Source organism: Aegilops tauschii, chromosome 3, assembly GCF_002575655.3.
Source record: "Aegilops tauschii subsp. strangulata cultivar AL8/78 chromosome 3, Aet v6.0, whole genome shotgun sequence".
Classification (NCBI taxonomy): Eukaryota; Viridiplantae; Streptophyta; class Magnoliopsida; order Poales; family Poaceae; genus Aegilops; species Aegilops tauschii.
The window spans coordinates 547,986,075-548,058,163 of NC_053037.3; the positions used below are offsets into that span (position 1 = coordinate 547,986,075).

At 48.0% G+C, this 72,089-nt stretch overlaps 1 protein-coding gene across 1 annotated transcript; it reads right to left on the reverse strand.

The window, feature by feature from the left end:
- Positions 1-24,458: 24,458 nt before the first annotated feature.
- On the reverse strand, positions 24,459-25,079 carry LOC109762269 (uncharacterized). The gene has a single exon (XM_020321099.1). The coding sequence runs from the start codon at positions 25,077-25,079 to the stop codon at positions 24,459-24,461; it is 621 nt and encodes a 206-aa protein (XP_020176688.1).
- Between the last annotated feature and the right edge of the window lie 47,010 nt (positions 25,080-72,089).

A 72,089-nucleotide genomic window follows, 5' to 3' on the forward strand; every position in this document is an offset into this window, starting at 1 on the left:
TACTTCTTCTCATCCCCCGTCTTCTACTTCTTTTCTTCTTCTTCTTCTTCTTCTTCTTCTTCTTCTTCTTCTTCTTCTTCTTCTTCTTCTTCTTTCTCCTCCTCCTCCTCCCCCTCCTCCTCCTCTTCTTCTTCTTCTTCTTCTTCTTCTTCTTTTTCTTCTTCCCCCTTCTACTTATTCTACTTTTCGTCTTCTTTTTTCATCTTTTTTCACTTCCTTTAATTATGACTATTTAACTAAAACCTAACACTAGTCTAATATAATCCAATCTAATTAATCTAATCTAGCTAACTATATAACCTAAACCAAAACTAAAAACCTAAACTAATTAAAACTAAACTATTTAAACTAATTAAACCTAAACTAATTAAACTAAATAACCTAAACTAATTAATTCTAAACTGAAAAAACTTAAACTAAAAAACCTTATCTAAACAGAAAAGAAAAACAAAAAAACAGAAGAAAAAAATAGGACACAGGGGGGCGGCAGGGGCTCACCGTGGGGGGCGGCGACGGGTCGGGGAGGGGGCGGCGACGGGGCGGCAGCGAGGCGGCGCAGCGATGGGGAGGGGCAACGATGGGCGGCGCTCCTCGGGGGGCGGTCGACGCGCGGCTGCAGCGGCAGCGGCGGTTGGTCGGGGGTCGGGGGCGGGGACGGCCGCGGCGGTACGGGGCTTGGACGGCCGCGGCGCGGCTGGCCGACGTGGAAGGAGCGGCGGGGCCGCGATGGAGGTTGGGGAGGGGTGCGGGGCGGCAGGGAGGCCGGTTACGCCGGACGGGGTCGGCGGCGGCACGGGCTGGTGTGGGCGGGGCGATGTGGAAGAGGCGGCAAGGGTGCGGTGGAGGTCGAGGCGGCGAGGGTGCGGTGGAGGTCGGGCCGGGGCGGCGGGGGGCCGGGGCGGGGCGGGCGGCAGCGGCGGCAGGGTGGGAGGAGAGAACGGCGAGGACAGAAGAAGTGAGTAACGGGCGGGGGGTACGGGCCGTTAGGTAGTGCCCTCTTTGCCATCCGCCTATCTTTGCCGTCCGCCCTTTTGCCTCTTTGCCGTCTGCTGGCGGACGGCAAAGAGGTGGCCCGTTAACTTTTTTCCAAACAGGCGGGGGGTGGGGGCCACCTCACTTTTTGCCGTCTGCCAGCGGACGGCAAAGATTCTTTGCCGTCTGCTGGCTGACGGCAAAGAGCTCGCAGATGGCAAAGAGCTTCTTTGCCGTCTGCCGTTTCTTTGCCGTGTGCTTTTGGGTAGCTGATGGCAAAGAGCTTCTTTGCCGTCAGCTAGCAGACGGCAAAGAGCTGGCAGATGGCAAATTAGCTGATTCCAGTAGTGTATCAACTTTCAACTATTTTTTCTCTAGGAACATATCTTAAACAGTAGAACTAAAGCGTAAGCTACGACATAATTTGCAAAGACCTTTTGACTATGTTCATGATAATTAAGTTCATCTGATTATTTAATGAACTCCCACTTAGATAGACATCCCTCTAGTCATCTAAGTGATACATGATCCGAATTGACTAGACTGTGTCCGATCATCACGTGAGACGGACTAGTCATCAACGGTGAACATCTCCATGTTGATCGTATCTACTATACGACTCATGTTCGACCTTTCGGTCTCTTGTGTTCCGAGGCCATGTCTGTACATGCTAGGCTCGTCAAGTCAACCTAAGTGTTTCGCATGTGTAAATCTGGCTTACACCCGTTGTATGCGAACGATAGAATCTATCACACCCGATCATCACGTGGTGCTTCGAAACAACGAACCTTCGCAACGGTGCACAGTTAGGGGGAACACATCTCTTGAAATTTTAGTGAGGGATCATCTTATTTATGCTACCGTCGTTCTAAGCAAATAAGATGTAAACATGACAAACATCACATGCAAATCATAAAGTGACATGATATGGCCAATATCATCTTGCACCTTTGATCTCCATCTTCGAGGCGCGGCATGATCACCTTCGTCACCGGCATGACACCATGATCTCCATCATCATGATCTCCATCATCGTGTCTTCATGAAGTTGTCTCGCCAACTATTACTTCTACTACTATGGTAACGGTTAGCAATAAAGTAAAGTAATGACATGGCGTTTTTCATTGACACGCAAGTCATACAATAAAGTAAGACAACTCCTATGGCTCCTGCCGGTTGTCATACTCATCGACATGCAAGTCGTGATTCCTATTACAAGAACATGATCAGTCTCATACATCACATATATATAATTCATCACATCCTTTTGGCCATATCGCATCACATAGCATACCCTGCAAAAATAAGTTAGACATCCTCTAATTGTTGTTGCATGTTTTACGTGGCTGCTATGGGTTTCTAGCAAGAACGTTTCTTACCTACGCAAAAGCCACAACGGTGATATGCCAATTGCTATTTACCCTTCATAAGGACCCTCTTCATCGAATCTGATCCGACTAAAGTGGGAGAGACAGACACCCGCTAGCCACCTTATGCATCAAGTGCATGCCAGTCGGTGGAACCTGTCTCACGTAAGAGTACGTGTAAGGTCGGTCCGGGCCGCTTCATCCCACAATGCCGCCGATTCAAGATAAGACTTGTAATGGTAAGCAAATTGAACAAATCATCGCCCACAACTACTTTGTGTTCTACTCGTGCATAGAATCTACGCATAAACCTAGCTCATGATGCCACTATTAGGGAACGTAGCAATAATTCAAAATTTTCCTACGTGTCACCAAGATCAATCTAGGAGATGCTAGCAACGAGAGAGAGGGCGTGCACCTTCATACCCTTGAAGATCGCTATGCGGAAGCGTTACAAGAACGGTGTTGATGGAGTCGTACTCGCAGCGGTTCAAATCGCGGAAGATCCGATCTAGCGCCGAACGGACGGCGCCTCCGCGTTCAACACACGTACAGCCCGGGGACATCTCCTCCTTCTTGATCCAGCAAGGGGAGAGGAGAAGTTGAGGGAGAACGCCAGCAGCACGACGGTATGGTGGCAATGGAGCTCGTGGTTCTCCGGCAGAGCTTCGCTAAGCACTACGGAGGAGGAGATGTATGAGGAAGAAGGGGCTGCGCCAAGGGAAGGGTATGGCTGCCCTCCCACCCCCTCACTATATATAGGGGGAAGGGGAGAGGGGGCCGGCCCCTCTAGATGGATCTAGAGGAGGACGCGGCGGCCAGGGGAAACCCTAGATGGGTTTGGGCGCCCCCACCCCCTAGGAAACTTGCCCCCCAAGCCGGGAGGGGCGGCTGCCCTAGGGGTGGCGCCCCCACCTCTCCTGGTTACGTGAGAGGGGTTGGGAGGGGCGCACAGCCCCTTAGTGGGCTGGTTTGCCCCTTCCCCTTGGCCCATAAGGCCCCCGAACGCTTGTTGGGGCCTCCGAAACCCCTTTCGGACATGCTGGCCATAGCCTGGTACCCCCGGAACAATTCCAGACTCCAATACCCTTCGTCCAATATACCGATCTTCACCTCCGGACCATTCCGGAGCTCCTCGTCATGTCAGGGATCTCATCCGGGACTCCGAACAACCTTCGGTAACCACACACTATTTCCCATAACAACTCTAGCATCACTGAACCTTAAGTGTGTAACCCCTACGGGTTCGGGAACCATGCAAACATGACCGAGACACCTCTCCGGCCAATAACCAATAGCGGGATCTGGATACCCATATTGGCTCCCACATGTTCCACGATGATCTCATCAGATGAACCACGATGTCGAGGATTCAATCAATCCCGTATTCAATTCCCTTTGTCTATCGGTATGTTACTTGCCCGAGATTCAATCGTCGGTATCCCCATACCTCGTTCAATCTTGTTACCGACAAGTCTCTTTACTCGTTCCGTAACGCATGATCCCGTGGCTAACTCATTAGTCACATTGAGCTCATTATGATGATGCATTACCGAGTGGGCCCAGAGATACCTCTCCGTCATACGGAGTGACAAATCCCAGTCTCGATTCGTGCCAACCCAACAGACACTTTCGGAGATACCTGTAGTGCACCTTTATGGCCACCCAGTTACGTTGTGACGTTTGGTACACCCAAAGCATTCCTACAGTATCCGGGAGTTGCACAATCTCATGGTCTAAGGAAACGATACTTGACATTAGAAAAGCTCTTAGCAAACGAACTACATGATCTTGTGCTATGCTTAGGATTGGGTCTTGTCCATCACATCATTCTCCTAATGATGTGATCCCGTTATCAATGACATCCAATGTCCATGGTCAGGAAACCATAACCATCTATTGATCAACGAGCTAGTCAACTAGAGGCTTACTAGGGACATGTTGTGGTCTATGTATTCACACATGTATTACGGTTTCCAGTTAATACAGCATGAACAATAGACAATTATCATGAACAAGGAAATACAATAATAACCCATTTTATTATTGCCTCTAGGGCATATTTCCAACACCGACGCGGTTTGTATATTATGTCGAATGGAAGGAGCTCAATGGCCCATTTGGCAATCCGGCCCGTAGCATCGCGGTTGTTTATTATATCATTGAGTGGTACTTCGGAAGCCACCATGATCGAACACTCTTAAAAGTAGTGTCGTAGCTTTCGGGATGCCATGAACACCGCGTATGCTATTTTTTGATATTGAGGGTACCAGGATTTGGATGGTGTGAGGACAGTGGATACGTAATATACCGGCTTTTGAAGCGGGAATTTGTGTCCGTCCTGTTCTCGTTCTACGACAAGCACGACGCTTACCACCTGGTGTGTTGCCGATATGTATAATAACATGGGTTCGCCGACGTTCTGTGCGGCCAGGATTGGGTTGCTTGCTAGAAGGGCCTTTATTTCTTCCAGTCCGGCCGTTGCCGCATCCGTCCACTCAAAGTGATCAGTGCGCCTTAGATGGCGATAGAGTGGCAATGCCTTTTCTCCCAATCTGGAGATAAAGCGGCTTAAAGCTGCCACGCAACCGGCGAGTTTCTGGACCTGTTTAAGGTCCGTTGGCATAGCCAATTGTGACAAAGCTCGGATTTTGGCTGGATTTGCTTCAATTCCTCTATTGGAAACGATGAAGCCCAACAGTTTTCCAGCAGGGACGCCGAAAACGCACTTTTTCGGATTGAGCTTGATGTCATATGCACGGAGGTTGTTGAATGTGAGACGTAAATCGTCTATCAGTGACTCGACGTGCCTGGTTTTGTTGACGACGTCATCCACATATGCTTCAATTGTCTTGCCGATCTGCTTCTCCAGGCATGTTTGAATCATGCGTTGGTAGGTGGCGCCAGCATTTTTGAGCCCGAAAGGCATAGTGTTGAAGCAGAAAGGCCCATATGGGGTAATGAATGCCGTTGCGGCTTGATCGGACTCCTTCATCTTGATCTGATGGTATCTGGAGTACGGGTCGAGGAAACACAGTGAATCGTGTCCTGCGTTGCGTCAATGATTTGATCGATGCGAGGGAGGGTGAAGGTATCCTTAAGGCAAGCCTTGTTGAGGTCTTTGAAATCGACACATAGGCGCCAGGATTTATCCTTCTTTGGTACCATCACCAGGTTTGCTAGCCAGTCCGGGTGTTTTATTTCTCTGATGAATCCGGCTTCGAGTAACTTGGCTAGCTCTTCTCCCATAGCTTGTCATTTAGGTTTGGAAAAATGCCGCAGTGTTTGTTTGACCGGTTTATATCCCTTTAAGATATTGAGGCTATGTTCGGCCAACTTGCGTGGGATTCCTGGCATATCGGAAGGGTGCCAGGTGAATATATCCCAGTTCTCGCGCAGGAACTCTCGTAGCGCGGCATCGACCGTTGGGTCGAGTTGTGCCCCGATAGATGTTGTCTTGTTGGGGTCCGTTGGACGGACCTGGAATTTGACTATTTCTTCTGCCGGCTTGAAGGAGGTGGATTTGGGTCATTTGTCTAGGATCACATCGTCCCTGTCCACCATGGAGAGCAGTGCGGTTAACTCTTCTGCCGCGAGGGCTATATCCGGATCACTGGCGAGAGTGATTGTGCCATTGGGCCCGAGCATCTTAAGCTTTATGTACCCGTAATGAGGTACATCTTGGAAGCGTGTAAATGCATCTCGCCCCAAGAGGGCGTGATATCCGCTGTTGAAAGGGGCCACTTGGAAGGTTATCTCTTCGGACCGATAATTCTCCGGCGTGCCGAATACCATGTCAAGTGTGATGTTTCCCGCACACCACGCCTCCCGACTGGGAATGATTCCTCGGAAGGTCGTGCTACTTTGCTCGATGCGGCTCCTGTCTATTTCCATTTTGTGGAGTGTATCCTCATAAATGAGGTTTAGTTCGCTGCCACCGTCCATGAGAACCTTGGTGAGCCGAAAGCCGTCCAGAATTGGACTGAGGACCAAGGCGGCTGGTGCTCGGACTGTCCTGTATCTTGGTTCGTCGCAGGCATTAAAAGTTATAGCCGTGTCGTTCCAAGGGTTTATTGCTGTGATTTGGCAGACTTCGGCGAGTTCACGGAGTGCCCTTTTGCGCCTATTATTTGAAGTAAAAGCCTCGAAGACCGTCAATACTTTGAGGTCGTTGTCCTCTCGGGGGTGTTGTTCTGGGGTATTCTTGGTGAGGATATCTTCACCGCTCTTGGCCACTTGCCGGAGTATCCAACATGCTCTAAGGCTGTGGGTTGGTATGTTATCCGGTGTTGTGTGTATTTTGCATGGCCCATCGAGCCATCCTTCCAGAATGGTTCCGCGCCCCATAATGGGCTTATATTTCTTTACTATTGGACCGGGTGTGCCACGAGGGTGCGCCCTTTTTGCCTGGACGAGGGGTTGAGTGGGGACCGATGGTTCCCAGCGGGCTGCCTGAGTTTTCCAGGCGATTTCCATTGCACTGTACTTCTGTACGATATTTTCCAAGTCGGCGAACTGTGATATGCGACGGCGGTTCATGGCGTTGAGGATTCCTTCGTCCATGCAATTGTTGCGGAACGCCGAGATCGCGTCTTCGTCGCGGCAATCTTTAATCTTGTCTTTGACAAGGAGGAATCTGGCCTAGAAGTGGTGGACCGTTTCCTGAGACTGCTGTTGTATGCTCATGAGAGCGCTTATGTCTAGGTGGGTGGGTGGATTTAAATGCGAACCCTGACCCAATTTTGGATCCGGAGTCTGAAGATCATCCGGACTTGACAGTTCGGGCTCTGGGATATCAACTGATTTTTTAAGCTTGTCGTCTGATTCTATGTTCGGAGGACAAGGCGCGTCTTTCTGCCAGTGGGTGTCCGGCTCTTCGAGATCAGAGATCCGAACATAGTTCGTCCTTAATACGGAGGAAGAGCTGTCTTGCTCCTCGACTACTGCTATCTGGTGGGTGATCGGCGGAGTTTCAATTTCTCTCTTGTCGGGTTTAAGCCCGATCCGATCATAGTCTGTAGCGACCCCCAAGGCGGCAATGCGATCTTGGAGTTTGTTTAAAGACGACAACTCCGTCGGATCCATCCGTTTGGAGTATTTGGAATCGACGTGGAGGCGATTTTCGATGACTTGAGAGGTCGTCGGCGGTGGCTTAAGGGCCGAACGGGCGGTCATGATGAAGCCGCCCAGCCGGAGGGTTTGGCCTGGGGTCAGGGCTCCTCCGAAGGTGACATTTTCCTTGACGACAACGCGAGCCATCAACCCTTTTGACGACGGCACAGTGGAACTCTCAATGAAAGCACCAATGTCGGTGTCAAAACCGGCGGATCTCGGGTATGGGGTCCCGAACTGTGCGTCTAAGGTCGATTGTAACAGGAGACAGGGGACACAATGTTTACCCAGGTTCGGGCCCTCTCTATGGAGGTAATACCCTACTTCCTGCTTGATTGATCTTTATGAATATGAGTATTACAAGAGTTGATCTACCATGAGATCGTAATGGCTAAAACCCTAGAAGTCTAGCATGTATGACTATAGCTATGAGTATTCGTCTCTACAGACCTAGCCCTCCGGTTTATATAGACACCGGAAGGATCTAGGGTTACATAAGGTCGGTTACAGAGAAAGGAATCTTCATATACGATCGCCAAGCTTGCCTTCCATGCCAAGGAGAGTCCCATCCGAGCACGGGTGGAGCCTTCGGTCTTTGTATCTTCATAGCCCATCAGTCCGACCCATGGCCAACAGGCCGGACGCCCGAGGACCCCATAGTCCAGGACTCCCTGAACGAGGCCACCTTCTTTTAAAAAAATATGTGTGCCATGTAGGCCTCGGCCCATCCAGGAAAAAATGTGGGATGCCCTCATATTACTCACAAAAAACATATATTCGGCCCAACGAAAATGGGAAAATATCAAGTTTTTCATGTATTTAAATTTTTCTAACCAATATCAACAACGTTTTATATGTATACGAAAATGTACAATGTGTAAAAACAAATATGGACATCAAAACGTATGTATGAAAATATGTTTTTTTGTTGGGAATATATGAAAATATGTTAATCATGTATTTGAAAAAAGTTAAACATATATAAACAATATGTACAATGTGTCTTAAAAAATGTAGACATGTGTTCAAAATATTAGACATCAAAATATTTATTAAAAATATTAATGATGTCACTAAAAACCGTTTAATATCTATAAAAAATGTTTCTAGTGTACACAAATTTGTTCATAAAATGTGGTCTAATATTCTTGAAAAATGGAGAAGTTTTTTTACAAAAAATATTTGTTAGCTTTTTCACAAAAAACTCATTTTGGGAACTCGAAAAATGGAAAATGAATATGCGGAAATTTGTCTTTTTCACGAGAGGTGGATCAAAAACTTTTTACACCCAACCGTTTGGTCAATTGTACATTAAAAAATGGAAAATATATGGAAAATTGATTTCGTCCAATTTTGCAACAAATATATGGTAGGTTCTTCACAAAAAACCTCATTTTGGGCACTAAAAATGGAAAATTGATTTTTTTGTCCAAACAAAATAAAAACTCCCTTAGGAAATATTGTTCATCATTGCAAGATGCACCCTTGTGCACTATATGAGGTCATTTGAACAAACTACGCCATGAATTTTTTATGCCCGTTTCAAACCGCGGTCAAAATGGCGGGCTTGACCGTTCCTAGCTAGTGGTTGAATCTTGGAAAACTTTTGATGTTTCTCTGATTAAATAGATACTTATGTACCTATAAATGATTTTTGGAAAAAATAAAGAGCAAACTATGAGGCAGCTGCAGTTCAAATTTGACCCGCTTCCTACTGAATCGGCAGAAATTTGTCTTTTTCACCAGAGGTGGATCAAGGCTTTTGACACCCAACCATTTGGTCAATTGTCCATTAAATATGGCCTAGTATTTTAGAAAATATATTTGGTCCAATTTTGCAACAAATATATGGTAGGTCCTTCACAAACAAACTCATTTCAGACACTCAAAAAATGGAAAATGAAATTTCAGTGCAAAGAAAATGAAAACTCCCTTAGGAAACATTGTTTGGAATTCCAAGATGCAGCCTTGTGCACAATGTGAGATCATTTTAACAAACTATGCCATGACTGTGGCCACAAGATTATTCATTTGGCTTGAAAGCCATGAATCTTCACGCATGATAGCTCATTTCTGATAACACTTTTTTAAAATAATTGTCGTATTACAAGTTTATTATTTTTTCTGGCAACTTGGTCACATATAATGACCCAATGCGAAGGTTTTCCAATTTTTTGATTTTTTGAATTTTTTATGCTTGTTCCAAAATGCGGTCAAAACGGCGGGGTTGACCGTTCCTAGCTAGTGGTTGAATCTTAGAAAACTTTTGATGTTTCTCTGATTAAATAGATACTTATGTACCTACAAATGATTTTTGGAAAAAATAAAGAGCAAACTATGAGGCAGCTTCAGTTCAAATTTGACCCGCTTCCTACTGAATCGGCAGAAATTTGTCTTTTTCACCATAGGTGGATCAAGGCTTTTGACACCCAACCATTTGGTTAATTTTGCATTAAATATGGCCTAGTATTTTAGAAAATTGATTTGGTCCAATTTTGCAACAAATATATGGTAGGTCCTTAAAAAAACTCATTTCGGGCACTCAAAAAAGGAAAATGAAATTTCCGTGCAAAGAAAATGAAAACTCCCTTAGGCAACATTGCATGGAATTCCAAGATGCACCCTTGTGCATAGTATGAGATCATTTTAACAAACTCTGCCACGAATGTGTCCATAAGATGATCATTTGGCTTGAAAGCCATGAATCTTCACGCATGATAGCTCATTTCTGAGAACACTTTTTAAAAATAATTACCGTATTACAAGTTTTGAATTTTTTCTGGTAACTTGGCCACATATAATGACACGATGCGAAGGTTTTCCAATTTTTTGATTTTTTTATTTTTCAGGCCCGTTTCAAAATGCGGTCAAAACGGCGGGCATGACTGTTCCTAGCTAGTGGTTGGATCTTGGAAAAATTTTGTTGTTTCTCTGATTAAATATATACTTATGTACCTAGAAATGATTTTTGGAAAAAATAAATAGCAAACTATGAGGCAGCTGTAGTTCAAATTTGACCCACTTCCAACTGAATCGACAGAAATTTGTCTTTTTCACAAGAGGTGGATCAAAGTTTCTGACATCTAACCATTTGATCAATTGCGCATTAAATATGGCCTAATACTTTAGAAAAATGATTTGGTCCAATTTTGCAACAAATATATGGTAGGTCCTTCACAAAAAAACTCATTTTGGGCACTCGGAAAATGGAAAAGCAATTTTTCGTCCAAATAAACTGAAAACTTCCTTAGGCAACATTGCGTGCCATTCCAAGATGCACCCTTGTGCACAATATGATACCATTTTAAAAAACTATGCCATGAATGCTACCATAACATTGATCATTTGACTTGAAAGCCATTGATCTTCACACATGATAGCTCGTTTCTGAGAACACTTTTCAAAAATAATTACCGTATTACAATTTTATTATTTTTTCTGGTAACTTGGCCAGATATAATGACACAATGCGAAGGTTTTCCAATTTTTTGATTTTTTTTGAATTTTTCATGCCCGTTTCAAAATGCGGTCACAACGGCGGGCATGATTGTTCCTAGCTAGTGGTTGGTTCTTGGAAAACTTTTGGTGTTTCTATGATTAAATATATACTTATGCATCTAGAAATGATTTTTGAAAAAAATAAAGAGGAAACTATGAGGCAGATACAGTTCAAATTTGACCCACTCCAGCTGAATTGACGGAAATTTGTCTTTTTCACGAGAGGTGGATCAAACCTTTCGACACCCAACCATTTGGTCAATTGTGCATTACATATGGCTTAATAGTTTAGAAATTTCATTTGTTCTAATTTTGCAACAACTATTTGCTACGTCCTTCACAAAAAGACTCATTTTGGGCACTTGAAAAATGGAAAATGATTTTTATGTGCAATGCAAATGAAGACCACAAAATCATCATTGATTGAAATCCTAAGATACACATATGTGCACAATATTGGGTCATTTAAACATACAACATGAGGCTAATATGTTGAGTGTTTACTCGAAATAAAAATATAAAAGAAACAAAAAAACACAATTACATTAACTGGATTCTGATTGGTGGAACCATCTATGACACGGATTGATGACATGGCAGACATCCTACCATCCACTAGCAATCGCACGTCCATCCATCCATCCATAACCCACCGCACCCACTCCTCATCCTCGCGAACCCTACCCTCGCCTTCTCCCCTTCCAGATCGCTGCCGCATCCTCCTTCCCAATCCCCTCCCCGCACCCGCAGCGGCTCCCACCCTCCCCGCACCCGCGCACGCCGCTGTTGGCTCCTCCACCTCCAGGCGACACCGAGCCCACGGTTTCCCTTCCCAAGATAGCGCTGGAGGCCGCGGTCCTCCTCCACCTGCAGCTCGTCTCCTCTCCGGTCGCGCCGCCGACCTGTTCGTGGTCGGGCTTCGGCGAGCTGAGCAGCAGAGCGCCGACGGCTCCTCCTCTCCCCTGCAGCCGCCTGCCGCGCCAACCTCCCTCCTTGCCAACGAAACCCTAGCCATAAGCCATGGCTAGGGTTTGTGCAGTTTCTCCCCATCTGATCTGGAGAGTCTCCCTCCAAGGACAAGCTTCGGCGACTTCCTCCTCCCCCGCTCCCTGAACCTTAGCCACTCCAAACCCCTGACCCCTTATTGTCTCGTCTCTGCCGATAGACCGCGCTGGCAAGCGACCAGGACGATGCCCGGAGAGGAGAGGAGGGCCTTCTCCTCACCGTGTAGCCGCCGACCTTGTCCTGCTCGAGGAGAAGGAGCAGGAGGGGCACACCCAGCCACCACAGTCGCCGCCATCAAGGGCTTCTTCCACCTAGACATCTAAATCGACGGCGCTGTCGTCTAGCCACCCAAGGTGAAGGTGCCCCCAACTCCCCTCCGTCCCCTCTCCCCTCCTTGTTTCATTCGATCTAGCAGCCATGGATTTGGGTTCCTCAAGGCTGCCTAATTACTCTACCAGAGTATACCATCTCCTGCACATGTACCTACATACCAGAGTAGACCATCTATATAGTCTCTAGCCATGTTGATAAGACTTTTTTTAAGAAAGAAATCAAGTCAGATTATATACGTACAATTATTATGCACATACGTATGGTGACATCTCATAATATTATTTGATGCTTTTGTTTGTTGCGTAGGCGTTAGGCTACGAGTTGGATCTGATTATTCGGTGCTTGCATACATGTCATGGTGTCACAGATTAGAAATGATGAGGAATTGAGTAGAAGCTAGAGTTCAGTTTCTTGTGCTGGGCTGGTCTGGTTCAGTCGGCTTCTATTTCATGATTGAGCTAATCCAAGCTTGATTTACTGTAAATGTTCCTATCCAGTCTGTGCTACTGGGTGGAGGAGGAACATGATATGTACGGTGGTACGTGGAGACGAAGCATATAGCGCGTTCCTACTGATGATCGATGTTTGTTGAGCAAGCAAGTAGATTTCTTAGAGTTGCCGTATGTTTTTTCCACACCTTAGACTATTGGGGCAATACCTGGTATGATAACATGACCTGAATTTGGACTATTAGCTCCTTTACTTGTTCTGGTTTGGTTAAAACTGATAATGCCATGGATAAGAACACACTTTACTATTAAGTTTAAAAGTTCTGTTGAAACAAGGTGGAAGCATGTTCTTTCTTGCAAATGTTCTGTTAGCTAATATGAAGATAGAGCATTGAGTTCAATCCATTACTGGGATTCTTGTTGTTTGTCTTTGAACAATGCTTGCGTTTTAGCTACTTCCACTTTGAGCTGTTGTAGCTTGTAGTTATCAATTCTAGCTGGGTTTATATATTGCATTTATGGAGCAGTTGATCGACATTTCTGAGTTTTTTTGTTATATAATATGAACAAATGTTATGTTTAAACTGTGAGCTGACTAGTAATCCTAGAGAGAACCAGCTCCATTTTTGCAAATGTTATGGTACATTATATGGTTTCTTTAGCTATGCGATGCCACACTTATATTTTAATTTTCTATTTAGTGTAAATTTTTGTCTCGTTCTCAATTTCGGTGCCTCTGGTTGATGCAGGTGCACATGAGTGTTCTGGACGACATGGTCTCCTTTTCCTCATGTGCAAGTGTCGGGTGGTGCCTGCCTACATGGTTTACCGGCAAGCTACAGTTCAGGTGGGCGCTCTAGCTCTCCCTTCTCATGCTATACATCCAGGTACACCCTTCCATCGGTACCTACACATACCAATGCCCGCTGGCTAGATCTCATGGGAGGATATCTTTTGGCTTAATTTTACTTCGGGAATTGTGTCCCTTGGATACAAGGGAATAGTCAAATACTTCACTGGATTGTTCCTTCCGTGTCATCATCGTTGTTTCGTTAGTTCCTTGTGTAATCACTGGCTGAGGGGGTACCTTATGATGCAAATCAAACTATTTGGAGCTTGATTAATATTGTTGCTTGCTTGCATCATTAAATGAACTTGCACTAAATGGACACAAATAAAGGAGCTGAGTATTAAATGAACTTGTACTAACTGGAAACAATTTCTGTATGGTGTGCATAAATATCGAGTTGATAGCTGATCTGTAGCAAATATAGCTGTGTGTAACTTCTTTACTTGGTTCCTCTTTTACAGGAGCAGTTGCGTGTAACTTCTTTACTTGGTTCCTCTTTTACAGGAGCTCCAGGCCTAAGAAAGTTGGAAGTGCGAAGACGTGAAGAAAAGCGCGAAGCCGTGAAGTGCTACTCAGCAAAGAGTTGTCTGTTCTATATGACGGTAATATTGTAATAGCTGGTATACCTGGGTTGTAATAGTCTACAGAAATAGTAATACACTAATTCAGTGTTATTTGATGAATTTCACATGTTCTCTATTTGATTATGAATGTGATTTGATAGTTTGTGAGATGGTAAACTGACCAGTGCAACCCACTTATGAAATAATATGACTAGTTCGTAACTTTCTGATGTGTGGGATCAATATATGAGATTAACACGACTAGTGGGACCAGCTCCAAAATATATTTTCCAAAAATGTATAATCAATAGACTATAAAAGGCCAAAGCCCAGAAATAAAAAGGCTGGAATATTGGGCTTGGCCCATGTAGCCCAATAGAATTCATAGGAAAAATAATAATAGAAATATCGAATTTGTTGGGCTTGGCCCATGTAGAACACCGAATTGGACCGGGCTGAATCTTATCCCCGTCAGCTTGTCACGCTGGATCCTACGTGGCTTGAGGAGGCTGCTAGTGACCAAAAAATTGGTCAAAGAACCAACGACCTTTTACATATCACAAAGAAGGTCATGAATTTCAGTTTACGACCGTCAGCTTTTGACCATCTGTTTTTGGTCACAAAAAGGGCGCAAATGAAAAACAATGACCTTTCAGCGACCAATAGTGATGGTCGCAAGTTGACATATTTCTTGTAGTGCAAGTAAGATGTGTTTGAAGAGACCCCAATGCGGTCAACAACCCAGGAAATTCTCACACATGGAAACAAATGCAGCAAGATATGTGATGGTATTGGGAGAAAAGTGATGAAGTTGGGATCCAAAAAAGTTCAAGAAACCCCAGAAAAAAGGATGAGGAGGGAGAGAGAAACCATGGTCAACATGAGTCGCAAGGAGGACGCACTCACCCTCCTGCGGCCGCGGCTCGGTCTCGTTTCTTGGCAGCCTCCAAGATCCGTGGGCAATCAAGCCCCCTTTGACCAGATCCTCCAGGTATTCCTTCTGGATCGTGGACTAAATCCAGTCTCCCTGGATCCAGTCGGGCGGCAGGCCGGACCTCGACGACGACCCCCCCCCCCCGACTCGTCTTCTTGCCCTATATTGTCACCTTCTTCGCGCGCTCCAGGGCCGCCGTCTTGTCCTTTCCCATCGCAGCAGACATCACACGGACGGGACGGCGGCGTCAAGGATGGAAGCGAATGCGGTGGAGAAGCAAAGGAGGAAGAAGGGGAATGAGGCGCACTGTGCAGAATACATCGACCCCGACACCTTATATAGGCCTGCTTCCGAGTGGCTGACTCGCGGGCCCAAGCGATCCTGTCAAATCCCACAACAGTTGCGCGCTCGGTACATGGCAAAAAAGGTGGCACAAGAATCGAGGCCTCCCTGCCTAATTCGTTCTGTTTACTTCAGTGCTCCCCGTCCGCGCGCTTCCCCAAATTTTGAATCCCGTGAGATCCGGGAACGGCAATGCAACCAATCGCGCCAAAGATTTCATACCATCCCAACACTCGAAGCATATCAGTATAAGTTCACCCGACAAACTCTGAATGGATCAAGGCGAGTGAAAATGAAGTTGAAGTTTCAACATGGTTCACCGACCCAGGGAAAATGCCTCCGAAGCATAAAAATCGGGTCGGAATCACCTTCAACCTCTTCTCCACTCGGACCTCGATCCATTCGGGGGCTAATGACGATGACATGTACCTAGGGTAGGGTAATAGGCCTGACATAGACACCCTTCCCAAGGACACTGCCCTAGAGTCAAAGGCATTCAAAGTATAGCAACATCTACCGACTGAAATCACCTCAGAGTGCAACCCACTCGACCAACAATTTCACTCGGATAACCCAATTCCATTCGACCAGGATATAAACATTCGACCACACCAGAAACTACTCAGAGTACAGAAGATCTAAAGTTACTCAGGATGGCAACGGTCAGGCGTTCACTCCGTAGTCTTAATGATAATTTGTATGTCTTCATTATAGGCGTTACCATTAACGTCTCACCTTAATGTACATTGAACCCCTTGTAACGTGGGCTGGCTGGGGTCCTGGCGTACTCTAAATAAGCCACCCCCTCCACTGGCACAAGGTTTCCCACCCCCTATAACTTCACGCATAATCCAGTCGACCAAGCCTCCGGGCACCGAGACGTAGGGTTGTTACTTCCTCCACGAAGGGCCTGAACTCATAAACCTTGCGTGCACAACCTTATCATAGCTAGGATCTTGCCTCCTCCTACGTACCCCCTATTCTACTGTCAGACTTACTCCCACGACAGCCATGACTTTAGTTAGTGTTAATCCCACTATCTTGAAAGACGATAAGACTTTTATGCATGTGGATCATGAAGAGAAAATTTTCTATGATAGCTATATTATTGAATTTGATTATGATCCTACATGCAATTATTACGAAAGAAAAAAAATATGATTTTATAAATCTTCATGTTACTAAATTACCTCTCTTCATGTTGAGTTTGCTATTAATTGTTTCTTTCTTTTTCCTTGCATCTGTTAGATATTTCTTGTCTTGATAATTTGTTTGCTTATAAAATGCCTATGGATAGGAAGTATGTTAGAGTTAAATGTGTTTGTCATATGCTACATGATGCTCTCTTTGTGTTTTAACTTTTATCTTTCATGTCAGCATCATTGAAATCTCAAGCCTATCTTAATGGCTATAAAGGAAGACCTTGTTGGGAGACAACCCAATAGTTTATTTTTCTGTTTTTTTGTGTACACAAAATTATGCTACTGTTATGGTTGTGTTTTAATTAGTGTTTTTGCAAGTAAAGCCTTTGGGATGATTTGGATGATAGTTGATTTGATCCTATGAAAAAATAAAAACTTTTGCGCCTAGTTATGTAATTTTTAAAATACATATAAACGTGCTTTTGCTCTGAATTTTTACACATAATTGATATACAAATTTTCCACGTTTTCCTAAATTTTTAGTATTTTTAGAGTTACAGAAGTATTAGCATAATTCAGATTTGTACAGACTGATCTATTTTTGATAGATTCTGTTTTTGATGCATTGTTTTGCTTGTTTTGATGGAACTATGGATTGTATCGGGGGTATAAGCCATGGAAAAGTTAGAATACAGTTGGTATAATGCAAAAATAAAATATGAATGGGTTTGCAAGAGTACTTAAAGTAGTGATTTGCTTTATTATACTAACGGATCTCATGAAGGTTTTGTTGAGTTTTGTGTGCTGAAGATTTCATGTTTTGAGTGAGATCACAACGGAAGAAGGAATAAGGAGTGGCAAGAGCCTAAGCTTGGGGATGCCGGAGGCACCCCAAGATAACATTGAAGGACTCCCAAAAAACTAAGCTTGGGGATGCCCCGGAAGGCATCCCCTCTTTCTTCTAACTACCATGAGTTATATTATTTGGAGCTATATTTTTATTCATCACATGATATGAGTTTGGCTTGGAGCGTCATGTATTATATGAGTCTTTGCTTTGTTTGTTTTTTAGTTTGTCACAATCATCCCTGTTGGACACACCTATTTGAGAGGGACACACATTTATCATGATTTGTTAGAATACTTTATGTGCTTCACTTATATCTTTTGAGCTACGCAGTTGCTCTAGTACTTCACTTAGATATTTTTTAGCACGGCAGTGACTATATTTTGAAGAAATATTTGCACTCTCATGCTTCACTTATATCTTTTTGAGAGTTGATAATATTAATGGTAATTTGCACAAGATATGAATTTGGTCCCAATGTGATGAATATTAAAAAAGGATATAATAAAAACTTTCATGTAGATCATTAGATATGATAAGTTTGTTTCCTTGCAATAGTTTTGTGATATGGAGATGATAATATGTGAGTCATGTTAGTAAGTAATTATGGTTTAGTAAGAATATTGGGGTTAAGGTTTGTGATTCCCTATGGATGCACATAAAGCCAATAGTTATGTAACGAAGTTACATCCTACTTATGGTGCATTATTCGGTGTTAGTTATGTTTAATGCATGTTTATGACCGTTTTCATTTTTTGGTTGTTCGCTTCTCAATCTATTTGCTAGCCTTCATTTTTACTAAGCAGGAATATTGCTTGTGCATCCAACTCCTTGAAACAAAAGTTGTGCGAAACGACTCCACCATACCTACCTATATGCGGTATTTTCATGCCGTTTTAAGTAAATTTGCATGTGACAACTCTAATTATTCAAAATAAAATTTCGTTTTGTATGCCCGTACCGCTCATGTGGCGGCAGGGGGTGGCCACTATTTTCCATGCTAGGTGGGTTATTCTCGCGATGAGTGTTTATTCACTTGTGATTGCACGAGAAAGTGGCTGGCAACAGAGATGCCTAGTCCCACAATGAATCGAAATAATAATAACAAAATTCCTTGGAAAGTGTTGGTATGGAAGGCACCCATGGGTACAGCTTGCCATGACTTGTGACAGAATGGTGGAAAGGAAATGAATTTTATTTTATGTTTGGGAACTGCCTATAATGTGTCTAGCATGGAAGATATTGGGAACATTCGGTCGTAGCGTTAACAGAAAAAGCATGCCTCTCAAAATAAGTTTATCTCGTTAATTTAAGCTTTGAGCTCTGGCACCTCTGCAAATCTCTGCTTCCCTCTGTGAAGGGGCTATCTATTTTACTTTTATGCAATTTTTATTTTTATTTTGAGTCTCCATCTTCTCTTATAAAGCACCAACTAGGGAACATTATTGTCATACTTGTGCATTAGTTGTAGCTAATATTGAGTGTGTTTTATGAACGGACCAATGATTGAGCATAATGGGCTAGGGATAACTTTCATTAGCCCTGATATTTGAAAGACATGATTGCTTGTTAGTATGCTTGAGTATTTATATCTTCATGTCAAATTACAGACTATTGCTTTGAATCACTCGAATCCAAATGTCCAGGCCACAAAAGAAAAAATGAACATGATAGGTAGCATTCCACATCAAAAATTCTGTTTTATCATTTACCTACTCGAGGACGAGTAGGAATTAAGCTTGGGGATGCTTGATACGTCTCCAGCGTATCTATAATTTTTGATTGTTCCATGCTATTATAGTATCAATTATGGATGTTTTATATGCAATTATATATCATTTTTGTGACTAACCTATTAACCTAGTGCCAAGTGCCAGTTGCTGTTTTTTTGCCTGTTTTTGGCTTTTCAGGAAATCAACATCAAACAGAGGCTAAACGGAGAAACAACTTTGATTAATTTTTTCTGGACTAGAAGAGACCCTAGAAGGTTCGAGAGAAGACCTGAAGAGTCACGAGGGAGCGACAAGCTCGGGAGGCGCACCCCGAGGGGGCGCCCCCCAGTCTTTTGGGCCCCTCGTGGCACCTCCTGGCCTAATTCCGCCTCTATAAATACTCAACATTCCCATGACATCAGAGAGCCACCCGAAATACTTTTTCCGCCGCCGCAAGTTTCTGTTCTCGTGAGATCCCATCTGGAGGCCTCCGCCGAAGGGGGAATCGACCACCGGGGGGGGGGGCTGTACATCAACCTTGCTGCCCCTCCGATGATGTGTGAGTAGTTTACCACATACCTACGGGTCCATAGCTAGTAGCAAGATGGCTTCAACTCTCGGTTTTATCTTCAATACAATGTTCTTGGAGATCTAATTGATGTAATGACTTTTTGCGGTGTGTTTGTTGGGATCCGATGAATTGTGAGTTTATGATCAGATTATCCATGAATATTATTTGAGTTTTCTCTGAACTCTTTTATGCATGATTATTATTATTATAGCTTCGTATTTCTCTCCAGTCTATTGATTTGGTTTGGCCAACTAGATTGATTAATCTTGCAATGGGAGAGGTGCTTTGTAATGGGTTCGATCTTGCGGTGCTCAATCCTAGTGACAGAAGGGGACATGACACGTATTGTATCGTTGTTATTAAGGATAAAAAAGATGGGGTTTATTCACGTGTGAGTTTAATTTGTCTACATCATGTCATCTTGCTTAAGGTGTTACTCCGTTCTTTATGAACTTAATACTCTAGATCCATGCTGGATAGCGGTCGATGTGTGGAGTAATAGTACTAGATGCAGAATCGTTTTGGTGTACTTGTTTCGGATGTGATGCCTATATACAAGATCATTGCTTGGATATCGTCATGATTATTTGCTTTCTATCAATTGCCCAACAATAATGTGTCTACCCACCATATGCTTTTTTTCAAGAGAGAAGCCTCTAGTGAAAATTATGATCCCCGGGTCTACTTTTATCATATATTAAAAATCCTACAAATATCTCGCTGCAATTTTACTTTATTTATTTTGTATTTTTGTTCTACCTATCTATCACCATACAATTTAATCTTGCAAGTAACCGTCGAGAGATTCACAACCCCTTGTTCACGTTGGGTGCAAGGATTTGTTATTTTGTGTGTAGGCGCTGCTAACGAGGTGTTGTGTGGTTCTCCTACTGGATTGATAACCTTGGTTCTTAATTGAGGGAAATACTTATCTCTACTATACTGCATCATCCTTACCTTTTCAAAAAAATTCCAACACAACTCACAAGTAGCAGTAGTAGACCGGACGCAGGAGCAGGAGCACACTAGGCCAACTTCCCGGCGGGCCCAGATCAGGCCCGCTAAGCTTCCAACACCACGCTGCAGCAGACGCAACACAGTAGCCGCGGCCCCATCGCTCGCTAGCTCCAGCTGGAGGCGACCCGCAGGAGTCCAGGCCGGCTCGCCATGCCCACATCCGGCCTAGAGGGCCTGGATCTGGGCTTTCAGGGCGCCGCCGATCAACCCACACCGTCACGCCCACCGTCTGACCTGCACCGGAGCACCACCAGCCGAACCACACCGCTGCCGGAGACACCCGCCTGAGCCAGGATCCTCACCGGGAAGAAGAAGGGGGCCACCACTGCCGGTCACAACGGCGCTGCTCGGGCAAGCGCCCAGCCGCCCCCGTCGGCGGCAGCGACAGGAAGGGGGTGGGAGGGGGCTTAGGTGGCGAGGGAAGGAGAGGCCGCCCCGGTCGCCCCGCTCGGGGAGGCGACACGAGGGGTACGGGGCTCCACCGGAGCCACCACCGTCTGCCCGCCACCCTAGGCACCCGCGACACGCATGGAGGAGCGTCGCGCCGTCTGCCGCGGCAAGAGCCCCCACACGACGACTAGCCGCCCTAGGGACGTCAGAGCCCAGCCGGCGCCGGATCCGCATGGGCTTTGCCCGGCGAAGGCCATGGAGCGGCGACGAGGGGAGAGGAAGCACGGGGTGGAGGCCTTGAGTGGGTGGGGATGCGCCGCCGCCCTAGTGAGGATGACGCAGGGGCTACGAGTACTCCTCGATTAGTCTTCCACGCCTTTCCAACTCGAAGAATTATATCCGGCCGGTGCATGGGCGAGCTCATTAGCTATATATAAATATTTACCAGTGATAATCCATATGTAGAGGGAAAGCCTATTAAAAATCTGGTTTAAGTAAGGTGCTTCATCCAAACGGTGGATTTGGATGGGAACCAGACGATTGCTTATTTTTATAGTTTCAAGCAAAAACAAGATGTGATGTTTCGAAATGATTTTTACTACTGTATTTTGATACGGCACTTGTAAAGGAGCTCTCGACATCCAAAAAGGAACTGAAATTTTAAGATCCTTTATACGGTCGAGATGAACTGTCGGGCAAACTAAAATGAACGGCACACAAACTCCACTTTGATGAAGGATCATATATTCACATCGCAGCATTTTTACAGAAATGAGGATTATGTTATCATCCCTTTCTTCCCACTCTTATGGTCAAACTGAAGTTGCAAAAGGAGAGAAAAAAGAAGGAAAAGTACATGGTGTACCACTTAGACAGATGTATGTATATATCCATGGCTACCCAGAAGATGTTCCATCAAATATAAAACCTCTCCCGGAGCCTGGACCGACCTGACCAGCCACGACGGAGCTCATCTAACTCATCATCGTCTGCTCGTTCTTGAAGCGCTCTCGGACGGACAGTATGAACGCCGTGGCCCTCTCGTCGACATCACCGGCCGCGGCGTAGGGGGCGCTCGCGGTGGCGTCGATGGAAGAAGGGTACCTGGGCTGGTAGGCGCGTGCGGTAGTGACGCTCGGGGCAGGCTTGACCTGGGCCTTGCCGGCGTACTTGGAGTACGCCATCGCCACCTTCCCCTTGATCACCCTGGCGCCGTTCTTCATGGTTCCCTCCATTGCACTGTTTTATATCCTGCCTAAGCTCTGTGGCTGCGCACTTGTGTTGTGTGTGCCTTTGCTTTGCGATGCTGGAACGCCGGAGAGGTGGCTACCCCTTTTATACTGGTTTGTGCATGAGATAGGTAGACAAACTGAAGACTATACCATTCCATTTCACATCTTGGCTTTAGATGCCAATGGATAATGAACATGCGTGCATCGACGAAACTTAGCTCCTGCAAAGTGGATCTGGGAGGTGTCACTGACAAGAGATTCCCGTGCTTTGGGAGGGTCCAGTGCAAAGTGGCACGAGGAAGTGTTACCCAACGAAACCTAAGCTGGTTTGTGGTCTGTATGATTGCATCTAGCAGACTAGCAGTGCACCATGATAATATACGGTTGGTCTTGTGACAAAAATACACGTACGCACGAGCACATGCTTGCCAAGGTTCTTCGCCGCCCTCTCGCCCTTTCCAGATCAGAGAGAGAAAATCGTCGCTTCGGATATTCTGTATGCGCTCCGAATGTTATCCTCATCAGGTTCCTGATTCCTCTCTATCCCCTGTGAATCATCCATCAACTCCTCGTGTAGTTGTTGTAGGTTCTGTACGTGTATGATGCATCTTACAAGCCACAGTTACACGAAGCTAAGGAAGAGAAATAACTAAATAAGCAAGAGCTGGATGTACATGGTGTTGAGGCTAAGGAAGAGAAATAACTAAATAAGCAAGAGCTGGATGTACTAGCCTGAACCTGTGACTAGCTACGACTATCAGGTTAATTTCATCTTGTATCCTTTTTTTAGGGTATTTCATCTTGTATCCTGACTCTGTACCAAAATATTAAACATTCTAGCCTATAAAAACTTTTATATTTTGATACGGATGGAGTGTCAAGCAATCCATCGACGCAGGCCAGTTGCACGTACACGAGTCACGAATGAGGAAACAAGACGTTTCCAGAAACTAAACTAACGATAGGGCTAGAGACACGGACGCCCACTAGCAAGTGCATGCAGCCGTGTCGTAGCCGTCGGCTCAAAAATCTGAAAACCTTTTCCATGTGAAGATGAGAATCAAAGCATCTTCGACTTATCCGACGCTTTAACCGTGGGTATTATTGGGAAACGGAATCAGTCGACTGAATTTTTGTTGGCGTGAGTGAATCTTTCCTGGCATTTCAGTCTATTTTTTCATTTCTTGTGAGATGATTGATTTTTTTGCAAAATCAGCTGTAATTTTTTTTCTCTTTGAAGTTGCACTTCTTAGGGCATCTTCAACGCAACGGCAACCCACTAATTTCCTTCTGCATCCGTGCACGAACGGGAGGACCAGCCCGCGGACATGGATGCGGGAGGCCGCCATCCAAATCGTAGCCGCATATATCCCTTTTTTTAAGTCCGCGTGATCAAATAGCCGCATGCAACAGTACTTCAAATTTACAAAAGTTCAAATATTATATCCCAACATTGTTTTCCTCTTTAACCACCCACTGATGCTCAATCAGATCTTTCTTCGGCTGCTCGTGAGTTGGTCGATACCGAATTTCTTGATGCATTTGAATAAACTCTTCAAATATGGCCGGATGCTGGTCTGAAAGTTGGATAGGATCACCTATGTTCTCAAATTCCAGAGTTGCGGCAACATCGTCGCCCTTATCCTCGACGGTCATGTTGTGCATAATCACACAACATGTCATCACCGTTCACATGTTCTCCGGATCCCATTATTTAACAAGTCCACGAACAACTGCAAAACGGGTCTGCAGAACTCCAAATGCCCTCTCAACATCCTTTCTAGCTGCTTCTTGTCTTTGGGTAAACTGAGCCCTTTTCTGGCCATCTGGGTTAGAGAGGTACTGACAAAGGAAGCCCATGGAGGACATATACTGTCGACCAGATAGTAGCCCATGTTGTACTCATGCCCACTCACAATATAGTGGCAAGGATAACCTTTTCCTTCGGCCAGCCTTGCTAACAACGGCGATTGTTGCAGCGCATTGATGTCATTGTGAGACCCGGACATGCCAAAGAAAGCGTGCCTACCGTGATGCAACTACTTGAAAAATGATGGTGAGCTTCTTAACACGACCCTAATTAATATTGCCCTTGTAAAGCTTTCAGGCAGTTTTTCCATTTTCAATGCATGCAGTCAAGAGATGCAAGTAAATCTGGCCACCCTCTAGCTTCTGAGATTGCCAAGAGCCTCTTGGTGTCTGCCACGGTTGATTCTCTCAAGTACTGAGGTCCAAACACCTCGACCACGGTAGTTGCAAACCTGACCATGGCATCTCTGCATGTGCTCTCAGATATCCGTAGGTATTCGACCCATGAATCAGCGACCCTGCCATATGCAAGCATCCGGACTGCGTCCACACACTTTTGGTAACCAGAGAAGCCAATCGTTCCCACGACGTCCTTTTTCAGGATGAAGTAGTCATCATAGGACCAGAAGCCATGGTACAAACGATCGAAGACAGTCTTGCTCATCTGAAAACACCGTCGAAAATGGTCAGCGAATAGTGCATCATGGGCAAAGTAGGCGGCCATCAGTGTCAAATGGTCGCATGCCCTGTTGTGGTTGAGCACGCGATGTCCCTTGATCGAGCCCTTAAAACTGAGAACATGCTCATTCGCATGCTCCGTGTCTTCAAGGACCACCTGCATCATCGCCGTCTCATCGGAGTACTCCTCCTTGTTCGATGAGTCGTTGGATGACTCAACATACTGCTCATATATGTACTCCAAATCGGAATGCATCGCTAGAAAGAAGAAGGGAAAATTGTTTTTAGCTTCGGCGATTTATCGAACAGTTGTCGGGCATGGTGAGTACAACAGTAGCGGATGGTACCTGGCAGGGCAGTCGGAGGATAGGGGTTGAACGACGACGGAGGAGAAGCGGGGTGGAGCCCTGGATGTGACGAAGATGTAGATTTCTGGCAGGGGTGTGGTGTGACGGCCGAGGTGATGGAGCGGCAGCGAAGGCAAGAGAGGAAGAAGGAAGTCGAGAAACTCGAGAGGATGGAGTCGCGGGGTCCGAAAATGGTTTTGGGTGGGCCAGGGTGCCGGATTCCTATGTTTTGGGTGTCCGGACACCTGCAAAGCTCCCGTATTTTTCTCTGATTTGTGGGAGAAAACACAGCCGGACCATCGTGCGGATCGATACAGGCCCGCATTAGATGTATTCCGCGGTCCGGACGAATGCGGGAGGTTTACCGATCCGCCTTGAAGATGCCCTTTTTTGCGGGGAGCCTTGAAGATGCCCTTAATAGTTAATATACACTAATTGCACATTCGAAGCATGCTTCCATTTCATTTTCATTTTTATTTGGCCGGTTGTTTTCAGTCGACCTGTGAGTCCAAAAAATTCATATTTCTCAAACCTGTTGCCTTTGTGGCCAACAGGAGGATGAGTTTCATATTTTTTTTCCTATGCCACTTTGCTCGTGTAGCTTGGTTTTCCTCTCCTTTGTTTTTCAAATCTGATGTTTTACTTCAAGGACATTCGACGATGCAGTCCGTGCTTACTGCTCTTATTCAAATGGGTCACCCACATGGCTCTATTTCGAATATTCTCAATTTTATGTGGTGCCTTTGGAAAGCTCGAAATGATTTTCTGTTTCAGAGAAACAACGCCCTTCCCGATCAAGTTAGCATTGCTGCTGGTGCTTTAAGTTTGAACTTTCAGGATGGCCTTTCAGATCTTTCAAATAAGCCGCAATAGGTTTCACAATCCCCAGTTAGCAATCAGATTCCTTTGCCATGTAATACTATCAGATCTGATTTGTTAATTGTTGGACCCAAAGTTTTTTCTGATTCAGCTTTTAGAACAAAGAAGGGATAATTGATTTCATACCCTTAGTTGTGTCTCCCTCGTCAGGATTGCCCCTAGTTTCTGAAAACACGTGGTCTTGCCCGACCCACTTTGGCGTCTTGTGCTTTTGCCTTTTGACCGTTTGACCGTCACTTTGAAAACTTCATAACTAATTCATAGTAAATCAGAAAAATACAAATAAGATACCAAAATGTTCAGAAAAACATCACATGTATGTCAATATCACTTGCATTCATGGCAAAAGTTTTGGTAAGTGCCCATCCGAGTTTTAGCTGTTATCATACCACCATGAATAGTAAAACCTAAAAAATAAAAAAAATCAAGAAAAAGTTGGTGGCAAAGAACGGCGAATGTGTTAAGTGCCTGCCGAGTTTCATCAGAGAATGACATTCATGGAAGTTGTGGCAAAAAAAAATCTATTTTTGAGTGTTGATTGTTATTTTTGCCACGACTTCCACGAATGTCATTCCCTGATGGAACTTGGCAAGCACTTAGAATATTTGTCATTCTTTGCTACCAACTTTATTTTTGAATTTTTTTTAGATTTTACTGTTCATGGTGGTATGATAAGAGCTAAAACTTGGATGGGCACTTACCAACATTTTTGTCATGAATGCAAGTGACATTGACATACAGGTAATGTTTTTCCGAACATTTTGGTATCTTATTTGCATTTTTCTGATTTAGTATGAATTAGTTATAAAGTTTTCAAAGTGATGGTCAAACGGTCAAAGGGCAAAAGTACAAGACACCAAAATGGGTCGGGCAAGACCACGTGTTTTCAGAAACTAGGGGCAATCCTGACGAGGGGGACACAACTAAGGATATAAAACCAATTATCCCAACAAAGAAAGTCCCTGGCCTTCAGCAAGGAGAAGTGGCTACAGGTGTTGGAATCTTCATCTCAATTCATTCTGATCAGGGAGAAATCAATGTTCAAATCCAGGCCTCGACTTCCTCTACTGCTACTGAACAGATTGTAGCTCTTCTCCTCTTGCTGCCTTCACATGTTGGTCATGGTGTTCATTAGTAGGGGTTCTTGCTGCTTTCACATGTTGGTCATGGTGTTCATTAGTAGGGGTTCTTGCTCCCTTGCTACCATCTAGGACATCTATTCAGCTCTACATTCACAGATTCTGCTATTTCTTCCCTTCCCATTTTCTGGCAGTCCTTGTAACCCTCGATGTACTGTGTATGAGCCGAATATAAATTGGCACCTGTTGGTGCGTTGCTCTGTTAAAAAAATACTTGTTAAAGTCGGATAAAAAAAGAATGGAAAAATCTGGGGGCGCTTCACACACACACCACACATTTTTCCTTTTTTCGAATGCGCGCGCGCGCACACACACATTGACCATGAGTCTTCGCTCTCTGTCCTTATTCCGCCTTTGAAACGATCGCGACGACTTGACCGGTGATGAGGCATCCATGGAAGGAACGCCGTCCATAGAAAAGCGGTGTAGGTTTCGCTCTGGATACTCACTAGACTAGATGACCGAGGCGCTAGAGAAAGAATCGAATGGGTAAACGTTGCCGCAGCAGCGAACTTATCCAACCCCCGGCCGGTGATGCTCACTGGATGGTGGTCGTGGTATACAGTATCGGGGGTCTTGAGCATTCTTCGTGAGAGACTGAGAGTCCCAACATCTGGGGGAATCGTGTCCGGCCGGTGAACAGAAAACCGCCGGCCGAATCACGTTAGCTACTACTAGGAGGGCCCGACCGCTCATAGAGATAGTCATTGGCACTGGCACCGACGTACATTTTGCCTTATCCTACTCTGTTTAATACGACCAGCGCGTGCACATCGCTGATTACCAACGGTGCAGTCCCGGATATACGTACATATTTACCGGAAACAAATTGGGAAGATAATAACAACTTAAGGGCATCTTCAACGATGACCCATAAACCGGACACCGCACCAGTCCGCGGACAAAGGGAGTTGGGGTGCCAGTCTGCGGACACGGATGCGGCAGCCGGTCATACAATGTTATCTGCATACATTTCAAACCGTATTTCAACTAACCCGGCGAAATTCATGCAACCCGAATGATATTTATACAAACCAGAGCACATTCACTACATTTCGGTCAGTTTTCATATAAAAAAGTGGGGATCGGACCTAAACCTAGACTACGGCGGCGGCCGTCCTTCAAGTCCTGGTTGGCCCCTTCTGCCGGTGGACGTGATGTTCACGAAGGAAATGGAGGGGCGGGCACTCACGTCGTCCCATCGGCGCGGCCAAACAGTGTTGGCAGACGGAGAGACGGGCATTGAACGAACTGTTGGGAAACGTTGCATGAAAAACAAAAAAAATTTTACGCACACGCAAGATCTATCCATGGAGATGCATAGCAACGAGAGGGGAGAGTGTGTCTACGTACCCTCGTAGACCGTAAGCGGAAGTGTAGTAACGTGGTAAATGTAGTCAAACTTCTCCGCGATCAACCGATCGAGTACCAAACGTACGGCACCTCCGCGTTCAGCTCGGTGACGTCCACGCCTTCTTGATCCAGCAAGACGGCGAGGTAGTGGATGAGTTCCGGGAGTACGACGGCGTGGTGACGGTGATGGCGATGCTATCTCCGCAGGGCTTCGCCTAAGCACTACGAAAATATGACCGAGGGTGTAAACGGTGGAGGGGGATGCCGCACACGGCTAAGCAATTGTCGTGGTTATGTGTGGCGCCCCTCTCCCACATATATATAGGTGGAGGTGGGGGGAGCGGCCAAGGAGGTGCCCCAAGTAGGTTGAATCCTACTTGGGGTCCTCCCCTAGCCGTGCCCCCCCTTCCTTTCTAGGTGAGCGAGGAAAGGCAGGGGAGGGAGGCGCTGCTCCCCCCCCCTTTCCTTTCTCCAATGAGTAGGGGAAGGCAGGAGGGGCTAGCCCTCACCCTTTCCTTCCCTAGGGCCGACTGGCCAGGGAGAGGGGCGCACCAGCCCACTGTGGGTTGGTCTGTCCCCCACTTGGCCCATTAGGCCCATACACCTACCGAGGGTGTCCGGAACCCCTTCCGGTGACCCGATGACTACCCGGTGCATCCCGAAACTCTTCCTGTGTCCGAATATCATCATCCTATATATCAATCTTTACCTCCGCCGGAGCTCCTCGTCATGTCCATGATCTCATCCGGGACTCAGAACAACATCCGGTCACCAATCCATATAACTCATATAACATTATATCGTCAATGAACGTTAACCGTGCGGACCCTACGGATTCGAGAACTATGTAGACATGACCGAGACACCTCTCCGGTCAATAACCAATAGCGGAACCTGGATGCCCATATTGGCTCTTACATATTCTACGAAGATGTTTATCGGTCGAACCTTATGACAACATACGTAATTCCCTTTGTCCATCGGTATGTTACTTGCCCGAGATTCGATCGTCGGTATCTTCATACCTAGTTCAAGCTCGTTACCGGCAAGTCTCTTTACTTGTTCTGTAATACATCATCTTGCTTGCATGTGTATTACCGAGAGGGCCCAGAGATACCTCCCCGATACTCGGAGTGACAAATCCTAATCTCGATCTATGCCAACTCAACAAACACCTTTGGAGATACCTATAGAGAATCTTTATGATCACCCAGTTACGTTGTGACGTTTGATAGCACACAAGGTATTCCTCCGGTATCCGGGAGTTGCATAATCTCATAGTCGAAGGAATATGTATTTGACATTAAGAAAGCAATAGCAATAAACTGAATGATCAATATGCTAAGCTAACAAATGGGTCTTATCCATCACATCATTCTCCTAATGATGTGATCCCGTTATCAAAGGACAACACATGTCCATGGTTAGGAAACCTTAACCATCTTTGATCAACGACCTAGTCTAGTAGAGGCTTACTAGGGACACGGCATTTCGTTTATGTATCCACACATGTATTTAAGTTTCCGATCAATACAATTCTAGCATGAATAATAAACCTTTATCATGAATAAGAAAATATAAAATAACAACTTTATTATTGCCTCTAGGGCATATTTCCTTCACGAACATGGTAGATATGCATCCCGACACTTCTAGTAAACATTCTCCGGCATTGAACGGGGGTGGAGACCGTAGACGCGGCATGGACAGGGCCCTCGGCTTGCGGGTCACTTCAATGCCCACGCCAGTGAGAGGTCACATGTACCGCCTATGGTGTTTTCCCCCTTTTGCACCGCATGATGAATCAAGTCTTGGTTGATCCTAAGTTTCCCAGGCGTGGCTCGTTGCACGACTTGTGCCGGTGTGACTCGTGCCGGCGTGACTCGTGAGTATAGAGAGAGCTGTCATCAATACAGATTATCTCCACGCCCGTTGTTTTGGAAGTTAGTTAGGTTCATAGGATATGAATGTCATTGGAATAGGAGAAGTATAGGAAATGAGATGACATGTAGTACCTCAATTCCTAAGAGAAAGAGATGCCATTTAAAGTATAGGCTAGGAATTTTTTTCGTTGAGTCTAGACTAATGTTTTTTTTATATTTGAAAATATGAAGGATTGTTTCCTAACCTACATAGAAATAGGAATCCGTTCCTACAAACCAAAGTGTTGGTGCCAGAACCGGCGGATCTCGAATAGGGCCCCCGAGCTGTAGGTCTAGGAACAATGGTAACATGGGACGAATGGAGGCGATGTTTACCCAGGTTCGGGCCCTCTTGAAGAGGTAAAACCATACGTCCTGCTTTGATTCAAGCCTCCTCAACGACCTCGTGGTCAAATCAAAACAAGGTTCAAGCCTTCTCAACGACCTCCAACATACCTTCGATGACATCGATGCCATCATGGTCAAATCAAAACAAGGTTCAAGCCTTCAGAACGACCTCCAACATACCTTCGACAACCTCCACAACTTCAGCATGAAGTTAAACCCCGAAAAATGTGTCTTCCGTGTCCCTGCCGGACAACTGCTGGGGTTCATTGTATACCAGCGGGAAATTCAAGCTATAGTGCACCTCAAGCCCCCGGAGACGGTCCAACTCCTACTAAGTGATAAGTTTGAGACTAAACTTTAGTGCCACCTCTTTATTGCATGAATGGGCTAAGTGCGCCTCTAGGATTTATTGGGATTTCTGAAAATCGTTATTGGGCTAGCCCAAAATATACCAAATTCCTGTAGATTGCTACTTTGTTTTGTAGTTTTGTTAGATCTGATCATCATTTTTCATGTGGGAACCTCATTCTTTTTAGCACAACTGCAGCAAAGTATATGATCCGTCACTACGATGACTATCCAGATCCTTCACAAAAAAGAGAAGAAAGGGTGCAGAGAACTTTTTTTAAACTAGGTACAGAGAACTTAACCAACCTCGATCAAGGGGTATATGGCACCACAGGTCTTGAGATATCTTAGGGAGAATCCACGCCACATCAGTTGGGAGTTTTTTTTTGAGGAAACAACAGGGGAAGAGTTCTGCTATTGGTATTTGGCTGATCAATTTATAAGAGAAGCCAGATCAAAATCCTGAACAAGTTGATCATGTTGATGAGGGGAAGTGGGAAACCGGACCATAAATGGTACGAGTGACACGGTTAAAGAAGAAAGAATAAATTGACGCCCAAGAGAAGGCACGACCTAGCTACTAGACATAAAGACCAACACCACGAAAGACACAAGTAGATGCGGAGTGCCATCGATGGATCACAATACTAGAACTTGGCAAATAGCCTAATGCACCACATCGGCGTGCGTACCGAACCCCACGGCACAACTCAGGAGCATTCAGAATCAACGAGTGCCATTGACCGCGAACCTCGACTAGGAGCTCCACCACAAAAAGACAGGACTGCTAGCAGGTTGGGGAGGCATCAATGCGCCACCTTTGAGCAAAGGTGATCAACACCAAGAGTTCGGGGCTCGCCGCACCACAATGGAAACATGGGAGGGTCTTGAGCATGCACATGAACATGACGGCACACCACACGAAGGAAAACCGAAGAGTAACACATGAAAAAGAGAACACCACCGTCCCAACCACACGCGACAAAGATAGCCGTCGCTTGGGTCTCCATGATCATGCCTCAAAGGAGGTTGTGATGTCGAGGACAGATAACCATCATCCGATCCGACAAGCAAGATCTTAGGTTTTCACCCGAGACCACAAAACAATGAGTTGTAGGTGATGCAGCTCCATGATGGCACGTCCATCGAGGAAAACATCGTCCATAGACGCCGCTGCCACCGACATCAACATAGTCGATGCAGGGTCCTCACCCGGAGTTCGAGCAAATCCCTACGACAAGACGGCAACTGACCACCACCACCACCATCGAACCCCTCCATCAACGAAGGAGCACCATGAATCATTGGAGCCAACCACGCCTCGCGGAGATGTCTGACAGCCAACCATCATCACTAGGCGCAGATCCACCAATTAGTCATCTGGGTATAGGGCCACCGGACGCAGCGCTAGCCGTCGTGTCCTGCCAAGCACCATGTTGGCAATGGCATAGGAGCGATGCCCAAGGCCAAGAACCACCATGGTTCTGGGCTGCAGCCATACACTAGGTGCATCGACGCGCCCCCTGCACGCCACCGTTCGCTCGCCGGGCACCAGATCGGGACCGTCCACAACATAGACACGAGGTGGGGAGACAAGACCTTGCTGCTGCAACACCATGTCCGCCCACCACCAACCTCAGGCAAGCACTCAAAGCGAGCCGCTACCCCGCTGTTGAATAATCATCTCCATGCCTGGGCCATCCTAGACAAACCATACCCGCCATGAAGTGCCAGATCTGGGCGACGTTGTGCCTGCAGCCCAAGACCACAGTCGTCGGGTAGCAGAGCCTGCATCGGCCGAGAGTCGCACGGGCACAAGGTGTGCCACCCCACGCCGCCCGAGCGGCTGAAGGAGTCACGATCAGCCTTCCACGCTCGGATCAAGGCACCCCTGCATTCACCGTTGAGGAGAGGGCACGCGTCGCACCCAAAGGCCGCCGACCTCTACACGATGCACCAAACACGCTGAGCCACAGGCAGCCATAGCACACGCGCAACACCTCCACCGCCGTAGCCACCACCGTCCTCCCGACACCCCTAGGCACCTGCGACACGCGTGGAGGAGCATCGTGTTGTCTGCCGCCGCAAGAGCCCGGACTCGACAACTAGCCGCCCCAGGGACGTTAGAGCCCAGCCGCTACCGGATCCGCACAGGCTTTGCCCGGTGAAGGCCATGTGGCAGCGGCAAGGGGAGAGGAAGCATGGAGAGGAGGCCTTGAGTGGGTGGATGCCCTGGGAGGGCGACACAAGGGCTACGACTACTCCTCGACTAGTCTTCCACGACTTTCCAACTGGGAGAATTATTTCATTTCATTTTCTTTCGAAAAGGAGGATTACCCCTAGCCTCTGCATTAAGGAATGCACACAGTCATCTTTATTGCATCATTCAACAAGGGTTTTAAAATAAATACATACAAAACCATTTTTTTTTACCAAAACCCTCGCACTGCCTATAAGATTGATGATGTGACCTGACCTCATGTCACGCACACCCTGTGATCACATTTTAGATGACTTGGCTATATAAATATTTACCCGTGATAATCCATATGTAGTGGGAAATCTATTAAAAATCTGGTTAAATTAAGGTGCTTCATCCAAACGGTGGCGTTGGATGGGAACCAGAAGATTGCTTATTTTTACAGTTTCAAGCAAAAATAAGATGGAATGTTTCGAAATGATTTGTACTATTTTGATACGGCACATGGAAAGGAGTTCTCGACATAAAAAAGGAATTGAAATTTAAGATTCTTTACACGGTCGAGATGAACTGTGGGGCCAACAAAAATGAACGGCACACAAACTCCACTTTGATGAAGGATCGTATTCACATCCCAGCGGAAATGGGGATTATGTTATCATCCCTTTCTTCCACTCTTATGGTCAAACTGAAGTTACAAAAGGAGAGGAAAAAAAAGGAAAAGGACATGGTGTGCCACGTAGAGACATGTATGTATATATCCATGGCTACCTAGAAGATGTTCCATCAAATATAAAACCTCTCCCGGAGCCTGGACCGACCTGACCGGCCACGACGGAGCTCATCTAACTCATCATCGTCTGCTCGTTCTTGAAGCGCTCTCGGACGGACAGTATGAACGCCGTGGCCCTCTCGTCGACATCACCGGCCGCGGTGCAGGGGGCGCTCGCGGTGGCGTCGATGGAAGAAGGGTACCTGGGCTGGTAGGCGCGTGTGGTGGTGACGCTCGGGGCAGGCTTGGCCTGGGCCTTGCCGGCGTACTTGGAGTACGCCATCGCCACCTTCCCCTTGATCACCCTGGCGCCGTTCTTCATGGTTCCCTCCATTGCACTGTGTTTGATTCTGCCTAAGCTTTGTGGCTGCGCACTTGTGTTGTGTGTGCCTTTGCTTTGCGATGCTGGAATGACGAAGGGGTAGCTGCCCTTTTATAGTGGTTGCTGCGTGCGATAGGTGGACAGACTGAAGACTATTCCATTCCATGTCACGTCTTGGCATTTTGATGCCATAGGATAGGATAATGAACATGCGTGCACCCAACGAAATGTTGCTCTGGCAAAGTGGATCTGGGAGGTGTCACTGGCAGGAGATTCCCGTGCTTTGGGAGGTGTCACCCAACGAAACCTAGGCTGCTTTGAGGTCTGTATGATTGTATCTTGTGCGCCATGGTAATATACGGTAGGTGTTGTGTTTGTGTGATACAACACGTTGCACGAGCACATGCTTGACAAGGTTCTTTGCCTCCCCCTCGCCCTTTCCAGATCAGAAAGAAAAGATCGTCCCTTCGGATATTCTGTATGTGCTCCGAATGTTATCCTCATCAGGTTCCTGATTCCTCTCTATCCCCTGTGAATCATCCATCTACTCCTTGTGTTGCTGTTGTAGGTTCTGTACACGTATGATGTATATCTTAAAATTCATGGTTACATTGGGGACGGTTAATCTATATGTTGTTGAGGCTAAGGAAGAAATATATGTGCAAGAGCTTGCTGTACTAGCCTGAACCTGAAACTAACGATTAACAGTTTTTCAGTCAGAGGAGTCTGATCACCTCTAAGGCTGTAGCTGCCCGCGTATTGTAAGAAATTTTATGTACCAGTGGCAACAAGATATAAATCAATCCATGGACGCAGCAGCTAGCTGGTACCGGCCGGTTGCATGTATGAGGAAACAAGACGTTTGCTGAAACTGACGATAGAGCTAGAGACACCGGTGGGCACTAGCGAGTGCATGCAGCCGTGCGGTAGCCTCCGGGTCAAAAATCTGAAACCTTTTCCATGTGAAGATGAGAATCAAAGCATCTTGGTCTTATCCGACGCTGTGACTGTGAGTATTATTTGGAAACGGAATCAGTCGACTGGATTCTTTTTGCCATCAGTTGAATGTTTCTTGGGATTTCAGTCTATTTTTCTTTTCTTGTGATGATCGATTTTTTGGCAAGATCAACTGTATTTTTTCTCGTTTTAGTTGCACTTCTTAAGGAGTATATGCTTTTTTAAAAAAAACTTAAGGAGTATACACTAATTGCACATTGAAAGCATGTTCCTTTTATATTTGATCGACTGTTTAGTCTGGTTGTTTTCAGTCGACCAGTGAGTCAAAAAAATTCCAATCAACTTGGTAAAGTCGGATCCCTTTGGAAAAATCTTGGAGCGCTTTACGACGTGGTGAAGAACCGCGCACAAACGCACATTGACCGTGAGTCTTCGCCCTTTGTCGTTAGACCATCTATAGCCGGGCGCGCTAAACCCTCTTTAAACATCCGGGCAGCTTGCCCAGTCACTGACCGGTCATGAAATTTTGACCCAGACAGACATCTCAAAGGGGCTTCTAACACCCAAGCTAACCGGCACCCCTCATATCCAGCACAAATATGAGGCGAATATGAGGGCGCCCGGACGCGTCCGTCATGTCGGACCCGGCCCACGCTGACCCACTCAACCCCACATATATTTGTCCCCGTCCGCTACCCTAGTCACTTCACACTTCTCTCCCCTCCACTCCCTCCAGCACCGAGCTCGTCTCTCGCGATTTCCGTCCGTCTCCGGCATGGTGGGCAGCGGATCTGACTCCGACCAGTCCGGATACGTCGACCAGGGTGTCATATCGTGCGGGTTGGAGGAGGCAACGCGGTCCACATTGCACTCCGCCGCTCCCGGGAGGACAGCGCCCGGCAGACGGACGGATCTATCCGACACGACTCCATAGCGTCGGCTCGACGGACGCTCGGGTCCTCTGGGGCTGGATCATCGCGGTCCCAACAGCCAGAAAAACTCTCCTTCCCCATCACCGGTCGGGCAGACTATGAGTCCTACCAGGAACAGGCAGCCCGCCGTGGGAAGGAGAGGTCAAGGGCCGCCGAGGCTCGTATCGCGGCGGAAGGCGGCTGATGCGGCAGCGCGGGCGGCCGCGGAGAAGGAAGCCATCCGCGCCCGCACTGTGAAGAAACGGCAGCGGAGGAACACACGCTCCCTCGTTCGAGAGCAGAATGGGACGGTCCGTGCCATGGCCGGACTGCCACCGAAGGAGGACAGCTCCAGCGACGAGCGGATCCGGCTCAATCCCTACTGCGTAATCGACCAGTACTTCCGTGAGAAGGACGACAGGGTGCCGGGAAGGCAAGGGCAGCCGTGGATGATCTTCACCGTAGCTAAACATGCCATTTTTGATAGTTCGATGGCATGTTAGTAGTGATGGAGTTGTCGGACGATGTGTGTAATACATCGACATAGTCGCATGAGTTTGTATGGATTTATGATATGATAATTAAAGGTTCGGATCTGACTTGCATTATTTAAGACGTGACCGGTCAGTATCCGTGGACGCGCTCAGGCATGTCCGTGGCCATTTGAGGGCCGGATTTGCCCATCGCGACGCTCAGGCATGTCCGTAGGCGTTTAAGGGACCGGATTTGTCCATCGTGACTACAGATGCTCTTATTCCGCCTTTGAAAGGATCGCGACGACTTGACCGGTGAGGAGGCATCCATGGAATGGAACGAACACCGTCCATGGAAAAGCGGTGTATGTTTCGCTCTTGATACTCACTAGAGTAGAGTAGATGACCGAGGCGCTAGGAAAAGAATGGAATGGGTAAGCGTTGCCACAGCCAGCGAACTTATCCAACCCCGGCCGGTGATGCTCACTGGATGGTGGTCGTGGTATACGGTACCGTAGGTCTTGAGCATTCTTCGGCGGAGTCCACGTCCCAGCACCTGGGGGAATCGTGTCCGGCCGGTGCACACATAACCGCCGGCCGAATCACGTTAGCGACGACTAGGAGGGCTCGACCGCTCATCGAGAGTCATTGGAGCCGACGTACATTTTGCCTTAGAGCATGGTTAATAGTATAGCCAGCTGCTGGCTATAAGCCAGTGCCATGTCATTTACAGCCCATTTTATAGTCAATATGTACAATAGTACATTAAAAGAGTGTACTACTTTTTTATTATGTGGCTCATCTTTTATTCTCACAAAGTGCCTAGGAGCACGTGCTAGAGCTGGCTCTTCACGAAGAGCCCGCTTACCTTCTCTTTCCTCTTCTCTTTCCTCCAACTAAGCAGAAATATACTAATTTTATCCATATAGCCGGCTGAGTCAGTTGTATTGTACTTGCTCTTATGCTACGCTGTTTAATACAACCAGCGCGTGCCCATCGCTGATTACCAAAGATGCAGTCCCCGAAATATGTCTATATATTTTTTGGAAATGGAGGCGTATCCCCGGCCTCTGCATCATAATGATGCATGCAGCCATCTTATTAAAAATCCTCGAATTAGCACAAAGTCATAAAAGTATTACAGCTCGCAAACGGAGCGAAACAAAGCAATGAAAAGTACATGCTCAAAATCGCAACCGGTAAGGCAATGTAAAGGATGAGCTCCCTAGACTCCTATCGTATTATGCGACAGCCATCCGAACCGGTTAAATATAGCCCATGTTACCATTTCCCACTGGTTGCACCCAGTAAACAAAGGCTCCCTGGAGTCCATAGGAGTGAGTAAGGACCACGTATGGATCCATGCGGTAGCTCTGAACATGACCTGCAAGAAAGTTAAAGTGTGTTGTCTGTTAAAAATCATATCGTTCCTACAGTTCCTTATAGCCCAAAAAGCGCACATATTCCAATCCAAATACGAGCCGCAGTAATATGCTCAACCCCAGCTAGCCACGTTCCAAATAACGAGTCAATGTCAACTGGAGGAGTAATGTTAAAGGCTATATGAATCGTTCTCCAAAGCCACTTGGCAAGTGGGCATTCAAGGAATAGATGTTGTATTGTTTCATCATGACCACAAAAACAACAATGTGAACTACCTACGCATCGCCTCTTTATTAAGTTATCCTTGGCGAGTATTACTTGCTTGTGGACGAACCACATAAAAATTTTAATACGCAAGGCAACCTTAACCTTCCAAATGGGTAACGATCTTGAGATTGGGCCAGAATTAATCAAATCCATGTAGAAAGATTTCACCGTAAATACCCTATTTCTAGCTAACTTCTAGTGCGTCAAATCCGGTTGGTCGGATAATTGAACATCTATCAATCTCCAAACCAAGTGTATCCAGGCAGTCCATCGCTCTCCAACTAACGCACGTCTGAACTGAATATTCAGAGGAGTCGTTTGAAATATTGTGCCTACATAATCCTCTTTACGTTGCACAATGTTATAAAGGGTGGGATGTTGTACGGCTAGGTACGTCACTCCTAACCACGTATCCTTCCAAAATCTTGTTGACATCCCATTGCCAAACAACAATTTGACTCTACGAAAGAACAACACTACAAAAAAAGACACATCCGTGACATTTTGGGCCGAACGAAAAAAAATTCGGTCATACATATGACACTTCTATGACGATAATTGTGACAAAACCCGGTATCATCATAGATGTGGTGGGCTCCTACTTCTATGACAAAAAATCATGATAGAAAATGGGCTTTTCGTCCTGGGCGGGCCGGAGACGCAGGTGCATGACATTCTTTGGGCCGTCCATGACAGAAAAAACCGTGGTAGAAGCGAGGGGGAGGAAAATTTCGGGGAGTTCCCGGTTACGGTGGGAGGTCGGGGGCCGAGCGATGCGCGTTTCTCTCGTACATGTACGCGCGTGTGTGCGAGGCGTTGGCTCTAACTGAACCCGAGCGAGGCGTTGGGCTCTAACTGAACCCGAGCGATTGCACTGCAGGCTACGCGTTACTGAACCCGAGCGATCGATCGATGGCTGTTAACTGAACCCGATCGAGCGATTCCTTCGCTACTGCTGCTAATTGAAGCTGATCGATTGGATGAACAGTGAGCGTTGCGGGGGGGGGGGGGGGGGGGGGTTGGATGAACAGTGAGCGGTGGCGTTGCCTCTGGATGAACAGGACCCCGTGGTGTGGAGGGCTGGATGAACAGTAGACGGTGGAGGGGTGCCCGTGGAGGGGTGGTTGAACAGGACCCCGTTGTGTGCAGGGCTGGATGGCGAACAGTAGACGGTGGAGGGGTGCCCGTGGAGGGGTGGTTGAACAGTAGCCGGTGGAGTAGCGCGCGGTGGAGGCTGGATGAACAGGAGCCCGTGGAGGCTGGAGGAGGTCGACGGTAGCCCGTGGAGGCTGGAGGAGGTCGACGGTGGAGATGAACAGTATCCCGTGGAGTCCCGTTTTGCGGTACGCCACACCCCTCCCGATGAACAGGACCCCCGTTTCGACCGTAGGAGGTCCGTTTCGTCCGTTTTGCGGTACGCCACACCCCTCCCGATAAACAGGACCCCCGTTTCGACCGTAGGAGGTCCGTTTCATCCGTTTTGCGGTACGGCACACCCCTCCCGATCAACAGGACCCCCGTTTTGACCGTAGGAGGTCCGTTTTGCAGTACGTCACACCCCTCCCGATCAACAGGACCCCCGTTTCGACCATAGGAGGTCCGTTTCCTCCGTTTTGCGGTACGCCACACCCCTCCCGATCAATAGGACCCCGTTCCGAACGTAGGAGGTCCGTTTCCTCCGTTTTGCGGTACGCCAGACCTCGTTTCCATCGCCTGTTCCGTCCAAGCCCTCCCGATGAACACGACCACGCATTCCGTTCCGACCCAGCTGGTTGGCTCCCACGCGTTCTGTTGCCTCCCGATGAGCACGACGCATTCCGTTGCCTCCCCATGAACACGACGCATTCCGTTGCCTCCCCATGAACACGATGCATTCCGTTGCCTCCCCATGAACACGACGATGACGCTGTTTCTCCGTTCCGACCCAGCCATGTACACGAGCTCTGGCCGTACGTATGCGCGAGTAGGCGTTCGAGACCCCGCCGTATGTACACATACGTGGCCGTATTTTCTTTCTTGCACCCTGGCCGCTGTATGTACGTGTACATGCTACGTGCGCGCCTCTACTATGACACGTACGCGCCTCTACTACGACACGTGCGCGCCTCTACATCCACCAGTATATATGTACTTACACGTTCGCGACCAGAATGACAACGCTACGTACGCTTTGACCAGGTGGGTCCCGACTGTCAGGCACTTCCTTGCGTGCGAAGATGTAGCTGGTGGGTCCCAACAGTCAGGGGGCGAATCATTTTTTTTGCCCGGACGCACTTCCTTGCGTGCGAAGATGTAGCTGGTGGGTCCCAGCAGTCAGGGGGCGAATCGTTTTTTTTTGCCCGGACGCACTTCCTTGCGTGCGAAGATGTAGCTGGTGGGACCCAGCAGTCAGGGGGAAACTTTTTTTCACGAAATACGGTGGCCTGTCCGGTGGGTCCCTGCTGTCAGGTGGAGGAATCATTATTTTGCGCGTAATAAGGAGGCACTTCCTTGCTGCGGCCGTGGACCCAGCTGTCAGCCTCTCCACGTACAGTCCACGTCCGATGGAAGTCGTTCCTTGACCACGTTGACCACGCCGCGCCGAGAGTACCACGGCGGTGGACGACGGCGAGGACTAGGAAGGGGGCGACTCGGAGCCGGGGAAGACGCAGCAGTGGATGCCCACACGAAGAGGAGTACGAGGGTTCACTGGTTCGGCTGCGGTGTGAGGCTGCTGTCGCCGCGGAATAACAGGGGGTGTGGGTGACTAGAGGGATGGCCTGGCCAGCGGTGGGAGTAGTAGGGGGCGGTGAGGCCTCCGCGGCATCACAGCCGGCCACGGGAGGCAGGAGCACGCGGCACGACCGGCGCTGGTTTGGGCGGCTGGAGCAAGAAGACCAGAGGTTGAAGAAGCACTATGGTCGTTGGATGAACATCGTACGGTAACAGGAGCTATAAACATTCATATTGACTAAGTTGACAAAGCCCTCCGTCCCCGTCAACTTGGTAGGCCCACAAGTCAGCCTCCCACTATACTGGGTTCCAGCTGGCAGGGGGAGTATTCATTTTTTTGTGCGTAATAAGGAGGCACTTCGTTGCGTGCGAAGATAGCTGGTGGGTCCGACATGTCAGCGGGGGGCACGTTATTTTCGCGAAATACAGAGGCCCTTCCGGTGGGTCCCAGATGTCAGGTGGAGGAATCATTATTTTGCGCGTAATAAGGAGGCATTTCCTTGTGTGCGGCCGTGGACCCAGCTATCAGCCTCTCCATGCACAGTCTACTTCTGATGGTGTCGTTCGTTGACCACGTTGACCACGCCGCGCCGAGCGCATCCAAGGTGGTGGACGACGGCGAGGCCCTGGACAGCAACGAGCCGGAGATGGAAAGACGCGGGAGTAGAGTCGCAGACGGATAGGTGTACGAGGGTTAACTGGTTCTAGTGCGGTGTGGTTCGGCAGTCGGTGGAGAAGAACAGGAGGTTTGGAGGGGTGGAGGGATGGCCTGGCCAACGGTGGAGTAGCGCTTCATAGCGAAGCGTGCTAAGAAGAGCTGCTAGCAGCAGGAGGCGGGAGGTGGTCCCGGCGGCGCTGGAGGAAGAAGACGAGAGATTGAAGATGGATGCCGGTCGTTGGATGTAAATCCAACGGCTAACATGTCAGAATCATTTGTTGACTAAATTGACAACGACTTGCGTTGGCTTCGACCTATTGGCCCACATTTCAGCCTCCAAAAATGTGGCACGTATTCAACCCATTTTTTCAGAATTTACAGTCTTTTTTTTTGCGCGGTAGAATTTACAGTCAATTTGATTATTTTTTTGAATTACATCCATTAGCTGGGCTGGGTGAACAAATAATGTAGCGTCCATGCGGCCCATTTATTTTATTTTCTAAAAAATTACAGGCCATTTGCACTTTCTCGAAATACACGATTTTGCTGAGCTGATTCTAATTATAATGTTGGGTTGGGCCAGCAATGTTATAAAAAATAAAAAGGGGCCGAGCATTTTGTTATAAATATATTTAAATAATAAGTGATATTATTACATTCGTCCTTAAATCTTATCAAGCTTTTGTACACAATCACTAGGATTTTCGTGCCAAAACAATCCAGGATTTTATTTGTTAAGAAATTATTTTTATAAGCTAATAAGATGTGGGATATTGTTTTCTTACATATGTAAGTATCTGTTAAATATATGATGACAATAAAAATAATATATAGTAACATATAAAATAATTTAAATATATGTAATATAGTTAGAAGGGAAACATAAGTTGGACCTGGCGTTCCTATTCTTATATAGAAAAATAGAACAGACCTGTGCGTTTTCTTCAAAAAAAAAATACATAAATTGGGCTGCCAAAAATAAAACCTCGGATGGGAGGTCCATAGGCCGGTCGATACATGACGGCCCTAAGAAAATACAAATAGGCCTATGGACCTCCCATCCGAGGTCGTGGGCTGCGCATGTTAAAAATGAAAGCCTAGACGGGGCAGCCCAAAACCACGTCCAACACTTGCCAAAACTTCGTCCCTCGTTTTCTCTATGTTTTGCACACTCGACATTGTGTGGGCATATTGACTGTGCATCATATGAAGATGTGCTATGCATAAATGTTGATCAGCATGATGTTAACTGGCTGGTAGTTCCATTTTCGACCATGAATAAAACTTCCAACATGATGTTAACCCTGTTTGAAAAGGCCGTGTTAATATAAATACTCTGCCTCTGAAAGTTGCAGTTTCTTATCTGAAACTGAACTTGCAGTTTCTTATCTGAAACTGAAACTTGCAGTTTCTTCTCTGAGAATCACATTGTCTGCACTTTTATACTCCTATGAAACTATATTTTTTAAGTGCTAAAAATAGATCTCTAGAATTCATAAAATACTTCATATGCTCAATACTGCAAATCTGAAATTCAAAAGACATTCATATCTGAAAGTACTCTCAAAATACACAACACAAAACACAATGCACAACCTCCAAATACTGACAACCCTAAGCTCCTCCTGACAATTCACAACCTGCCCGACTATTGGGCTGGGGGGGGGGGCAGCCCCCTCCTATTCCTCGGCGGCAGACAGCCGCCCCGTTAGATGATGTGAACGGCGAGGGAGACGATGGCGGGGAAGCGTCGTCGGGCCAACTGCTTTTCTCCTCTTGCAGTTGGGTTCGGTCGATGAAGACTCCACCGGCTCGCTCTGGCAGGACACCCTCACAAACGGCACCCTGTAGATGCTCGATCCTTCAATCTCTGGTGGATGCTCCATCTGGGATCGATACTCCCACCACCGCTCCCTCACGATCAGATTCGGTGAATCTGTTTGCTCCATGGCCCAGAGGAGCAGCTCTATGTACTCCGGCGCGACTCCCTCCGGGAGTATCGCCGCCTTTTCGCTCTGTTGCAGATATTTGGCCATGGATGTCGCCGTCGCCGCTAGTTGGTCCTTGTTGTCAAACCAAGACTGTATCTCCAACATCCTAGCTAGCTTCACAGGGTCGCCATCTGCGATCCTCACATATTGGTTGTACTCCTCCATCGATCTACTTCTCCACAGCACCTTCACTCGCCGGCGGTGGTTTTTGAATGGAAGAGGAGAGGAGCAGCGCTGGTTTTGGATTAGAACGGGAGAGGAGCGACGCTGGTTTTGGACTGGAACAGGAGAGGAGGGGCGGTGGTTTTGAAATGGAAGAGGAGAGGAGCGGCGCTGCATTTAGATTGGAATAGGAGAGGAGCGGCGGTGGTTTAAGAGGAGAAGAGCGGAAGAGCGGCGCTGGTCTTGGAAGTATTTTTTTGTTGTTTTGCGTATTTTGGGTCAAAGTTTGACCATGTATTGTATTTGACAAGCAAAATGTGAATGCATGTCACCAAAAATTGTATCGTTTGGTTCGTATCTGAATGTACTTTCAAATTATATTATTTTTGCAATGTATAACATATATTTTATGTGCAAAAATCATGGTCAATTATGACCCAGAATAAAAGGGAGACTAGTTAATGTGGGGTCGCTTTCTTAATTGAAGGGTAAATTGATTTTGATTTTGATCCAGTCACAGCGCGTCGGCCCTCTCGTCCAATCCTAAATCGCTGTCGCGCGCTCCTCTCCCTCTTCTCCATTGCAAAACCACCTCCTCTCCTCTCCATCATCTCCATTCCAAAACCACCGTCTCGCCTCTCCCTCTTCTGATCTTCTCCATTGCAAAACCACCTCCTCTCCTCTCCATCATCTCCATTCCAAAACCACCGTCTCGCCTCTCCCTCTTCTGATCTTCTCAATTGCAAAACCACCTCCTCTCCTCTCCATCATCTCCATTCCAAAACCACCGTCTCGCCTCTCCCTCTTCTCTATTGCAAGACCATCGTCTCTCCTCCCATCTTCCAACGCTAGCACCGGACCACTCAGAAGGACATCTATGGAGAGGATGTAGCAACGAATCAGGCAGATCGCCGGCGGCGACCAGGCAAAGTTAGCCAGGTTGAAGGAGATCCTTAGTTGGTTTGACAATGAGTGGGAGATTTCGAGGACGGTGCGGGCCATGTGGCAATGTATGCGAAAGAGCGAGACGGTGGCGATGTACATGTACTCCTCGGCGGCAGTCACGCCGCAGTCCTCCGAGTTCATCGAGTATCTCCTCTGGGCGATGGAGCAGACAGATTCGCCCGAGGCGACAGTCAGGCGGAGGTGCTGGGTGTACAGGTCGAAGGTCGAGCACCCAGAGGATAACGAATCGATCGAGTATGGTGTGCCGTTCGTGAGGGTGCAGAGCCAGCCGGAGCCATAGGAGTATTTGTTCTCCCACCGCAAGAGGAGGCCGGATGGCGCGACGTCGCTTCCCCGCCGTTCTCCATGGTTCCCTCAACGCTCGCCTCGTTTCAACGGCGGCAGTAGGGTTTAAGGTAAGCTTTTTCGCACTAACCTAATCTTCCACCCGCTCATGCTTACAATCAGTGTGACAGCTAATGACAATTATGCTTACAATCAGTCTCCGAGTACTACGCCAATCACCCTAAAATAGCTCTGGACCTTTGGGTCAAAGTTGTGACACAGTGTACAAATAAAGAAAAATAGATTGGTGCTTCTTTCAGAAAAGAGTACTCCCTAGAAAACTGCCAATATAAGCTACTAGTATTTGGTTAGATGATTTGCTGCCGAGAAAGATCCGTCCACAGAGAGCGCCACACATCCCACTGGTGGTGGTGGATGCCAATGCGTGCATGCAGCATGGTTGGTGTCGGTAATTTTTACTTGGCACACCTCGCACTCTGCATATATGTCGGTTCCATACGTACATTTGTGCAGTTCCACCAAAATGCAGCTGAATAACCCTGTTTGCATAGATAATGAAAAAGCGTGATTACATTATAGTGGCACTAGTTGATGAAACACACAAAATAAATAGAAGAAAATATTGCGATAGTATCATAGTATGCCATGCTGCGAGGGCGAGATGGGCCCTGCGACGCCTCATACGGTACGCCTCATACTGGACATCGTCCCAGGTCTCCCAGATACACCTTCTGCCAGTGATGAACATCAGTGTACAGCGGTAGTACAAGGAGGCGCCTTGAGACATTCAAATCTCTATTTTTGTACATATCAACTAAAATTAAGCACCCCAGTTTGCAGAAACGCTTAAACATTAACAATGGGACTAGTTGATGAAACATACATTAACAAAGAGAAGCACTTTCTTTATCTGCATTGGAAATGAAATGATAGAGATGACACTCGCTCTATTTTAACTGTATTATTACTTCATTTTATCAGTGATAGTAGGGTCGAGCAGGTGGCAAATGAGGTGTACCGTGCGTCGCAAGGATGGAGGCCGAGGGTGCTTAGATTGGGATGCTGAAGCTGGCTCTTTCAATCACCAACATGGATGATTCAATTCATGGGACCTTTTGGTGCAGTTCACCTAAAATGAAGCAATGTCCCGTGAGCTAGAAGCTTCTTCAAAAAATTTAAAGAAAAGGCCTCCAGCCCCGGTTCCATTTCCATCAGAAAACGAAACCCACAGAGCTTCTTCTTCATTAGTTTCAATAAAATTGAGCAACATCAAGGTTGGTTGTGAAGCTCCTGGAATGCTCAACTATAATTTGGATATCATTTGTGCAGTTCAACTAAGATCGAGCGTGAAATGTATATCTCTGTTTGCACAAAAAAGGTGGAAAGGAGGGTGACTAACAAGTGATGAAACATGCATCAAATGAAAAGAAGCATGTTCCTTATCTGAATGGCAATCCAACAAGGACAGTAGCAATTTCTAAAGCACTGGCATTACTAGATATTAGTGTGGGCATTAGGATTAACTATGACAACCGTTAAAGACGACATTACTTTGGGCACGGGAGAGTAGGCGGACCAGGACAGTTGCATTTCTAACGAAAAGAACCAACTTATCTTAATGGGAAATTTTAGCAGGACATGTAAAGAAGTGCCATTGATTCATATTACTGGAGGCATTACATTGAAAACAACATTGGTTTAACGTGTCCTTACTTTTAACAGTGCGACTGCTACATTTTACCAGTGGCATTACATAAGAGTGGCTCGGGGCAACAAACATCAGAACAGGATATCTGGGTTGGTCCCATTTTTGTTCGGTATAGCCACCTTATACTGTGTGAGGCTAGCAAATCTAGTGCTGGACTTACTCTGTTGACTTGTCCCCCAGTCCCCACTTTCTTTCCTTTTCAACCAATAGATCGGGTTTATATTGAGTTTGTACTGCGTTTCCCTTTATTTCCCTATTAGACCTAGAGACCAGTTGGATAGCCAGTCTCTGCTACTTTTAGCCCCCATTATTTCCTCTTTCGACCAAGTCCTAGATTCAGGTAACAAATCCTCCCCCACCCCCACCCCCTTTCTTCCTTGTTTGAACCAAGTAGTACTAGATTCGAGTGCATGAACTAGTTTTACCTCTTAAACATAAAAAAATTAGGTGGTTTTCGAACAGTCGATCGATCCTATCTACGAGGGGGCCTGAGAAATAGTAAAAGATACAAATGCAGCGACGTTAGGAGCTCGGGAAGTAGAGCAAGGCCGGTTTCGAAGGAAGTTATAGCTGATGGTCGTCGGGATGTCGCTAGGTGGGCGGCGGGTGGCCGGATCTGCCCACACTACGGCAGCGAGGAAGAAGGGGTCGGAGGCCCTCCCTCGCCAGCGGTGCTTGGGAGAGAACGGCAAGGCAGGCTGATTGGGACGCGCCCAGCAGTGGGTAAGAGCCGTCGCGAAGGACGGCCGCGTGAACGTTGCACCTTCTCACCTTCCCCGGCGGAGAGGATCCGGCTGGATCTGTGACCAGCGATGAGCAGAGAGAGAGAGAGAGAGAGAGAGAGTGGCCACCGCTGTCGTGTTTAGATCTGGAGAGGCCGAGACAGTGTGAAGAGAGCAACACTAGCAAGCAAGCGCGGAGGCTCCTGCCTATATAGTGGAGTAGTACTAGTGTTCTTTTGTCTACCGGAGCCGGCTTGACCTCGTCAATGACTGTCGAGAAGTTTTCATGCACGTGGCCCGGAGGCGCAGTTGTCGTCATTTTAACATAGCCGGCTTATAACATATAACACGAAAAATGCCACATGATAAGAAATCATAACCTCACTGCCCAAAGGAGACAACATGAATCCCGAAGGACAAACTAGACGAGGAACAAAGCTCAAATTAAAGATAAACTCGTAGAAAAGGGGTCCGTCGATAGATGTCCTAATTAACATAGCCGGCTTGACCTAGATGGCAGCCGAGTAGTCACTGTTCGTACATGTGCCCCCAATGACTAGCCCAACTCAGTTGTCGCTGTTTAACCCTCGCAGTGATCCGAAGCACATGACACCTAATTTTGCGAGATGACAAGAAAACTTTTTTGGATTTCTCACCACAACTACAGCCATGTACAACACAGCCTGCACGATATGTACACGATAGCCAATCCAGGCGTGTCTGCTGGAGTCTGGTCACATGCATGGACGAACTGATCTTCCGTGTCTTGCAGGGATCGTCCAGGCACCAACGTAGTACAACGCTTCTCTAGTACTATTGCTCGTCTCCCTCTTCTATTAAGTCACCCGACTTGCAGGGCCGGGGAGTGTGCCTATGGTCGGTTCTCAATTGACGTCCCACATGTGTGTGCAAACGCAATATGACGCGCGTTCCATTCGGAGAGCAGCATGCCAGACCGACCGACCGTCTGGGGTGCGACGCGAACGCGACGGGCGTGTTGTATACTCCGTACATGTGTACCGCCGTTTTCTAGACGCTTTGCTCCATGGCGCGGGCGCAATCCATGGATACAAAATTAGTATACTATATACTATTTAAAAGTCGAGGGCGGGGCTTTTCCTGCGCGGTAGGCGGCGGGGCAGTTCCGCCTAGTCGGTTCGACAGAGACGCGAGAAGACGAGGGAGTAGGCTGCTGCAAACATAGGGCTGTGTGATTTGACAGCGAGTTACTGCTGGACAGGTGGGCCCCCGTGATTTGACTTGCCATTATCATTTTAACTGCGGCGCTACGACCGGCGTGAGTCTCCCAATTCCTGACCACCTCCATACAGGTGCCTCTCCCAATGCTCCACCATGTAGTAGAGGCTGGCTCTTGCATGAGAGCCCACTTCTCCACTTTTTCCTTGCCTCTCTTTCCTCCACATATGCAAAAATGCCATGTAAAGCGCACTATTGTACTTACTTTTACTTGCTCCTACAGGTGCTTAAGCTTGCCACATAGGCATAAAGTCTGATGTGGCAAGTTAATCAAGAAGAGAGAGACTAGTTTGGTGACCCAAGGAAGAAACGGTGCTAAGCGTGTGTACCTAGGTGAAAAGACAATTTTGAGTCTATAGCTAATTAAATGAAGCAAACTTAGCAACACCATTTCATTGGAAGAGGTCACTCCTTGGCAAATGCAATAAATACTAGTACTCCCTGTGTCCCATAATATAAGAACGTTTTTGGCACTACACTAGTGTCAAAAACGTTCTTATATTATGGGATGGAGGGAGTACGAAGAAAGAGATAGAGAGGAGTAAAAAAATACACTTATAGACAACCTTATAGCCAACCTGGTTGTAGTATGAGTGACTAAGTGATACTATGTATGACATGCCAACATCAGATAGCCTAACGCGCCGTGTTAAATCTCCAAGGGCGCGACGGTCGTGGTAGGCGCGACCATGATACGGGCTGCTGGCAGCCCTTGGATCTGAGATCAAACGGTCGCATGCTAAGTTGCTAAAAATTAGCAGAATAACCCTCCAGGATAGGATATTCACCCATAGGTCTAGAATCACGCCATGCAACCGTTCGATCTCAGATCCAAGGGCTCTCGGAAGCCCGTATCATGGGAGAATGGAAAGCCACTACCCTACCGTTCGCACGCTGGCAGTTCGCTCCTACTCGTCCCCGCACGTCCTTCAATACTACGGCGGTTCGCTCCTAGTCGTTCCGTCCATTCACATTACGGCAGTTCCACTAATCCTAACCCTCCTCCCAAATCCATGGCATCCCAAATCTCCACGATCGGCGGTGAGTACAAGGTTAGAACCATCACCGGCGATGAGTTCGACGTCATCTACACCCGTTCTTCCGCGACGGTGAAAGGATGCCTTTCTCGCTATAGACGCATGTTCGAAGACTCAGATGATGAGTGGGTCGCTGGGCTAGATGTTGAGTACACCACAGTCCTGGGACGAGAGAAGGATCTAAAGGACGAAGAGAGGAAGAAGCCCGTCGTGATCCAGGTTTGCGTGCATGACTTATGCTTGGTCTACCACATATGCCATGCCGACGTTGAGTTCCAGGATTTTACGGACTTCCTCGAGAGCAACCTAGTCAAATTCGTTACTGTAGACTTTGGTAACGACAAAGAAGTCCTGCGTCGGATAGGCCTCGTTGTAGGCAACACCTTCGACCTCTAGAAGAATCGGCTGGTGTCCTCTCGTCAGCCTTCAATGCTGACCCTGGCAGGAGCCATGGTTCATCCTTCGTACGGTAAACTGGAGAAACCTCCATACACGTTTCATCGTCATGCATGGCAGCGGAATGTACTAGATATAGACCACATCAACTACGCTGCAATGGATGGCTACCTTTGCTTCAATATCTACAAGGGTTGGATGAAGAGCAATAGCCAAGTGTGCGGTTCAAGCAAAGAAGTATCGGCCAAGAGGAAGAGGGACAAGGACGAAGTCGAGGACGTGGACGAGGACTCCGAGTAAGGTGGCAGTGTCATTGCTCATGGTGGTTCTAATGCAGTGTCTACCGGAATAGTTGCAAAGTTTAATTTCAGGTGTGCTTAATTTAATTTGAGGGGTGTGTTGTGCTGAGCCCCCAACAGAACTATGTTATGTTTCTTCTCGTTACTTTAACTCTTCAGTATGTACATACTAGTATTTCTTACATTTCATCTTTTAGTTGGTATAGTACTACCACTCGTTTCTTCACATTATATACGTACAATATATATGGCCAACATCATATAGCCAGCAGTTTAGTTGTCAAAGAATTTCAGGGTGCTTAGTTTTGTCAAAGAATTCCAGGATGCTTAGAGGGTGCTTGGATCCAAGGGACTTATTTTAGTCTGACTAAAAATAGTCTCTTTAAGAGGCTAAAGTTTCAAGCACCCCTGACTAAAGAGGGGCTAAAACTAGTCTTGAGACTAAAAAATTTTAGTTAGGGGTACCCCTACTAAAATGTGGATTAGTCCTCTCACTACGCATTTAACTCCTCTCCTTCAACACAGGCGAGCTCTGGATTGGAGGGTTTGGAGGATAATAAATGCTCATTAACTTGATTTTAGCCTTTTTAGTATTTGGATCCAAGCATGGGTGAGGCTAGCATGTTTTAGTCCCACTACTTTTAGTCATGGGACTAACACGTATCCAAGCACCCTCTTAGTTTTATTTGAGGGGTGGGTTGTGCTGGACACCATTATTGTGACTAGCCTTTTTAATAGTACTATATGCATAATTTGGCGACGAGCGCTCTCTATATGTACCACCTTTTTTTTAATTCCAAGTTTTGCTCCATGGCGCAATCCATCGATACTACTATTGTACAAAAGTATACATTTTTTAAAAGGCTAGAGGGCGGGGCAGTCTAGCTTGGTCGGTTTCACGAGAGGCGAGGGCCTTTGTGATTTGACAGCTCATTACTGCTGGAAGGCGGGGCCTTGTGATTTGACTGCTCGTATAAATGCGCCGATGACCTGATCGAGGAGGAGGAAAGAACCGTGCGGTATACTCAAGTTTTCCACTGGAGTAGTACTGCGACGGAGGAGCACGAAACACGGCAGCCCAGTGCCATATGGAGATAAAAAAATGATCTAATGTGCTAGTCATCTCATTGTTAGCATTGTTCTATTCATTCCCTCAAAAAAACCATTGTTCTATTCATGCCTCACAGAGAACGTGACACGTGCGGCGAAACACCCGAAGCAAAAGATGAAACACAGGAGCAAAAGAAGAAGGAAGATTATCACCCCAAATGATCTAATTCGTCGCGGAGTCGTAACTGCTTCTTCATTGCCTCCACGACCTCCATCTCCTTGCGCGTCTCCTCCGCCATCTTCTTCATTCTGTCCATGACGCGGGATTTCTCGACGCGAGCCTTCATCATTTGTTCCACGGCCGCATTACGTACCTTGACAGCAGCCGGGTGCTCGATGCGGAGCTTCGCCAACTCCTCCTTCTGTTCCATGACGAGGGCCTGCAGCATATTCATCGAGGAACTACTATTCTCATGCAGCTTCTTCCAGCCGGCGTTCTGCTCCTTCAACAGGTCGATCTCGTGGCAGAGCTTCGCCTTGTCCTCCTGAAGTCGCAGGATTTCGCCGGTCGCCTTCTTCTCCGAGGCAATGCTCTTCTTCAGCAGCATCACCAAGCCGGCGGTCAACTCCCCCTGCTGATTGAGCTCAGCGGGCATGTCGTCGAGGCTCTCCTTCAGCAACTCCATCAAGCCTTGGATGAACTCCTTTTGCTTATTGAGCTGATCGGGCATGCCGTCGAGGGATAACGACTCCAGCTCCGCCGGCTCGGCATGTTCGCCTCCGCGGCTAGGGCGCTCCTGGGAGCCATCGCCTGCCTGTGAGAGATCTTTCGAGGTCTCTGCGTGGCGGCGAGCCCTCTCTTTTTTCCGCAGCCTTGGTTGCCGCTCCCTTGTTACGAGTAGTTCTCGACCTAGAGCTCTGCTCACCGGCCATGGCAACGACGGGCGAAGAAGAAGCACTTATGAGGAGGAAAGGTAGAGTAATTTTTGGTTAGGTAGTTCCCCTTTTTATAACCTAAGTACTAGCACTAGTACTAATACCTGCATAGTGGGAACACATTCAGGTTTGGTACGTACTAGTAGGTGTGAGCAGGCTTTCGAATGTGATGGGAACAAGGTAAAGATTAATTGATGGTTTTGGTTTCAAGGCCCGAAACGGCTCCCGATGAGTTTAGCGGAACATAAATTTCAAGTACTACACTGCTCAAATGCGTAAATATTATGTTACTGTCAAAAATTGGCACAAAATACGAAGGAGACCAATGGAAGTACTACTAGCAACCCACGATTTAACTACTCGCATGCGCGCAGTGGAGTAATAATGTCTTTCTTCCGCCCTCACGTCCACTCAATTTGCATGCGCTGTATTAATTGACCATCAATGAAGTGAACGACTTTATACGCGTCAAATTATCACATGGGGTGGATCTTGGTACAAAATTGCGTCCGCCCGTGTACCCGCGTGTGCGTGCGAGGGAATGAGTGCGTGCGTGGCGTGCGTGCACATCTTCGCTTCGTGCATGTACCGCCAGTATGGCTCAGGGAGGACGAGTACATTCTTCTGGAACCAGCAGCACGTCATTGTGATCAATCCACGCAAGGAGGTCGCGACAACGCCTGCACATGTGCCACGTGGCTTCATGAACTGTGAGAGAGACACTGTGTAGCGTGCCATTGGTATTCTAATTTACGTGTTTTGCACATACTCGAAGTACTAGTAAGGTACACGTGCATTGCACGCATCAGATTTCAACCAAATTATGAATAAATACCACACTATAGCATGTAAGCTCTGAGTCATATATGCCTGATGTAGCCCTTCGTTTAATTCTTATAGTTCATCTCATTTAAAATCAATTAGTTTTTATAAAAAAGCTAAGAACGCGGGAATAGGAAAAACATGGGATTATAGTGGAATGTCATCTTGAATCCTACAGGATTGTACGAGTGTTTGATTGTACATAGAAAAAACGCAGAATTCTTTCAAAGAGGTTTGAGTGGATGGGATGTTTCCTATGAAATCTAGTGCAAATGAATCATATGGAAAAATTCCTATGGTTTACAATCCTACGAATCAAACAACCAAGATAGGAAAAATTCCTAATGATTAGAATCCTCCAAAATTCCTTTGAGAATCCTTTGAATCAAAGAAGCCCTTAATCTATTTTATGATTCATGGAATTGTGCGTTGTAAAGCATAAAGTAAAAACAAATAATGGCAATTCAACTAGAAAAAAAAGTTTGGGCAGTTATGATACGGAAGATTCTAGAACAAAAGAGAACCACTGTTGTTTTGAGGTTTGTGCATTATGCTTAAGTTCAACCATGGAGTCTGCTAGATTGTACATGTGGCAAAATCCGGTGGGGGGCTAGAAGATGGTGCGAGGGGCCGAGTGGAGGGAGACTATGAAGGAATGCACAAGTGCGAGATCGATATTTAGAGAGAGGGGGCGAACACGTGCGCTGTTGCGCGCAGTGGCGGAGCCATGAAAAATAAATGAGCTAGGGGGGCAAGCATTGCTAATCCTTTACGAGGAGGGTCAATTCATGAACTTAAACCATTTTTAGCAGCAATTTTCTAATGATCACATTCATATTAGCCTCGATATATAGTGATGTTAGGGGGGAGGGGGGCAGGGCCCTTACTGCCCCTGTCTTCGCCATTGTGCACGCGTCTGAGAGATGAAGCGGAAGGCATGGATGATGAGAGGGGACGTTGGATCTAATAATTAATGTGGGTGTATTAGCTATATATGTTAATCCTATATAGAGAGGTATAGATTGATCGATGTGGACGTGGGAAAGAGGGTGAGACCTCACTGGATATATCGATTGATCGGTTTGTGTGGAAAACTATGAAAGACCTAGCTATATACACACATACATAGAGGAACATCGATCGTTGCGCATGCACGCGTGAGAGATAAAGAATGCCCGATATGATGGAGAGGGGGATGTGTGTGGGTGTGTGCCTTCATGGGAGACCGACTTGAAGAAAAAGATTGCATGCGTACGATGGATAATGCCGACTGGTAGTGTGTGTGCATGCATGCACGAGAGAAAGTTAGTGGTACAATTATAAAGAGAAGACTACTGTGTGGGTGTAAAAGAATAGGTGAGGTCATAATCAATGTAAAGTTGAATTCAAATATTTGAATAAGAGATCCTGATGTTTGAAACCCATGCATGCATGAATATAACGGAGATCTGCGCGGTGTGGTTTGGAAATGAGCATGTTGTAATGTATACACATTGAACAAGGTCGGACTGATTTGAATTTGAGATACCGATGGCAGACATCATTTGGCCACGTCGCATCCGTGCATGGACACACTATTCTAATTGGAGATGATGGGCGGCTTTCGCATCACATATCTATATCTATACCCCTATATATATTATATTTTATATTTTTTTATATTGTCTGCGGGTAACTTTAACTTTGAAAGATGGTCGTTGGATGAGGCGAATCCGATGGTCCAAAGATGGGAAATTTGAGCACTACTAGCCGTTGGATATCATCTAGATTCCACCAGATTTCGCCACATGTATAATCTAGAAGACTCCATGGTTGAACTTAAGCATAATGCACAAACATCAAAACACAAGCACTTCTTATTTGTTCTAGAATCTTCCATATCAGAATTGCCCAAATGTTTTTCTACATGATTTGCCATTATTTGTTTTTACTTTATGTCTTACGACGCACAATTCCATGAATCTTAAAATAGATTAGCTTTCTTATAAAAACTAGATGATTTTGAATGAAATGAACTATAAGAATTAAACGAACATCTACATCATGCATATATGACTCAAAGCTTGCATGCTATAATGTGGTATTTATTCATAATTTGGTTGCCAAATCTCATGCGTGCAATGCACGTGTACCTTACTCTAGTCTAAATGGTGTTTGTGTGTGTGTTGTGCATGTTGAGGTGCAAATTATCTTTTTTTGGTACACGTTAAGCTTGTTCTTCCGAAATTTTAAGCCGCGCCTTGTTATGCCGAAAATTCAAGCTAGCGTCTCTGTCTATCGTGCTGCGAAACTCCCGCCTCTTCAACCCGCGCCTTGTTAGCCCGAAATATTTAAGATATATCTTTGTCTCGTTGTGCTCCGACAACTCCCTCCATCTCAACCCGCGCCTTGCTATTCTGAAATTACAACGCGCGCGAAAACTCCCACCTCCTGTGAAATCCCGACACGTGAAATGCCCGTGGTACCCCTGAACCGAAAGAACCGCCTCAAATCGGTGGGGGTACTTTCGTAACTTACCCCACATTTCGGACAAGCGCGTCTCTAAGCCATGGTTCCCCACTGCCATCCCATCCGCCCAACCATTCGTACAACGAGGCCGCGAAAACCCGCGACGAAACCCCACACCCTGCTCTGTCCGCCACCCAGCCGAAGCCTCTTCCCCGACGACGTCGTCCACAGCAACACCTCGACGTCCCTCATCCACCGTACCGGATGAGGATCCGTCGTCGATCTCATCGTCCCGCCGGTTCAGCCACCCCGTCTGTCGGAGTAAAGGGCCACGGGTAGCCTAACCGACTCCCCCTGGCTCTTCGAAAAATTATCAGGCCCTTCGAGCCTACAAGCATACAGAGCATAGAGCCGCCTTCCCCCGGCCGGCTATCCCCAGGGCCGACTACCCGAAGGCGACCCGGCCTCAGAAACCTTCCCAAGGAAAGCTACGAGATGGCCGACTCCAGGGAGCCGGCCCCAAGAGGACCGACTCCCAGAAGCCGGCCATGAAGAAAGCCGACTCCCAGAAGCCGGCCAAGACTGCACCCACCAAGATTGCATTCACATAACGGTGATAAGATGGGGCTTTTGGGGAACGTAGCGGAAATTCAAAATTTTCTATGCATCAGCAAGATCAATCTATGGAGTAATCTAGCAACGAGGGGAAGGGGAGTGCATCTACATACCATTGTAGATCGCTAAGCGGAAGCGTTGCAAGAACGCAGATGAAGGAGTCGTACTCGTAGCGGCTCAGATCGCGGTTGATTCCGATCTAAGCGCCGAACCACGGCGCCTCCGCGTTCAACACACGTGCAGCCCGGTGACGTCTCCCACGCCTTGATCCATCAAGGAGAGAGGGAGAGGTTGGGGAAGACTCCATCCAGCAGCAGCACGACGGCGTGGTGGTGATGGAGGAGCGTGGCAATCTTGCAGGGCTTCGCCAAGCACCGCGGGAGAGGAGGAGGACATGGAAGAGGGGGAGGGCTGCGCCAGAACTTGGGTGCGGCTGCCCTCCCACCCCCCACATATATATAGGGGCAAGGGAGAGGGGGGGCGGCCCCCTCAGATCCAATCTGAGGAGGGGGCGGCGGCCAGGGGGGTTGCCTTGCCCCCCAAGGCAAGGGGGCGCCTCCCCTTAGGGTTTCCCCAAACCCTTAGGCGCATGCGCCCTGGGGGGAAGGCGCCCAGCCCACTAAGGGGCTGGTCCCTCTCCACATTCAGCCCATAGGGCCCTCCGGGGCAGGTGGACCCTCCCGGTGGACCCCCGGAACCCCTTCGGTGGTCCCGGTACAATACCGGCAACTCCCGAATTATTCCGGTGACCGTATGATGACTTCCCATATACAAATCTTTACCTCCGGACCATTCCAGAACTCCTCGTGACGTCCGGGATCTCATCCGGGACTCCAAACAACATTCGGTAACCACATACAAACTTCCTTTATAACCCTAGCGTCATCGAACCTTAAGTGTGTAGACCCTACGGGTTCGGGAACCATGCAGACATGACCGAGACGTTCTTCGGCCAATAACCAACAGTGGGATCTGGATACCCATGTTGGCTCCCACATGTTCCACGATGATCTCATCGGATGAACCACGATGTCGGGGATTCAATCAATCCCGTATACAATTCCCTTTGTCAATCGGTATGTTACTTGCCCGAGATTCGATCGTCGGTATCCCGATACCTTGTTCAATCTCGTTACCGGCAAGTCTCTTTACTCGTTCCGTAACACATCATCCCGTGATCAACTCCGTGGTCACATTGTGCACATTATGATGATGTCCTATCGAGTGGGCCCAGAGATACCTCTCCATCATACGGAGTGACAAATCCCAGTCTCGATTTGTGCCAACCCAACAGACACTTTCGGAGATACCTGTAGTGCACCTTTATAGCCACCCAGTTACGTTGTGACGTTTGGTACACCCAAAGCATTCCTACGGTATCCGGGAGTTGCACAATCTTATGGTCTAAGGAAATGATACTTGACATTAGAAAAGCTCTTAGCAAACGAACTACACGATCTTGTGCTAGGCTTAGGATTGGGTCTTGTCCATCACATCATTCTCCTAATGATGTGATCCCGTTATCAACGACATCCAATGTCCATGGTCAGGAAACCGTAACCATCTATTGATCAACGAGCTAGTCAACTAGAGGCTTACTAGGGACATGGTGTTGTCTATGTATCCACACATGTATCTGAGTTTCCTATCAATACAATTTTAGCATGGATAATAAACGATTATCATGAACAAGGAAATATGATAATAACCAATTTATTATTGCCTCTAGGGCATATTTCTAACAGTCTCCCACTTGCACTAGAGTCAATAATCGAGTTCACATCGCCATGTGATTAATACCCAAGAGTTTACCAGAGTCAATAATCCAGTTCACATCACCATGTGATTGTAATGAATCCAACACCCATGGGGTTTGTTCATATCTTGCTTGTGAGAGAGGTTATTAGTCAACGGGTCTGAACCTTTCAGATCCGTGTGTGCTTTACGAATATCTATGTCATCTTGTAGATGCAGCTACCACGCGCTACTTGGAGCTATTCCAAATAACTGCTCTACTATACGAATCCGGTTTACTACTCAGAGTCATCCGGATTAGTGTCAAAGTTTGCATCGACGTAACCCTTTACGACGAACTCCTTTTCCACCTCCATAATCGAGAAAATTTCCTTAGTCCACTAGTTACTAAGGATAAGTTCGACCGCTGTCATGTGATCCATTCCTGGATCACTCTTGTACCCCTTGACCAACTCATGGCAAGGCACACTTTAGGTGCGCTACACAGCATAGCATACTGTAGAGCCTACGTCTAAAGTATAGGGGACGACCTTCGTCCTTTCTCTCTCTTCTGCTGTGGTCAGGTCTTGAGTCTTACTCAATACTCACACCTTGTAACACAGCCAAGAACTCTTCTTTGTTGATCTATTTTGAACTCCTTCAAAAACTTGTCACGGTATGTATTCATTTGAAAGTACTATTAAGCGTTTTTGATCTATCCTTATAGATCTTGATGCTCAATGTTCAAGTAGCTTAATCCAGGTTTTCCATTGAAAAACACTTTTCAAATAACCCTGTATGCTTTCCAGAAATTCTACATCATCTCTGATCAACAATATGTTAACAACATATACTCATCAAAAATTCTATAGTGCTCCCACTCACTTCTTTGGAAATACAAGTTTCTCATAAACTTTGTATAAACCAAAAATCTTTGATCATCTCATCAAAGCGTACATTCCAACTCCGAGATGCTTACTCCAGTCCTTAGAAGGATTGCTGGAGCTTTGCATACTTGTTAGCATCTTTCAGGATTGACAAAACCTTCTGGTTGTATCACATACAACCTTTCCTCAAGAAAATTATCGAGGAAACAATGTTTTTGACATCCTATCTGCAAGATTTCATAAATAATGCAGTAACTGCTAATATAATTCCAACAGACTCTTAGCATCGCTACGAGTGAGAAAGTCTCATCGCAGTCAACTCCTTGAACTTGTTGGAAAACATCTTAACGACAAGCCGAGCTTTCTTAATGGTGACACTTACCATCATTGTCTGTCTTCCTTTTAAAATCCATCTGCACCCAACAGCCTTACGACTATCAAGTATTTCTTCCAAAGTCTATACCTTGTTTTATACATGGATCCTCTCTTGGATTTTATGGCCTCGAGCCATTCGTCGGAATCCGGGCCCACCATTGCTTCTCCATAGCTCGTAGGTTCATTATTGTCTAGCAACATGACTTCCAAGATAGGATTACGTACCACTCGAAGTAGTACGCATCCTTATCGACCTACGAGATTTGGTAGTGACTTGATCCAAAGTTTCATGATCACTATCATAAGCTTCCACTTCAATTGGTGTAGGTGCCACAGGAACAACTTCCTGTGCCCTGCTACACACTAGTTGAAGTCATGGTTCAATAACCTCATCAAGTCTCCACCATCCTCCCACTCAATTCTTTCGAGAGAAAATTTTTCTCGAGAAAGGACCTGTTTACTTCCAGATCTGAAACAGGAGGTATACCCAACTATTTTGGGTATTCTATGAAGATGCATTTATCCGCTTTGGGTTCGAGCTTATCAGCCTGAAACTTTTTCACATAAGCATCGCAGCCCCAAACTTTTAAGAAACGACAACTTAGGTTTCTCTAAACGGTGTCGTCTCAACGGAATTGCGTGGTGCCCTTTTTAAAGTGAATGCGGTTGTCTCTAATGCCTAACCCATAAACGGTAGTGGTAATTCGATAAGAGACATCATGGTATGCACCATATCCAATAGGGTGCAGTTATGATGTTCGAACACACCATCACATTGTGGTGTTCCAGGCGGTATTAATTGTGAAACACTTTCCACAATGTCTTAATTGTGTGCCAAACTCGTAACTCAGATATCTCTATGATCATATCATAGACATTTTATCCTCCTGTCACGACAATCTTCAACTTCACTCTGAAATTACTTGAACCTTTCAATAATTCAGACTTGTGTTTCATCAAGCAAATATTCTCAGCATTTACTCAAATCATCTGTGAAGTAAGAACATATCGATATCCACTGCGTGCCTCAGCACTCATTGGACTGCACACATCAAATGTATTACTTCCAACAAGTTGCTCTCTTGTTCCATCTTACTGGAAACGAGGCCTTTCAGTCATCTTGCCCATGTGGTATGATTTGCATGTCTCAAGTGATTCAGAATCAAGTGAGTCCAAACGATCCATCTGCATGGAGTTTCTTCATGCATATATACCAATAGACATGGTTGGCATGTCTCAATCTTTTCAAAAATGAGTGAGTCCAAAGATCCATCTACATGGAGCTTCTTCATGCGTTCTATACCAATATGACTCAAATGGCAGTGCCACAAGTATGTGGTACTATCATTACTATTTTATATCTTTTGGCACGAACATGTGTATCACTGCGATCGAGATTCATTTTAGGTGCAAGACCATTGAAGGTATTATTCAAATAAACAGAGTAACCATTATTCTCCTTAAATGAATAACCGTATTGCGATAAACATAATCCAATCATGTTTATGCTCAACGCAAACACCAAATAACAATTATTTAGGTTTAACACCAATCTCGATGGTAGAGGGAGCATGCGATGCTTGATCACATCAACCTTGGAAACACTTCCAACACATATCGTCATCTCACCTTTAGCTAGTCTCCGTTTATTCCGCAGCTTTTATTTCGAGTTACTAACACTTAGCAACCGAACCGGTATCTAATACCCTGGTGCTGCTAGGAGTACTAGTAAAGTACACATTTATATAATGTATATCCAATATACTTCTGTCGACCTTGCCTGCCTTCTCATCTACCAAGTATCTAGGGTAGTTCTGCTTTAGTGACCGTTCTCCTCATTACAGAAGCACTTAGTCTCGGGTTTGGGTTCAACCTTGGGATTCCTCACTAGAGCAGCAAATGATTTGCTGTTTCATGAAGTATCCCTTTTGCCCTTGCCCTTCTAGAAACTAGTGGTTTTACTAACCATCAACAATTGATGCTCCTTCTTGATTTCTACTTTCGCGGTGTCAAACATCGCGAGTTGCTCAAGGATCATCATGTCTATCCCTGATATGTTATAGTTCATCATGAAGCTCTAATAGCTTGGTGGCAGTGACTATGGAGAACCATCACTATCTCATCTGGAAGATTAACTCCCACTCGATTCAAGCGATTGTAGTACTCAGACAATCTGAGCACATGCTTAACGATTGAGCTTTTCTCCCTTAGTTTGCAGGCTTAAGAAACTTGTCAGAGGTCTCATACCTCTTGACGTGGGCACTAGTCTGAAATCCCAATTTCAGTCTTCGGAACATCTCATATGTTCTGCGACGTTTCAAAAACGTCTTTGGTGCCACAATTCTAAACCATTAGCATTACGCACTGAACTATCACGTAGTCATCAAAACGTGTATGTCAGATGTTTCGTAACATCTACAGACGACGCTCGAGGTTCAGCACATCGAGCGGTGCATTAAGGACATAAGCCTTCTGTGCAGCAATGAGGACAATCCTCAGTTTATGGACCTAGTCCGCATAATTGCTACTATCAACTTTCAACTAAATTTTCTCTAGGAACATATCTTAAACAGTAGAACTAAAGCGTAAGCTATGACATAATTTGCAAAGACCTTTTGACTATGTTCATGATAATTAAGTTCATCTGATTATTTAATGAACTCCCACTCAGATAGACATCCCTCTAGTCACCTAAGTGATACATGATCCGAGTCAAACTAGGCCGTGTCCGATCATCACGTGAGACGGACTAGTCATCATCGGTGAACATCTCCATGTTGATCGCATCTACTATACGACTCATGTTCGACCTTTCGATCTCTTGTGTTCCGAGGCCATGTCTGTACATGCTAGGCTCGTCAAGTCAACCTACGTGTTTCGCATGTGTTCCGAGGCCATGTCTGTACATGCTAGGCTCGTCAACACCCGTTGTATGCGAACGTTAGAATCTATCACACCCGATCATCACATGGTGCTTCGAAACAACGAACCTTTGCAACGGTGCACAGGGGGAACACGTCTCTTGAAATTTTAGTGAGGGATCATCTTATTTATGCTACCGTCGTTCTAAGCAAATAAGATGTAAACATGACAAACATCACATGCAAATCATAAAGTGACATGATATGGCCAATATCATCTTGCGCCTTTTGATCTCCATCTTCGAGGCGCGGCATGATCACCTTCGTCACCGGCATGACACCATGATCTCCATCATCGTGTCTTCATGAAGTTGTCTCGCCAACTATTACTTCTACTACTATGGCTAACGGTTAGCAATAAAGTAAAGTAATTACATGGCGTTTTTCATTGACACGCAGGTCATACAATAAATTAAGACAACTCCTATGGCTCCTGCCGGTTGTCATACTCATCGACTTGCAAGTCGTGATTCCTATTACAAGAACATGATCAATCTCATACATCACATATATCATTAATCACATCCTTTTGGCCATATCACATCACATAGCATACCCTGCAAAAACAAGTTAGACGTCCTCTAATTGTTGTTGCATGTTTTACGTGGCTGCTATGGGTTTCTAGGAAGAACGTTTCTTACCTACGCAAAAGCCACAACGTGATATGCCAATTTTATTTACCCTTCATAAGGACCCTTTTCATCGAATCCGATCCGACTAAAGTGGGAGAGACAGACACCCGCTAGCCACCTTATGCAACTAGTGCATGTCAGTCGGTGGAACCTGTTTCACGTAAGAGTACGTGTAAGGTCGGTCCGGGCCGCTTCATCCCACAATGCCGCCGAATCAAGATAAGACTAGTAACGGCAAGCAAATTGAACAAATCATCGCCCACAACTACTTTGTGTTCTACTCGTGCATAGAATCTACGCATAGACCTGGCTCATGATGCCACTGTTGGGGAACGTAGCAGAAATTCAAAATTTTCTACGCATCACCAAGATCAATCTATGGAGTAATCTAGCAACGAGGGGAAGGGGAGTGCATCTACATACCATTGTAGATCGCTAAGCGGAAGCGTTGCAAGAACGCGGATGAAGGAGTCGTACTCGTAGCGATTCAGCTCGCGGTTGATTCCGATCTAAGCGCCGAACCACGGCGCCTCCGCGTTCAACACACGTGCAGCCCGGTGACGTCTCCCACGCCTTGATCCAGCAAGGAGAGAGGGAGAGGTTGGGAAAGACTCCATCCAGCAGCAGCACGACGGCGTGGTGGTGATGGAGGAGCGTGGCAATCTTGCAGGGCTTCGCCAAGCACCGCGGGAGAGGAGGAGGACATGGAAGAGGGGGAGGGCTGCGCCAGAACTTGGGTGCGGCTGCCCTCCCACCCCCCACATATATATAGGGGCAAGGGAGAGGGGGGCCGGCCCCCTCAGATCCAATCTGAGGAGGGGGCGGCGGCCAGGGGGGTTGCCTTGCCCCCCAAGGCAAGGGGGCGCCTCCCCTTAGGGTTCCCCCAAACCCTTAGGCGCATGCGCCCTGGGGGGGAAGGCGCCCAGCCCACTAAGGGGCTGGTCCCTCTCCACATTCAGCCCATAGGGCCCTCCGGGGCAGGTGGACCCTCCCGGTGGACCCCCGGAACCCGTTCGGTGGTCCCGGTACAATACCGGCAACTCCCGAATTATTCCGGTGACCGTATGATGACTTCCCATATACAAATCTTTACCTCCGGATCATTCCGGAACTCCTCATGACGTCCGGGATCTCATCTGGGACTCCGAACAACATTCGGTAACCACATACAAACTTCCTTTATAACCCTAGCGTCATCGAACCTTAAGTGTGTAGACCCTACGGGTTCGGGAACCATGCAGACATGACCGAGACGTTCTCCGCCCAATAACCAACAGCGGGATCTGGATACCCATGTTGGCTCCCACATGTTCCACGATGATCTCATCGGATGAACCACGATGTCGGGGATTCAATCAATCCCGTATACAATTCCCTTTGTCAATCGGTATGTTACTTGCCCGAGATTCGATCGTCGGTATCCCGATACCTTGTTCAATCTCGTTACCGGCAAGTCTCTTTACTCGTTCCGTAACACATCATCCCGTGATCAACTCCTTGGTCACATTGTGCACATTATGATGATGTCCTACCGAGTGGGCCCAGAGATACCTCTCCGTCATACGGAGTGACAAATCCCAGTCTCGATTTGTGCCAACCCAACAGACACTTTCGGAGATACCTGTAGTGCACCTTTATAGCCACCCAGTTATGTTGTGACGTTTGGTACACCCAAAGCATTCCTACGGTATCCAGGAGTTGCACAATCTCATGGTCTAAGGAAATGATACTTGACATTAGAAAAGCTCTTAGCAAACGAACTACACGATCTTGTGCTAGGCTCAGGATTGGGTCTTGTCCATCACATCATTCTCCTAATGATGTGATCCCGTTATCAACGACATCCAATGTCCATGGTCAGGAAACCGTAACCATCTATTGATCAATGAGCTAGTCAACTAGAGGCTTACTAGGGACATGGTGTTGTCTATGTATCCACACATGTATCTGAGTTTCCTATCAATACAATTTTAGCATGGATAATAAACGATTATCATGAACAAGGAAATATGATAATAACCAATTTATTATTGCCTCTAGGGCATATTTCTAACAGGGGCGTGGCCGCAGTACAGCCCACTACCCCCGAATCCCGGAACAGGCATGGTCACAGGGCGCCGTACGGGTCAGCCATCACCTGTCTGGCGCCGCACTGTAGCCATGTCGACCTCGATGTCACCCACGACAGACGCCAGTACAGCCCACGGGCGGCGGGCCCCTTTAGCCAGAGAGACACTCGAAGGCGGCCCAGCCTCCCCTAGTCGGCCCGGGGCATAGCCGGCTCCCAATAGTCGGCTACCTCCCTCTCTCGAAACATGTGCCTCATTAAGGAGACAAGATGAGGTGAGGCTACAGTGAGAGCCCGCAAGGCCGCCGCGTTGTAGCCACGCTTACCTCGACAAAGCCCTCGTCATCAGAGGCGAGGCAACAGTAACCAGCCGCCGACTAAGCCACCAAGCGGTGGGGCCGGCCTATCGGCCAAGAGGCCGGCAGCCGGTTGGACCCACTAGTCGGCGGGCCTCAATGGCCGGCGGAGAAGCCGGCGAGCACAGACACTGACGGCTGGGACCCGCGCCCAGCCGGGTTACCATTGTACCCCTGGGGGGTAGGCCTATATAAGCCCCTCGGGGCACCCATGCAAAGAGTTGATCTCATAGAGTTTCACACACCACATAGAGAGAAAAGGAGAGCTAGCCTTGCCCTTCTTCTTCCTCTCGCCAAACAGCTCAAGGAGCACTTGTAGCTACTTGTATCGATCTAGTGATCATGCGGAGACCCCGCGGAGCAGGACTAGGGGTGTTATCTCCACGGAGAGCCCCGAACCTGGGTAAGATCCGCCGGCGTGCATGCCTTCGCCTTATCCCGTTTCCAGGCACCGGCGATGTCTTACTGGCTCCCACAATGATAAGCCACCCGTTGGCATATGTCGCACCTACCACCCGACATTTGGCGCCCACCGTGGGGCCAGGTGCACCGTCGTCCGGAGACCTGTTCTGGACGGGAACCCTTTTCCTCCCCCGCGAGCGTAGCCAGCCTCCTACTCCCGATGGCTCTTGCCCCGACGTGCTGCAAGGCATCGACGACGCCTACGCGGCGAGCTGCTCGCTGACCTTCTTGGCGAGACTCGCATCTCTGACGAGCCCGCATCCGACGCGGGCAGAGACTACCCCGAGAGCCGCCTCGTCAGCCTCCTCGACCAGCTTCACGTCTCCAGCGAGCTTGTTGTGGACTTGGAGTCGGTCGGCTCTACAGACCCGATGCTTGTCAACTCCGACACGGCATCGCTCGACGCCTACCCCTCCGACGTGGTAATCTTCGACGACCCTCTCCCTCGAGCCGACAGTGGCAGCAGCGCTGTCACTGAGGTGCTGGTCATCAGCCATGGTGCCGACTCGGGCGAGAACGCCCACGACACCCTACAAGCGGCGATGCATGACTTATCCGTCCCCATCCCGGCCGACGCCGACGCCGAGACTCTGGAGGCACGCCGCCTCGCCCTCATCGCGCAAGGCCAGAATATAGCCTCCATGAGACGCCTCACCGAGGCTCACCAGCGCGAAGTCGACCGCGCCGCCTTTGGTACGCCGCCTCATGGCGGGCCGAGCCGAGCCGGCCTCGTCAAGAAGCGCGGCGCGGCCATCGCCAGCATGCTGGGGGCAGACCGCCCAGTCTACGCCACCCCGCTCGAGAATCTGCGAGCCGCTCAGGCGGCCGCAGAAGAGCTGAATGGGCTGGGGGCTGATGAGCTCCCCTACATGACAAGGCACATCCAGCAGCTGATTGACGCGGCCGCAGAGCAGCATGAAGCCGGCGCCCGCGCTGAGAGTCCTCCCCACGTCGAGAACATGGCGCGACATCCCGGTCGCCAACTGCGAGCGGCGCCCGCGCAAGGAAAGACAAGGAGTCGGCTGCTAGCCGCAGCCGGACTCGAATCACCATCGAGCGCAACGCAGAAGGCCGCCCTCGAGCGGTGGAGCGCCAAGGCAATCCACCTCCTCCCCCGCCTCGTGGGGAGAGATATCCCACCCCGCCGCCTGTCACACATCCGACTCTCGGTGGCCGACTAGGCCACCGCGAAGGAGTCGGCGAGAATGACGCCCGCCACCGGATCGACTGCCTAGCACGATCCCTGGCGCTAGAAGAAGAGGACGATGTCGGCCCGCCTTGTTTTGGCCCCCGCATCCGCGACGAGCCCTTCCCCAAAGGGTTCTCGCTCCCCAGAGACACGCCCAAGTACAACGGCTCTGTGAAGCCGGAAGATTGGCTCATCGACTACTCTACCGCTGTCAGCATAGCGAACGGCAACAGGCGCGTAGCCGTGAAGTACGTCCCTCTTATGCGTCAAGGCACGGCACGCACCTGGCTGAACAGCCTCAAGCCCTACAGCGTCAACAGCTGGCTGGAGTTCACGGAAGTCTTCGTCCGCAACTTCACCAGCACGTACAAGCGGCCTCCAAAGCCCCGCCAGCTCTCCTTGTGCGTCCAAGGGCCCAGCGAATCGACTTGCGACTACCTCACGCGGTGGGCCGAGCTCCGCAACTCCTGCGAGGGGGTGCACGAGGTTCAAGCCATCGAATACTCGCCGCCGGGTGCCGAGAGGGCACCCTCCTCAAGCATTGACTCCTCTGCGATGAGCCGGCTACCCTCGACGAGCTGCTGGTCATAGCAGACAAGTACGCCACGGCCGACTCCTCGATAAAGACCGAGCTCCGAGTGGACGCCTCTGGGAAGGTGCTCGCTCTGGCTCCCAAGACGCCGGCTGGTGACTCCAACCGACGCCCCTACTAGAACGACCACAAGCGCAAGGCCCCTATGCCGCCTTCCACCAGTCGTCAGGTGGCCACTGTCGAAGATGAGCAGCCCGAAGAGTGGCCCGCTCCCAAGAAGAAGGGCGGCAGGCCAGCTTGGCAGTCGGCCTTCTCCTACGAGCAGACTCTCGATGCGCCCTGCAAGTTTCACAGCGGCGTGAAGCCGTCCAACCACATGACCCGGAAGTGCCACTGGCTCACACGGATCTCCAAGGGCGAGGGGCTAGTGCCGCCTCCGCCTCCCGGCCCGCTGCCTCCAGCCCCCCAGCAGCCGGCTGCTCGACCAGCAGTCGGAGCCATTCAGGATGAGTTCCCAGATGAGCATGCCGCCTACGTCGTCTTCACAAGCCAGGTTGAAGACAAGCGCTGTCGAGGCCGACAGCACCAAGAGGTCAACGCAGTCGCCTCCAGCAACCCCGAGTTCATGCATTGGTCTGAAAGGCCTATCAGCTGGAGCCGTGCCGATCACCCAGAGGTGATGCCGTCTCCTGGCTCCTACGCATTGGTATTGGACGTCACCCTCGCGACAAAGAGGCGAGCTGCCCGATTCTCCCGCGTGCTGATTGATGGCGGAAGCAGTATCAACATATTGTACCGTGACACCATGGAGAAGTTGAACCTCAAGGCGAAGCAGCTCATGCCGAGCTGGACCGTGTTCCATGGCATCGTACCCGGCCTGTCCTGTTCCCCAATCGGCAAGATCAAGATGGATGTTCTCTTTGGAGACAAGGATCACTTTCGCCGAGAAGCCATCTGGTTCGAAGTAGTGGACCTAGAGAGCCCTTACCACGCCTTACTTGGCCGACCTGCCCTGGCCAAGTTCATGGCTGTGCCCCACTACGCCTACCTCAAGATGAAGATGCCGAGCTCGAAGGGGATCATCACTGTAGCCGGTGACTACAAGAAGTCCATCGAGTGCGCTGCAGCCAGCAGCCGACCGGCCGAGTCACTCGTGGTTGCAGAAGAGAAGAAGATGCTGGAGCGAGTTGTGGCCATGGCCGGCAAGCAGCCGGCTCTATCCCCCAGCCCCAAGGAATATGATGCGCAGGGCTCCTTCCAACCGGCCAAGGAGACGAAGAAGATACCTCTGGACCCGGAGAACCCGGAGAGGTTTGTTGTCATTGGTGCAAACCTGGACAGTAAATAGGAAGGCGAGCTCGTCGACTTCCTCCATGAGAATCGAGACATCTTTGCATGGCCCCCAAAGGACATGCCGGGTGTTCCGAAGGATTTCGCCGAGCACAAGTTACACGTCTGAGCGGATGCGAAACCAGTCAAGCAGCCTCTCCGCCGACTGTCGGAGGAGAAGAGAAGAATCGTAGGAGAAGAGATAGCCCGGCTCCTGGCCGCCGGCTTCATTATGGAAGTGTTTTTCCCAGAGCGGCTTGCCAACCCGGTCTTGGTGTTGAAGAAGAACAACAAATGGCGTATGTGTATAGACTACACTAGCCTCAACAAAGCCTGCCCCAAAGATCCGTTTGCCCTACCACGGATTGATCAAGTGATAGACTCCACAGCCGGATGCGAGCTGTTGAGTTTCTTGGATGCCTACGCAGGATACCACCAGATCAAGTTGGACCCAGCTGACCGCCTGAAGACTGCCTTCATCACACCATTCGGAGCTTTCTGTTACCTGACTATGACATTCGGCCTGAGGAATGCCGGTGCCACTTTTCAGCGTTGCATGCAGAAATGCCTCCTCAAGCAACTCGGCAGAAATGCCCACGTCGACGTAGACGATATTGTGGTGAAGACAGAGAAGCGCGGCACCCTGCTGGAAGACCTCAAAGAAACATTTGCCAACTTGCGCCGATTCCAGATCAAGCTCAACCCCGAAAAATGTGTGTTCGGAGTACCAGCCGGCCAGCTTCTAGGCTTTCTGGTCTCCGAACGCGGCATTGAGTGCAACCCTGTGAAGATCAAGGCCATTGAGAGAATGGAGATTCCCACCAAGTTGCGAGACATTCAGAAGTTCACCGGGTGCCTGGCCTCCCTAGACCGCTTCATCAGCCGGCTAGGAGAGAAGGCTCTCCCCCTGTACCGACTCATGAAGAAATCCACTCACTTTGAGTGGAACGACCAAGCAGACCAAGCCTTCCATGAGTTGAAGAAGATGCTGACCACTCCACCTGTCCTGGCGGCGCCGACTGAGAAGGAGCCCATTCTCCTCTACATTGCCGCGACTAGCCGAGTGGTCAGTACAGTCATCGTGGTCCAGCGCCCAGAAGAAGGCCGAGCCCAGTTAGTCCAGAGGCCGGTATATTATTTAAGCGAAGTACTGTCCACCTCAAAGCAAAACTACCCGCACTACCAGAAGATGTGCTATGGAGTGTACTTCGCCGCCAAGAAGCTGAAGCCCTACTTTCAAGAGCATCCCATCACGGTCCTATGCACCGCCCCGCTTGCCGAGATCATAGGCAGCCGGGATGCATCCGGCCGGGTGGCTAAATGGGCCATCGCGTTGGCCCCTTACACAATCTTCTACCAGCCCCGCACCGCCATCAAGTCCCAAGCATTGGCTGACTTCCTTGTCGACTGGGCCGAGACCCAGTACCTACCGCCGGCTCCCGACTCCACTCATTGGCGGATGCACTTCGACGGGTCCAAGATGCGCACCGGCTTGGGATCCGGCATCATCCTCACCTCTCCCAAAGGCGACAAGCTCAGATACACGCTGCAAATCCATTTTGCCGCCTCCAACAATGTGGCTAAGTACGAGGCGCTCATACACGGGCTCCGGCTAGCCAAAGAGCTCGGCATACACCGGATCCTCTGTTATGGCGACTCGGACTTGGTGGTCCAGCAATCATCTGGCGACTGGGATGCCAAGGATGCAAACATGGCGAGCTATCGATTCCTCGTCCAGCAGATCAGTGGATACTTTGAAGGGTGCGAGTTCCTTCACGTGCCACGGGCCGACAACGACCAAGCAGATGCCCTGGCACGGATCGGCTCCACCCGACAGGCTATACCAACCGGTGTCTCTCTCGAGCGCATCCTCAAACCGTCTATCAAGCCGTCTCCAGAATCGGACTCTATCTTCGTACCACCCGCCCCTGACGCAGCCAGATCCGACTGGAGGAACCCAGCAGGCGGCTCGGGGACTTCGACAAGCGGCCCGGGGACTGCCGTAGTCGCACCCGGCTCGGGGACTTCAGAACCCGGCCCGGGGACTGCAGTAGTCGGCCCGAGGACTGCAGCGGCACAAGAAGCGGTGGCCGACTCCAACTCTCCACCACCCAACCCACCCACCCGGGTCACAGTGGCCGTACTGACAGTAGAAGAAGTCAGAGCTCCATCATGGGCCCAGCCCATCCTCAACTTCCTAGTCAACAGAGAGCTGTCGACTGATGAGATCTCGGCAAGACTAGTGCAACGCCGAGCCAGAGCATACGCAATAATAAACAGAGAACTTTTCAAGCGTAGCGTCACTGGAGTCTTCCAGCGCTGCTTCGAGCCAGAGAAGGGCATAGCAATCCTCAAGGATATCCACCAAGGCGAATGCGGCCACCACGCAGCCTCAAGATCACTTGTCGCCAAAGCTTTCCGCGATGGTTTCTTCTGGCCGACTGCTTTGGAAGATGCCAAGGAGTTAGTCAAATGCTGCAAAGGATGCCAAGTCTTTAGTTCCAAGCAACACCTGCCGGCTTCTGCACTCAAGACCATCCCCCTCACCTGGCCCTTTGCCGTTTGGGGGCTGGACATGGTGGGCCCATTCAAGACAGCCCGCGGCAGCATGACACATCTGCTTGTCGCCGTGGACAAATTTACCAAGTGGATTGAAGCGAAGCCGATCAAGAAGCTGAACGGGCCGACTGCCGTGACATTCATCGCAGACATCACTACTCGGTATGGTGTGCCACACAGCATCATCACTGACAATGGCACAAATTTTGCCAAGGGAGCACTGGCACGTTTCTGCGCGACACAGGGCATCCGACTGGACTTAGCGTCCATTGCCCACCCGTAGTCAAACGGCCAGGTCGAGCGAGCAAACGGCCTCATCCTCTCCGGCATCAAGCCCCGACTGGTCGTACCACTGGAGCGTTCGGCCCGCTGCTGGCTCGATGAGCTGCCGACTGTCCTCTGGAGTCTACGTACTACCCCAAACAAGTCAACCGGCTTCACTCCGTTCTTCCTTGTATACGGTACCGAGGCCGTCATCCCAACTGACATCGAGTTCGACTCGCCTCGGGTCACCATGTACACGGAGGCGGAGGCCAA

Coding starts and splice junctions, on each gene's coding strand:
- LOC109762269 (XM_020321099.1), bottom strand. CDS start 25,079: ATGCATTCCGATTTGGAGTACATATATGAGCAGTATGTTGAGTCATCC.